The sequence below is a fragment of the Hippoglossus hippoglossus genome, chromosome 20, assembly GCF_009819705.1.
Source record: "Hippoglossus hippoglossus isolate fHipHip1 chromosome 20, fHipHip1.pri, whole genome shotgun sequence".
NCBI classification, from domain to species: Eukaryota; Metazoa; Chordata; class Actinopteri; order Pleuronectiformes; family Pleuronectidae; genus Hippoglossus; species Hippoglossus hippoglossus.
In genome coordinates, this window is record NC_047170.1 from 15,009,789 (window position 1) to 15,073,031 (window position 63,243).

At 42.4% G+C, this 63,243-nt stretch overlaps 5 protein-coding genes across 7 annotated transcripts; 4 read left to right on the forward strand and 1 right to left on the reverse strand.

Annotated features, from left to right (window-relative positions):
- Nucleotides 1-9,092: 9,092 nt before the first annotated feature.
- On the forward strand, nucleotides 9,093-14,385 carry LOC117754032 (regulator of G-protein signaling 20). 2 transcript variants are annotated; one of them, XM_034572664.1, is made up of 5 exons: nucleotides 9,093-9,212; nucleotides 10,449-10,609; nucleotides 12,899-12,982; nucleotides 13,068-13,302; nucleotides 13,471-14,385. In XM_034572664.1, exons 2-5 carry the CDS (start codon nucleotides 10,452-10,454, stop codon nucleotides 13,657-13,659), a joined length of 666 nt encoding a protein of 221 aa, XP_034428555.1. In that variant the 5' UTR covers nucleotides 9,093-9,212; nucleotides 10,449-10,451; the 3' UTR covers nucleotides 13,660-14,385. The 2 variants fall into 2 exon arrangements, with proteins under 2 accessions (XP_034428555.1, XP_034428554.1); XM_034572663.1 differs by lacking the exon at nucleotides 9,093-9,212 and adding an exon at nucleotides 9,792-9,802 and having other exon boundaries at nucleotides 10,052-10,609.
- On the reverse strand, nucleotides 13,785-18,863 carry lypla1 (lysophospholipase 1). Of its 2 annotated transcripts, XM_034572662.1 has the most exons (10): nucleotides 18,701-18,863; nucleotides 18,477-18,648; nucleotides 18,292-18,323; nucleotides 17,524-17,589; nucleotides 17,324-17,371; nucleotides 17,170-17,240; nucleotides 17,013-17,086; nucleotides 16,001-16,102; nucleotides 15,631-15,807; nucleotides 13,785-15,259 (listed from the first exon to the last, which is right to left on the reverse strand). In XM_034572662.1, the coding sequence occupies exons 2-10, from the start codon at nucleotides 18,543-18,545 to the stop codon at nucleotides 15,200-15,202; spliced, it is 699 nt and encodes a 232-aa protein (XP_034428553.1). In that variant the 5' UTR covers nucleotides 18,546-18,648; nucleotides 18,701-18,863; the 3' UTR covers nucleotides 13,785-15,199. The 2 variants fall into 2 exon arrangements, with proteins under 2 accessions (XP_034428553.1, XP_034428552.1); XM_034572661.1 differs by having other exon boundaries at nucleotides 18,477-18,863.
- Nucleotides 18,864-19,427: 564 nt separating this feature from the next.
- Nucleotides 19,428-21,891, forward strand: mrpl15 (mitochondrial ribosomal protein L15). Its single transcript, XM_034572848.1, has 5 exons — nucleotides 19,428-19,752; nucleotides 19,883-20,040; nucleotides 20,698-20,863; nucleotides 21,193-21,316; nucleotides 21,404-21,891. Exons 1-5 carry the CDS (start codon nucleotides 19,648-19,650, stop codon nucleotides 21,739-21,741), a joined length of 891 nt encoding a protein of 296 aa, XP_034428739.1. The 5' UTR covers nucleotides 19,428-19,647; the 3' UTR covers nucleotides 21,742-21,891.
- A 7,270-nt stretch (nucleotides 21,892-29,161) lies between these two features.
- On the forward strand, nucleotides 29,162-30,461 carry sox32 (SRY-box transcription factor 32). Its single transcript, XM_034572458.1, has 2 exons — nucleotides 29,162-29,468; nucleotides 29,695-30,461. Exons 1-2 carry the CDS (start codon nucleotides 29,162-29,164, stop codon nucleotides 30,369-30,371), a joined length of 984 nt encoding a protein of 327 aa, XP_034428349.1. The 3' UTR covers nucleotides 30,372-30,461.
- Nucleotides 30,462-50,327: 19,866 nt separating this feature from the next.
- On the forward strand, nucleotides 50,328-52,443 carry sox17 (SRY-box transcription factor 17). Its single transcript, XM_034572801.1, has 2 exons — nucleotides 50,328-50,855; nucleotides 51,207-52,443. Exons 1-2 carry the CDS (start codon nucleotides 50,558-50,560, stop codon nucleotides 52,079-52,081), a joined length of 1,173 nt encoding a protein of 390 aa, XP_034428692.1. The 5' UTR covers nucleotides 50,328-50,557; the 3' UTR covers nucleotides 52,082-52,443.
- Nucleotides 52,444-63,243: the final 10,800 nt, after the last annotated feature.

Consider the following 63,243-nt stretch of genomic DNA (forward strand, 5'->3'; position numbering starts at 1 on the left):
CTCGCTCACAGTAAAAAACACAAACTCAACGTCACTGTTTATTTTCCATTTTGTCTCCTTGCCTTGTTTTGATTGATGTTTTTTCATATTGAAATTCACCTCTTGCATAATATCCAGCAGAGGAGCATCTTAATAAATCAGAAATGATCAAATCTGATATTATTTCAGTTTTGCTCCCTCAGGATATTTTGTCTGAGACTCGTGAAAAAAGGTTGTTTTCATTGACTCTCTGTCAAAGTATATGATGGACGCTACTTTATTATTACTTTGACTTTTTAATGCGTCGCCTTTTTTCGCAATTTGCAATTTTCCCATGTATTTCCACGAAGGAATAACTGAAAAATGCAAATAAATGATTTTCATTCACAAACGCCCAACCTGTCAATCTTATAGTTTCAAGACGATCCTCACACACGAGCAGATTTAATGATGGTCATAAGATTCCTCCTCGGTGGTTGAATCAAACCAGCGTGTTGTCTTCTACCAGTGAGAAGCTCATTAAAGTCGGTTATTACCCTCTTCTTCTTTTTACTGCTCTCTTTAAACCAAGAGCAGTAAAATCAGTGAGTGGAGACAATCATTTGAAGAGTCCCCCCCCCCCCCCCCGGCTGTTGTAGTATTTTGGGATGGTGTGCACTCGGCCCCAACAGGTGGACACTAAAGCAGATTTGACAGTCGTCAGATCAGATCTGCTCCGACAGCTTCGCAGACGAGCCAACGGTTACTTCTGGGAGATTTGGCTCGTCCCTTGTTTCTGGGTCGAGGGGGAATCCTGACGGTTATGATGCTACATCAGAGGAGACGACTCATGTTTGCTGAGAAATGTAAATCATAAATAAATCAACTAAAAACACATGTGGTCATTGTGTTTCTGACCTCAAATTAAAATGTTGTCATTCAGTTTGTCTACAGCTATGGAGCAGTAGAGAATAAACTACTATAGGAGATCAAAGTTATAATGTAACAAGAAGAAAGTCGTAGTTTTAGGCGACGTGCCGTTGTCACGTGGGGGAACAGAAGATCAGCTTGTTTCACAAATAATGAAATCTTTTGGCTCGTCAGCTTCACATCATCATAAGTATCAGGACTTTGAAATGATTGTGCAAGAAACTGAGTCCATTCTGAAGAAAGAACCACTCAGACAGGGAGAAGTGGTCGACTCTGACTTTATCAGTGGTCACGTCTGCAAAGGAGTCGAAGTGGTTTCGTAGTTTCTAAAGAAACAATGAGATTAGTTCAAGATTTTAGATCCAGAAGGAGTGAAGCCCCTGTGAGCACGGATTCTTCCTGCTGCTTATTTCCTAAGAAAATATTTGTCTTGATTTCTGGAAATATTAAGACTTTATTCTTGTAATATCTCGTCTTTATTATTGTAATATTTTGACTTTATTCTTGTATTAGTCTTAGATTTTAATGTAAGAATAATAGTTCAAACCTAATAATCTTTCCACTACACAGAAATAACTGATGACAGGGTGGTCTATTGTATTGTACTGCAGTGGTATGTTGTATATTTTCTACAACTTCCTCATCTTTTTTCACTGTATTATGTGATTTTCCTTTTCATTTCCGGGATAAATGCACAGAAACTACAATTTCCAGGTGATAAAATATCCTATAAAATACAGTGAAGTGAAGTGAAATGCAGTGAAGAAGAAGACTATTTTTATTTCATACACACGTGTGCCTGCTCTTTTCAGTAGCTTCAGCGAGCTCATATTTTGGGACGTGACTGTGACGTCTCCTGAGGGGAGATGTCTCAGCGTTAGTCACACTCTGCCTGATGTAAACACGAGATATGGTTTAGAAAAATAGCCGCTCTGCTTTAATATTAAAAACACCCATCTTGTCTGGTCGCTTGTATTTTCATTTATAGATCCACTTAGGTTCATGCAAATAAAGATCACGTCAAAGCCGCATCAAACTTCACAGCTGAGCTCAGAGTTTGAACATGAAATAATCATCTTGTCTAATGGAAAACGTGTGTCATTGTCTTCTCTTCTTCATGCCTTTAATAATAGATGTACAGGGGGTCGTTACGCCCGGGTCGTAACTTACTAGTGGTTCAGTTGATTGATTTGAATGTTGCTAATTGGACGGACTCAGACCAGGACAGGATGCGTAACCTTCTCAACCCTTAAAACAGTTTGAAGGTTTGTTTGAGTGTCCTCAGCATGAATATGTCGAGCTCAGCTCCAGCTCTGACTCATCTCCACGTCATTGATTCCACTTGAGTGACTTCAGACAACAAAGGACTGAGCTCGCTCACTGCTCAATCTCAGGGTCGTTGGAGTGAGCAGAGAGTGAGCAGATGGAGAATTCACACCTCAGCGTATGAGATCAGTGCAACCTTTCATTAACCCCTGCAAATAATGTCCTCAGATCTCTAAGTCTTCGCTTTACAACGGCAACATTTGATTTTCCTGGAGCATCTTGTTTTCGGCTTGAACCAGAGGAGAAGCCCTTTGGCCACAGTCTTGTCTAAATCAGGTTTTCATGACATAACTGTGCTTGTGACCCAAACAATTCTCAGCATACACTATATCTGCGTTTTCCTTTCTTGTCTTTTTCTTACGACTGTTTTTAATTTGTGCATAAAAACATGAAATTAAGAAAATATACGACAAATTCAGTGAGTTACAAAAACTAGACACATGTTAAACACTCCTACCAGGAGCAGGAGTGAAGGCTGACACACCTGTGCTCCATCAGCCTCTTACCTGCCGAGGTGCTCCCCCCTTGATTGTGCCTCGGTCCTCGTGTCTTCAAGGTTCAGCGTCCAAAAGAATAAAGTCCTGCCTCAAGACGTAAACAGACCATTTTGGCAATTAGAATCAAAAAAAGACCTTTAACAGTGAATGTGAATCAGCATGAGTCACATTCAAAGGATAAAAAAACAACAACCAATGACTGAACAAACATGACACCAGACTTCTGAATGCAGAAAAAAATAACTACAGCTCATTTTTAATCCACAAATAGAAAAAATGTTTTAGCTGTGAAGTTTCCCTGACGGCCACATTGCGTCATGCAACACTGCAGCACAACATATTTTTCCACTTCACCAACTTGACCCAGCCACCTTCTTCTACTACGTCTCTTTAGAACAGTCGATTTACCTCTTCAACCGCTCAAGGTTCACTAATGGAAGAGAATCGATTCAGCAGAAAGCAGGCTGCTCTTTGGGGACCTGTAAAATTGACAAATACTTCGGTTATTTTATGCTTTTTTTTGGAGCAAACAGACAAATCTGCTAATCAAAAGGGAAAAAGAGGGAAGAAGAATAACATTTTAACCTAAATAACAAATGTGTTGCATGTGTGTGGACATGTAGCTGCCACACAGAGACCTGAATGAAAGGGAAAAGCCACCGGTGCTGCCTGTGAATTATCTCCTGTGCTGTCGGAGCTCGGTGTGACACAGTGAGGCAGCTCTGCAGGTGACAGAATAACGGATGACACTGCTCACGAGTGCATGAAGGATTGTCTGCGCTTCGAGCACAGCTGAAGGCAATGGATGAAAGGGAATCTGACAGGTGCACTCTACAGAGCCGAGCACAAACTTTGGTGAAATTTGAGTTAACTTCAGCTTTACCACATATTTATATTGGTATATCGGTTCTGCCAGAGGTTTCTTCCCGTTATTGAGGGAGTTTTGCAAAAGTGCTGCTCATTGCGGGAACTGTTGGGATTCTCTATCATTTTTAAGGTCTTGACCTTCTATGTAAAGTGCCTTGAGATAATGTATATTATGATTTGGCTTTAAACTAATAAAATTGAATTGAATTGAATTTAAAATCAATCAATTAAGACTTTATTTCGTTGATTTGGGTATAAATATTAGTATCAGACGGATATTAAGCAAAGGACAGAAAATGAACATGAAATTACACATTTTCTTAAAACATACTGCATTTCTCTTGTATTCTGTGCAGACGATCTACACAATATTATAAGACATTATTTAGGTTTTTATAGCAATTATTATCAGTAATATTAATAGTTAATAAAATCACCCTATCGGCGTGAAAGTAGCATCTGTTGCATAACTTGCTTGTGCAAATCTCTCCTCAACTATTGATGCTGTTTCTACTGATTGTTGTGTTTGCAGTGCAGGTTTATTAAAAGTATTCCCTCACACTTGCAGTTTGTGAAAATACAGCTTGATATTCTTTATGAATCTCCAGTAATGAATGAATAAAAACTGATCTTTGACAAATACTAAGTTTCTAGACCAACCGGAATGAAGGAGGTGGAAGGAGAGTCGCCTTTTCTTTCACTCTGTCTGTCTTTTCTCTTTCTACTGTCTCAGTGTGGCCGTACATCAGCCTGCCATCACCGACTCAGTCCAATTATTTTGGAGGAACATATTCCATTTCTCCCAACCTTGATTTTTATTCTCGGGAGATCTCTAATTAGTTGCAGTACTCTACACATTGCTGTCCACAGGAGACGAGTTGAAACGGAGTAATGGAGGAAGGGGGAACATTAAACCTTAGCAGGCGATGCAGACAAATGACAGAGCAGCCACTCGAGAGGCTGTGCAGAAAACATCATGATGTACGGTGTCGCCATAGACCTCTGCAGGATGTGTGAGACAGAGCGGAGGTGGATGTGTCGCCTCAGTTTATTGTGAAGACAATGTAAGTCAGACGCCGACGGAAACCAGGGGATCATCTGCGAAATGATTCCAGCAAAACACTTTACAGAGACAAAGAATATATGTTTTTCCTGAAGTCGTCTTTCGACTTGTATGCCTTTAGACTTTCTATGGGCACTGCTGCTGTTTGGCAGCGAATGAGGCGTGAATATGAAGTAGCTCCGTCCTCGTCACTCCATTACCTGCACTCTGTGCTGCTCATTACAGCCTCTTCCCCCTGGGAGTGCAGGCATCACATGCACTCTGACTGCAGGGCCATTGTGCTGGATTACATTATGATACTGTTCCTTGTTGCTCCCCCCTGAATGTGTATATAGGTAGAGCACTTTAGCTCGAATAGCAATGTGCAGAGCATTTAAAATCACACTATATACACTGTATTCCTTATATATAAGACGGTCAGTAAAATTGGAAAGAATTCAGATGCCTTAAGTTTTCACATTTTGTGTAGTAGCATTTTCTTATGGAGACCACTGTGCTCTCAGGGTCCTTCAATGCATCAGATTTTTTTATCCTGAGCTCTGCAGGCAGCTCTTTGGATTTCGTGGCTTGGTTTTTTGCTGTAATGTGCTTTGTAAGCGGTGATACGTTATGTCCACTGGAGGGTTTCCTTTCAAAATAATGTCCAAACAGTTGGGTTTACCACTGACGGACTCAAATCAAGGTGTAGAAACATCTTCAAGAGAAATAGGCGCCACCAGAGCAAAGCAAAGCTTCTGAAAGTGTGTGTCTGTGATATTTCTGTTTTTATTTTTTAATTCAGCTGTATATGTGTCATTGATTAATTATTATTTAACCTCTTGAAACAAGAGTCTTTCTTGAATCGTGTCATTTGAAAGAGTTATTGAGGTATAAAAGTATAAAAGTTGTAATTAACGCAGAAAAGCAATAATCAGAGGGAAATTCAGAAAACAATTTCATACAAAAAGATCTTGAATTTTCCTGTAATAACTCTCAGATGCACCTTCTCCTCTGTGGGAACTTCTGTTCAACAGGCTTGTCTCTGTTCCAACATAATAATTCATCTGTGCACAAACCGAGGCCCATAAATAAACGGTTCACACAGTTCGGTATGGAAGAACTTTTTTGGCCACAATCCCACTTAATTCCTGCAGGATGAAGAATGGAGGCTGTCACAGCAGAATATTAATGCCCCAAGTATTTGAATAAAATGTCACATCAGGGTGTAATGTTTGGTTATCCTGAGCTAGAACATGAAATATGCATGTGGAAATACACTGAGCTGCTCAGCGTTGGAGCATTATTCACCGAGCATGAAGACAGAGCAGGGGGAAGCCATTTTTAATTCAAGTCCTGTGCTCCAATGCTCAAACCTGCAAATCCTGCAAAGGTAATATTCATCTTCATGACTCCGCCTCCCTGCTGGAAACAATCACACAGATGATGTTCACTGTGAGGGCGTGTCGCTCTTCATAACCACAGACAAACACGTCTCCGGTAACGACAACCAACAAACTTTAGTCGTCTGTGAACGGCCCGAAGGGAAACAGATGAATCTCTATCAACACCCGCTCCTGCAAAGTCCTCATTTTATCCAAACGACAGAGTGATGGTGCTTCTCTCCGTCGAGCTGAGTGCAGTCGGATGTTCCCTGGTGCCCTCTCTCCTGCAGGCGCTGACAGCCCTTATAGCCGCCTGCAGCTGTTACAGTCGTGGCGAGCCAATTTCCTCCAGCCTGAAAGCTTCAGAGTTCATTTGGAAATTAGCTGCAATTCGCTAACTGAGGGGAAAGTGTTCCTTTATGTGCATTGAAGTTTAAATTGGAAAAATAACTGCCCTTGAATGAGACCGCGTACTCGACTTCAACCTATTTAGCATTTAAAATATTCGAGAACACTAAATGATTAAAACATACTCACAAGGAGATGTAGGTAAGTATTTTTAATGCATAATGAACTTCAACATTCACCCAATGACTGCAAAATGGTAAATTGTCTTTTTTACATTTGATGGTTTTTGTACAGATTAAATAAATGAGAAATCATCGTTAGAGGAGATGGTGGATTTTGTTACATTTCAACCAAGCAAGGCCTGTTTCCTTCTATTTCCAGTCTTTATAAAAACTCAATGTGCTTTACTGTACTTTATTTAAGTAAAAGATATGAGTGTCTTCCACCACTGGTTAATGATCTGATTCTTCTGAGCCAGACTGGTACAACTGGTTTCCCTACATCAAGTCAAATCCGTCAGTGTGGATGTGACGCGGGGACGCGACCAGGTGACCTCACACTTCAAAACTGTGCAGCCGAGCCCTGCAGCGGCCTGTGGCCCGTTTCTGCCTCTGACACGCAAGAGCCCAGAAAACAGGCAAAAAGAAAAACCATTAAATCTGAGTCAGATATAAAAAAAGAAGACGAGTCATTATAACAGAAACCCCTGAGATGAACCTCACAGTAAATAGATTACAGAGGGAAAAGACGTGTGTGAAAAACAATCACTTTTCAGCCTCAACTCAGAGAAAGATTTTATTCAAAAGCCATAGATGGAATAATGACTTGCAAAGAATGAAGCCCCAGACTGGGAGAGCAGGAAACATAATAACCAGAGTGAGTGTAACTGCACATTTAGAGTGTTCCTCTCTGCTGGGATCGGCCTCAGCACACAGCACGTCGGCTGATTTACCCAACGTGTGTGTGGAGGCCGGATCCTGGACACTGCATTGGATCTGGAACCAATGCATCTTCAGCGGAGGTGGATCTGCTGACGGCCCGCGTGTGAGAAGGGTGGAATGAATCACACATGTGCTTAAACGTGTGTCCCTGCTGTAGATCACACTAACAGTTTTCTCACCAGAGAGCAGGCTCCATTAAAAAGGCGATTCCTCTCAAAGATTACCACGGCTACAAGATGTGTGATTTATGGTGAGGCCCGGACACAGAGGCTTGTGTATATTAATTTGTTTTATAGCTGTTTCATCGTGGAAGTGGATGGGTATTCACCCTCTGTTGCCATCACCATTTAACATATTTCCTATGTCATATTTGCAGCTTCAGCTGAAGGAGATAATCTCATTCCGCTGCAGAGCAGGATGAAGGAAATGTAGATGAGCTTCCCACCACTGTGTGTGTTGAGGAGATAGAATATATATTTATATATATATATATATACATATGGGTGTGTGACTGTGCTGTAGTGAGAAAAATGTATTCAAGTTTAGATTTTCTGATTATGCAGCAGTTGGATATTTAAGAGCACATCAATGAAAAGGAAATGTGCAAATATATTTTAGTTGGTTTACTGTCATTTACTCATCAAGTGGGACTGAACTGTTTTATCTGGCCTGTAAAGCACTTTGTAAAAAGTGCCATATTAATACATTTCATTATTATTACTACAAGGTTTGTCAAGCCCTGATGTTTTGTCTTTTTTGTATGCAGTCTTTTTGTGGTTTTGTGGTCCAACAATATAACATTTGGTTTATGAATTTTTACAAAACTGTAAGTGTTTTTCAAAATGTTGTCTTTTTTTAAGTGTTTTTGTCTTTTCGCAAATTGGGGTGTTTTGTGAAATATTGTGATTTTGAAATGTTGGGTTTTGTGAAATGTTGCTGGGATTTGAACCTTGGGGCCAACGTTGAGTGTAGTATCAAAGTAGCATCAAATGAAAACACATTAATTAACTTAAGGATATATTTTCACTTTATTTACATATAGGAGTCAGACACTGCTGATGAGAAACGGAACGGATCAACAAATTATGTGAAATTATAATAATAATCAGTCATATTTTTGATGGCTATAGACAGACCTGCTTCATTGAAGGAGTATATTTGTATAACGGCAGCTCTGCTTGGAACCTGATGGCTCATCTGAACACACAGAGTCCTGAAGGTCAAACAGAAACCATGCAGGGTTGGATTTTATCATGCAGCCACTTTTTTTTAAATCACTCAATCAACCTTTTTGCATTGGTTTCCACTTTTTTGTGGTGGTGGGGGGGGATCCTATAGTCTGTTTAAATAGATCTCCACCGTCCCCTGGTGGACACAGGAGGTAATGGGCCTCCTGGGCGCACGAGAGGAAGGCGAAGCTGCAGATGTGGGAATTGGCATTTCCAGATGTTTGATTGAATTATTCAGAGAAATGCGTCCTCGCCAAACAGTAACAGACACGTCAGTGACATGAGCATGTGTTTTTTTAATATAAATACATTTTAAGGATTTATAATAAAACTGTTTTAAGAAAGGCTTTTGATGGGGATGAAAACAAATAAGAATTTAACACATATCTGCGTAATTTACTTGGGTGGAAATGATCCAAATGGCAGAAAGTTAATGCGTCATCAAACAAATAGATCAGTAATAAATAGTAGACATCTCAGCATCATCCGTCCTGCAGGAGCTGATGTGTGTGTCTCTGTGCACATTGTGTTCTGGTCGTTCGTGCACGGGCGCACAGAAGAAAAAAAAAATCTCTTCACATTTGCAGGGGACGCATGCGCGCAGGAGAAACCAACTGGTTTGTGTCAAGTCGAGGCAGACGGATGTGATCGAGCCAAAAAATCACCTGTATTCATGCATTCATGGTGACACAGTGAGTACACGGTTATCTGTGATTTGTGTAGACAACGTAGGTCTCTGGCAACCATTATTTAAAAGGAGAAAATCCTCACGTGTGTGCGTAATTTGTGGAGAATCAGGCGGATGATTTCAGGATCCAGTGAGGAGCATCTTTATCTGGATTTTTCCAGCGAGCAGAAATATGAGGATTCATGTTGGACAATTCCTCCACAATATGATCTGTATAAGAATATGAATTGATGTTCAAAATGGTGTAACGATCCGCAGATATTCTGCTTTTTGGCCTTAAAGAATACAAAATCTGCCTGCGCTGCAAATTATCAGCTTTACCGATCAAATAATTTCATTATGCGTCTATAAATGGCTGCACGCTGCTTGCTTTAGGGAGAATCGACTGTGCGTGTGTGTGCGTGTGCGTGTGTGCGTGTGTGTGTGTATCCTCCGGAGGATGCGACTGATGGATGCGATGGCTGCGGTGCAAGAGTAACGCCTTGTCGCTATCATTGCTGCTCATCCCTCACAGACAGAGAGAGGGATGGAGGAGGAGAGAGGAAGAGTGGGGAGGAGAAGATGAGGGAGGAGAGAGGATGGAGGATAGAGGATGTAGGAGGAGAGAGGAGGAGAAACTGGGAGAGAGGATGGAGGAGGAGAGAGGAGGAGAAGATGGGGAAGGAAGGAGGATAGAGGAGAAATTTGGAGAGAGGTGGAGAGAGGATGGATGAAGAGAGAGGAGGAGAAATTGGGAGAGAGGAGGAGAGAGGATGGAGAAGAGAGGTTGGAGGAGAGAAGATGAAGAGCAGAGGATGGAGCAGAGAGGATGGAGGAGAGAGGATGTAGAGGAGAGGAGGAGAGAGGATGGAGAGGAGAGGATGTAGAGGTGGTTTTGTTATGATCTCGAGCTGTTGCACTGAGTTATCAGAACCTCAACAGACCACACTTTCTATTATTATTACTATTGATTGCTGAAGTTGACCCCCATGCGTCACGACCCTTCATTCCTCAACACACGACTTCCAACGCCTCAAACCGCGTTCAAACATTTTCAGCAGATAAGAATTCACAGGATTTCAGAAAGACTCGGGCCTGGATCTCCACGCCTCCTGTCAGATCTTTAATCTGGTGTGATTTCTTGGACTGTGATGTCGAGATGCTCCGGCTTAATGCGGTAATAATCTTCCAGTGAATCCTCCGCCCCCCTCTCTCTCTCTGTCTCTCTCTCTCTCTCTCTCTCTTGTCTTCTCGGTTGCAGTCCATGGGCTCAGAGCGGCAGGAGATGCGAAAGAGACAGATGCAGGTTCATCAGGAAGCAGCTGCCAGTGTCCTCCAAGCGCGCCACAGAATGGGAAACACCCCCACCAACGCCTCAAACGCCTGCTGCTTCTGCTGGTGCTGCTGCTGTAGCTGCTCCTGGTAACCACACACACACACACACACACACACACACACACACACACACACACACACACACACATGCATGCAGCCAGGGCCGGATCTGGGAGGCAGGTGGTCCAAGGCACAGGGGTGGGAGAGGGGACCAATGACGTAATTTCTGTATTCCGTATAAGAAATATCCGTCGTCCTCCACTCGTCGATTGTTGACTGGACACATTCTGGGGCTGAAATTATGGTTTCCAGTCATCACCCAACCGCCCATTATCAGAATTCTTAATACATCCTGAAATTCGGGGGAGCTGTGCGAGTCAGTTGCTGAGGACATTTTCAGTAACTTTTCCTGTCAGCTCCCAGAGGAGAATGTCCGAGTGATTCCATGTGAGAATACAGGTGGAAAATGTCCGGAAACATTCTCAGTGAGCGAGTGGGCGTGTTGATGACGTTTCCAACACGCGAGGGACACAAAACTGGAAATATATAAATAAGATGTCAACATGGAAAGATGACGAGATTCAAGAGCTTTTGGCGATAAGGGCAGACATGTATACGTCATGTCCTGCCTCCTGCATGATCTACTGAGGCTCCACCCCTCACCTGAACGCTCCGGACATTTTCCTGTTGTTATGAAAGTGTCTGACCAGGACAATCTCCTGCTGCATTCTAAATATGTTAAAGGGAAACTCCAGATAATCTCCGAACCAATTTCCAGACATTTTCCGCAGCATATTGCTGTTTTTACTTATATTTCAATATCAATTATCAATGCATGTGCACAAGGTTTGACTTTCAAGCATATTGCAGCTCATCAGTGCAGCAAGTCCGTAGATGCAGTGATGCAGAATTTAGACTCTTGCGTGTATGCTTTGGAAAATGTTGGCATTAAATTGGAGCGTGGGAAGTCTTCCTGTCTGTGCGGTTGTTACGTGAGACCGATATCACTCCTTGCTCTCATTCAGCATCTCAATGGAGGATGCATCTTCCCTTTCGGCCTCCATCCCCACACCATGACCCCAGGAAAACCGTTTGCGGGGGTCCCGGGACCCAGCTCATTAGACGGAGGCCTCGGGGGTCTTAATCTGCTTTGGAGTTATCAACCGTTTACTCGAGCGTCCTCTGAGCTCAGCCAACCTGTTGTGTGCAGAACGCGGCCGAGGTAATTCACTCCACCGGGGATGAGTAATAGGTTTTGTCTGTACATCTACGTGGATTCCGTCTAATCGTTGCGCAGCTACAACGGCCACCTTCCCAGATGGGGCGGCTCACAGCGGACCCTCACCCGAACCAATTAGTCCACAGCCAGCTGCTACATGAGGTGTTGGGAACATTTTAATTACGCAAAGTGTTCCCCCACAGGACGAGGTGGACAGTTGACACACTTACCTAAATTTGCAAATGCTCCCGGTGGATCATCCAGGATCTACTGGAGCTGTTGTGTTCATTTGAATGTGGAGCAAACAACATATAGAACACGCAGGGTCTCCGCCAAGTTGGAAGAGAGAAAATCAATGTGAGCGATTGATTCTCATCACAGGGCGGCACGGTGGAACAGTGGTTGGCACTCTCACCTCACAAGAAGAAAGTTACCAGTTGTGGAGTTTGTATGTTTTCTCACACAGTCTTCCGGCACGTTGGGGTTAATTGGAAACTCAATTAAAAAATGTGAGAGTGAATGGTTGCTTGTGTCTGTGTGTTGACCCTGCGATACACTTTGAGGTTGTACAAAAAATGGTTTCGGTTGACAGAATTATGTCATTTTCCATTTTGACCTCCTTAACAGGGACGGCACGGTGGTGCAGTGGTCAGCCGTGTGTGGTCGGTTCAGCTTGGGTCTTTCTGTGTGGAGTTTGCATGTTGTCCCGATGTCTGTGTGGGTTTTCTACTCCAGGCTTCCTCCCACAGTCCAAGAAATGCAGATTGGGGTTAGGTTGATACTCTAAATTGATGATACTTGTTGGCCCTGCTGGCGACCTGTCCAGGGTCTCACCCATATCCGCTGGGATTGGCTCCAGCTCCCCCCACGGTCCTTAAGAGGATCAGGGGATAGATAATGGGTGGATGGATCCCTTCAATGATCATGAGACCCAAACGGACCCACGAGGGTTCAATGTTGTAATGTGTCCACTAATTATCGGCCATGCAGTGAAATACAGATACTGCAAACAACTTTAATTGTTATTTTTAGTTAGAAAATCTGACATTTAAAGCACTCTGGGGGGGCTATTTTTAATTGGTGGGAAAATCAAATCTCCTTTTTGACAAGTTACTTTAAATATCTTCAAGAAGCTCTCACTGTGTTTCTTCCTCCAGTTTGACTGTTCGAAGTGAAGATGAGACAGTTCAAAGATCCACGTTTGAACGTAGGACAGAGGGAATAACTAACTGTGAAGAAAGGTAAACGGATAAACACTTCAAATCCTCCCTCAAATCTCCATAAACATCAGGAGAAGTAAATAACAATGAACCTTTGTGTTTGAAGCCCTAAACCTACTCTGGACGATGCCCGCTCCTGGACCATCTCATTTGAGAGGGTGATGAAAAGTGCGGCGGGTCGCGGCAGCTTCAGGCAGTTCCTGCGGACGGAGTTCAGCGAGGAGAACATGATGTTCTGGCTCGCGTGTGAGGAACTGAAGAAGGAGACCAACAAGACTGTGGTGGAGGAGAAGGTCCGTCAAATATACGAGGACTTCATCTCCATCCTTTCCCCTAAAGAGGTGAGGGAGGAAGACTGTGAGGTCAACTGGTTGGGAGGGGGGAAATGGGACCTTTGAGCCATTCTTTCCAAACTTTAAAATGTTCTGTCGATCAACTAATTGATTTCCATACTTGGCTCTATATAATGTTTGCATATAATTGATCACTCATCTCCCCATCTTCTCCAGGTGAGTTTGGATTCTCGCGTCCGGGAAGTGATAAACCGCAACATGCTGGAGCCGACCTCGCACACGTTCGACGACGCCCAGCAGCAGATCTACACGCTGATGCAGAGAGACTCGTACCCGCGCTTCATAAACTCGTCAGAGTACACGGATCTGCTGAAGAGCCTGGAGGAGCCCCCCCCTGAGCCCTAGACCCTCCACTGCCAGCACACACTTAGCTTTTCAAAATGGCGCATGCGTCCCCCCCCCACCCACCCACCCGAAGGAGTTTTGTGTTCTGCTATTTAAAGAAAGACAGACAGGAAAATGAACACTTCTTTGTCCGGCTGTAACTGCCGTTTATTACACATGATTAGCTTTTCCAAAACCCTCGGAACAAACAAGGACTAATGCTCGGTCCGTTACTTGTTTGAAAACATATCTATATTTTTATATATTCCCTAGCGCTTGTATTGCACTTTTCTACCTTGTTTAATGAGGGAAAGCATGTATCTGTGAGCACTGCATTTGTATTTAGGTATATTGTGAGCCTTAATGCATATCCAGTTCTTGTAGAAGCTAGTAGTTAAACAGTAATTTAAGAAGAAGGAAAGTGCCTTGGAATAAGATCCTCTACACTCGCACCTTCGGTCTGACGTGAACGGTGCGACAACGACTTCACATGTTGGTGCTTTCAGCTCTTCACAAAGAAATACATTTTTACGTCTCAACGAGCTGATTAACCCGGAAAAATAGATCGTCTGTGTGTTTCAATACTGTGATATTAGTCAAACTATATTTAAATTAAACATAACAGGGAGATATCAACTGAATACGTGACCACAACCACTGATATATTTGTGTATTTAAAAAAAATGACTTTGTGTGAAATAGTTATTTGAAATTCTCACAACTTCAATAAAGCACAATCGTATGTTGTTTTCGCCGTCATGTGTTGTGAATATTCACAAAAATCTACTACTGTAGCTCTTATTATGGTAAAATACATTATTTGACATGTTTATTACATGGATTGCACATTAAGCTGATTTTATATTACACTTTTATCTGCATATGGGCTGTTTTCAAGTCATTAATTTTGAGATTTTTTTAACTGAATATTCTGAGTAATAGGTCGCCAATCGTAAAGTTTGTTTTGTTTTGTGTTTTAGAAAATACTGATCGTGTTACAAAAAGCCCAAGTTCATGTGTTCGAGTTGTTGTTCACTGACAAATTCAAAAACTATTCAAGTTACAATAATTAAAAACAGGATATATTAAAATCTGAGTAGATAGATTAATGCCATGATTCATTGTGCTTCTTAATCTCCTAATAAACTCACTTCAATAATACTAAAAATACACAAGATTGACTAAAACATTTTAACAACAGGCCATTTATTTTAAGATAGTAAGTAATAAACCATAAAGTGTAGCCCTAGTTATTCCAGTACATGTGTTCTGCAGTTAATGGCTTGTCTCGATGGCGAATAGCTTTAAAATCAAGCAACTAAAGTTACTCTACTGTAACACTGAGATATCGTGTGTGGCTCCAGGTCAGGACGCAGCATCGTTTCAGTCGTGCTTCTCCCGAGCGAACGGGAAGCAGCTCCCAGTCTCGTCTGGCTCGATGAGTAGCAGCGTGGTTTTTATTGTCAGATAAGTCGGTGGTTCCAAAAGTCCTTGAGTCACAATGGAGTCGCATCCATAGGACTCTGAAGGTGTTGTGCGTTTGTACAGATTCTCCCCGAGTTCATTCGTCGCTGATGGAAGGAAGCTGCTTCTCGATGAACCGTTTGACATCCACCATTTCCTGCAGAGATACAGAAGGAAATCAAAATATACATTTAAATTCACTGAATCTGTATTTTTATTTGAATCTGAACCATATTGCAAACACTCATAAATAAAAATAATAAATGTTATCAAGATCCATGAATTATTCTCTGAGAAATTAAGGAAAGAAATAAAATAATTAACATCCTATCTAACAATGTTACAGAAAGTGAAAAAGAAAAATCCTGCATGTGGAGTCATTTCATAGAGATTAGATGAGTAGTTTTAGCTCAATCCTGCTAATTTACAAACAAACGCAGACGAAAACGAAACTTTCTCGGCGGAAGTAACAAAACACAGAATGCAAATAAACGTCCAAGCTGAAGACGGGACTTTCCCCTCACCCACCTCTGGACAGGCGCTGTGAGGTAGTCCTCGGTACGACTTGAAGGTGACGTTGGCAGGATTGATGAGACTTTTCATCTTCTCCGATGTCTGGGTGCCGAACATAAAGGGGACCAGGGGGTCGGCATCTCCGTGGCATTGTAACACATGCATGTCCTTGTTAGCACTGTGGGCAGACGCCTGAGAGCAGAAGAGATTAGGATTATTCATATCATCTGATTATGACAGATTATGACTTGGCCAAGAGACATCACTAAAAGGAATACTTTAATATTCTGGTATAATATCTAAATAGCTTCTCAAGAATTTGCATTCAAGAAAATAAACCTCTTAAAACAGGTGCAGATGCATCATCATGCTTTTATTTGTTTACCTGAGGGAAGGAGTTGCGCAGAGGAAGCCAGCAGCTCAGAGCGACCACTCCTGCAAGTTTCTGCTGAGTTGTCAGAGCCGTGTAGAGAGACAACGCTCCACCCTTGAAAAATAAACCAACACAACATGACACAACTCTCCACATCTTATTATCAACAGACAACAAGTATAAAACATCAAACCCGAAAAGAATGGAGCCGATTTTAGTTTCATAGTGCATATTAAACTCAAGACCCCCCCGACTGCTATAATCTATTATTTCATCATTTAGAACTAATTTCAGTTTTGTCCACTTGCACATGTAATCGAATGTGTGTGTTGCTGCACAAAAGCACCGCTGCCAGCTCATGTGTTGACCTTGTGGTCGAATCTAAAAGGAATCGCTCAGGGGGTTGTGTGCCAAAATATTTCTTGGCCAGGCTCAACAACAACATCATCTCTACTGGTTGTCTAGCAACAGCAAAGAAGCAAGAAATAGTCCCACATATAATCCACTGCGGAGGTGAAATGCTGCAAGATTTCTGCACAGATAAAACAAACAAGATGTAGTTTGCTAATTAATGAGCTGTGAGGGGCCGGTAGGTTGATTTTGTGAAAGTTAGGACAGAGCCAGGCCAGATGTTTACCTCTGTTTCCAGATCAATCTACCCAGATGTCGGCTGTAGCATCATATTTAATGGACAGACATGAGAATGATTTTAATCTTGTCATCTAACTCACACTCAGAAAGGGGATTAAGCATATTACCCAAAATGTTGAACTGTTGTTTGGCTCTTACACGTAATTTCTATCAGGCCTTTAATTCCACACTTCTGTTTTAAATCACGTGCTTTGAATTACCTCTCACTAACTTTTTCAGATATGCATGTATATTTGAGTCCGCTTGTTGAGAAGTGTATTTATGTATCTGTTCGATTTGGTTATTTAAATACATTATGCACATAAGCGGTGAATCACAGTAAAACAGAAAACTGTGTTATGTAACGCATCATCTGCGCACATGCCACACTTACCTGTGAAAAACCACCCAGGATAATTCTGTGTGAAGGAATTCCATTCCTCACCTCTTGGTCTATCAAGGCTTTAACTGTGAAAAACACAACTTCTTAAAGCAAAATGCTGCACTTCCGTGACACGTACACAAAGTTTCAATGGATTTTATGCACGTACGGTTCTCTGATGCTCTTTTGATACCACTCGCGTCTTCATCTGCGTCGGGGCTCAACCCGTAGATATCAAACCTGTAAGTGAGAAATCAAACGTGAGGGTCAACGTGTATGTAACAACTTTACAGTCAAATATGTTTGAATCCCTCGACACTCACCAGGAAGGCATGGACATTCTCATGTTCAGAGAAACAGGCATGGTGGGACTGCAACCATCGGAGACAAGAAACATCACGATTTAGGTTAGCTGCACAAAACAGACTGTAAAGACAGCGTCAACAATAAACATTGAATAAAGCAATGAATTCACGATCTTTAAAGACTTTTTCCAAGACACCCCGCTGGTGGGAACACTCACGCGTGTGGACAGATGTATTTCACATGTGGTATCCTGATGCCTGCGAAAGCCTCTGCCCAGCCATGCCTGTCAAAACGGAGATCAAACCCATTTCAGTACAGTTGGTTGAGGAAGAATTTAAAATACCAAAAAATAAGTATTCTACGTGTACAATGGGCCATTTCATAATACATAGATATATTGTTTTATTTCTGTCATGCCAATACATTTAGCCCATCAATTTCTATTCTCACATTATATTACTGGATCAATATGACTAATTAATTTATGTGTACTTGACTTAAGTGTTGCCGCTGGTTAAGGTTAAGTGGGTGTATTTGAAATACTTGTTGGCTAGCTGTGAATTTCCCTCCTAGAATTATGTCTTAATCTGCCACTGCCTTTTTTAAAATCAAATAATTACTAATTTCTAACACAGCAACGTTACTTTCACTCATTTATTTATTTCCTATTTGATCCATTAAATTTGTATCCTCCATGTAATTCCTCTTAATTTATTTTTAAATCATCTTTTCTTTGTATTGTGTTAGTTGTGTTGTATTTAACACAGGAATGTCCTAGTTTGGGATCAATAATCTACGTCTATCCATCCATCCATCTTATGTAAAACCCTTTGACATCTAAATCTCTTATATTATTAATCTGATTCTGCAAAGGAACTAGAAAACAAAGTATGAATCTTGTATAACTATTGTACATTATTGTTGTTCCATCTGTAAGTCACAGGTACAAGTTATTTCTGCGGTAGAAAGAAGATGCAGCTCTCACCCAGTATCACCGAGGCCATGCAGAAATATCACCTGTAAATAGAAACACAGGTTCAGCAGTGTGTGTGTGTGTGTGTGTGTGTGCGTGTGTGTGTGTGTGTAGCATGTGTGTAGCATGTGAAGCTAACAGCTGTTGTGGCATGGTATAAAAACAAATGACAGCACGTGTGCACGCGGGGGTCTCACCGCCGCAGTGGCTTTGCGGGCAGCAGGCACGATGGCAGGTAAAGGCGCTGACATGTTGTTGCCGCACATGCAGCGCGCAGGCTGCGGGTGCGTGGAGAGAAGTTAGCCGCTGTTAGCCAACCACGTAAACCCCCCCCACCTCCACCACCACCAAACAACTGTCACCCGCGGGTCCGCCTCGCGCGCTCCCACTCTCCCCGGACACCGAACAGCTGGAGCGTGGCCCCGGAGATGGAGGTCTGCGTCCTGCCGGCCTCGCTGCAGCTCGGGCGGGTTGAGGGTTCGGGTTCGTCCGGAGGTTCCGAGCAGAACCACAAACAGTCCGTGGATCAGTGGAACCGAGACTCACGAGCGGAACAGACTCACCTCCTAGCCCCACCCCCTGCGCGGCCTGATTGGCTGCCTCCAGAGGTCGTTCGGGAATGGAGGGCTGCGATTGGTTGACTTGGACTGTCAATGAGGTGCGCTTTAGTTAAATCCCCAACAATAACAGCAGAGCGCAAAACCATGAGATTATACATCAATACGAGTATTAAACAACAAAAATAAATATTAAACATAAGCATTAGACTCTTTAACTTGAATACACGTTTTAGCATCTAAGTATATTGCATTGGGTCTGTGTACTACGGTGGCCGAGAGAGCTCAACGCACTGCAAATAGCGATAATGACACCGGAAATGTTTCCAGGGGACACAAAAGAGTGATGAACCTGGCTGTAGTTCAATGCACACCACTGACAGGTAGCAGACGGAACTACAGCCAAGTTCATCACTTTTTGGGGTCCCCTGGAAACATTTCCGGTGTCATTCTCGCAATTTGCATCGAGTTTCTGTATTCGCACGTGTTGTCACTTTTCTCTGCACATGTGTTTTGTCAAATTGATTTTTCACGTGTTTTTCCTATTCGCGTGTGTTTTCTTAATTCGCTGTGCGTTGAGTTTACCCATAAAGTAATTCTATTTGTTTTTCTACTTTTACGAGACTAATATTTAATGATACTCAACAAAAGTCAAATAAATCCGAACAACAAACACTCCACAGTAGAATTGGAGTGTCTGCTCTTATTCTGAAAACGTCTCCTTGCGGACAACAAGTACTTCCGCTCCCCCCCCTGTCACGTGACCCCGGTGTCCTTGCCTTAGCAGCACTGACATGTGAGCAGCACAGACATGTCTGTCCCTAAACTACCCGGAGCCAAAGCTTTAGGTGTTTTACAAACCTTACCGCGGATCACTCTGGCGAACTTGCGGCCTGAGCCCGGATCCAAAAAGGAGGTAAAGCTCTTATGTTCCCACCTCTGTTGTCTGATTGTCTTTAGCAGGCAGGCTAATGCTAGCATCGCCCGTTAGCCTGTTTCCCCCAGTGAATGGTTAAAAACAACACTGCTCGTGTTTTGTGCTGCAGGACAGACGCAGGGGCCGAGGACAACATGGGGGCAACAGGAGCGGCAGAGGACACAAGGGAGAGCGGCAGAGAGGGAACCGGCCCCGGCTGGGCTTCGAGGGAGGACAGACCCCCTTCTACCTGGTGATCCCCAAATATGGCTTCAATGAAGGACACAGGTAAACACCGGCTGTCACACCTCTACCAGTGACGTGTGATTGGGTTCAATGTTATTACAAGTGAGACAAATACATATTCAATGTGAATTTCACACGTGATTATGTGCATCCAACGTTTTGAATCACCAGGAACCAGGAGCAGTTCCTGTTATAACATTAAATCTCTTATCCTAGACGTGCATTGTCCACAATGACACATGTCATCGCTCTGAGCTGATGAGGATGCAGCTGTAAATCACACTTAAATAAACTTCAGACCTAACTCCTGGTAACTGTCATGATGCATCTGTCAGCGACAACAAGACAAGTACAAACCTGTGTTTGTGGAGCAGTAGCAAAAAGTTATATTCACCCAAATGAATCAAAGGGTTGGACAAAAAGAGGAAAGGTTAAGTTTATACCATGTAACTAATTCACATTAATAATAATAATAACTTTTTATTTCTAAGTCGATATTTTGTTATTTCTCTTATTATTGTGGTTACTGCCTTTTAAATAAACAAGCCCACGTCACGCAGCACAGTGTTGTAGTTCAGTACTGCATCAGTGGACGTGTATGAAAGAAGAGGTTGTTTTGTTTCTTTCAATGAACTTCTTTTGAATGACTTCATGAATTTAACCTGTCATGTATTCCTTTTTGTTTGTCTTCTTCTTCAGTCGCCGTCCTCAGTACCAGCCTCTGTCTCTGAGACGTCTGCAGTACCTGATTGATTTGGGACGAGTGGACACGACCCAGCCCATAGACCTGACACAGCTGGTCAATGGCAGAGGCGTGACGATACAGCCTCTGAAGAGGGACTATGGAGTCCAGCTTGTTGATGAGGTAAAGGCTGTATGATTGGAGCATGTTGTTGATCAAGGACATTTTCCACTAGTGGCAGGAGTTTAACAAAGTATCAAAACATCACATAACCTTTACTCTAATCTCTCAAAGCTGTTAAAGTGCTTTTTGGTTTAAACAGAAGAAACACAGATAGAACAGGTCTTCAACTGTAGGCTCTTTTGATCATCTTGTGCCAGAAGGTGGCGCCACACGACAGCCTTGTCCCTGTGACGGACACAGATCAAGATGTGGTTGTTGACCCCTGTTTTTTTTGTTTTTTTTCTCACCCTGCTCACTTTTTCACTTCACATGTGTTTGTTGTGTTCTAGGGTGCCAGTAAGTTTGCTGCAAAAATCCACATTGAGGTTCAGAGAGCTTCTGAAGGAGCCATCGCTGCTATCGAGAGGAACGGAGGCGTCATCACGACCAGTTTCTACGACCCTATTAGTCTCGGTAATTAATTAATCATCAGTCTTGTTCACTCACTCATCTTGTAGCATTTTTAAAACAGACGCTTGACATGTATTTTCACTTTTACAGGCATCCTCATCAAGCCGGTGCCGTTCTTCTTGCGTGGGCAGCCTATTCCAAAGCGAATGTTACCGGGACAGGAAATGGTCCAGTACTACATGGATGCTGAGAACCGCGGTTACATGGCGGACCCGGAGAAGATCCAGCAGGCCCGGTTAGCCCTGGCACAGAAGTATGGATATATTTTGCCAGACATTTCAAAGGATGAACTGTATCACATGCTCTCCATGAGGAAGGATGTACGACAGATCTTCTTTGGCCTCGCTCCCGGCTGGGTCGTGAACATGTCGGAGAAGAAGATACTGAAACCCACCGATGAGAAACTGCTTAAATATTACAGTTCATAAGTGTGAGGGGTAAAGTTGTACATTAAAATCTGAGTTTTGCATATTAAAACACATGTGAAGTATAAGATATGTGTCCATTTTGTATAAAAAAACGTGGAAAATCAGCATTTTGTGTTTTAAGTGTTGTCATTAAACTTTATCTTGAAAACTACATTTCCCAATATATTAGTGTTTGGATGGATTTCATTTTTGGTGTTTTAAGTTCTTGGACAATATATCTACAATATGTTTGATCCCACATTCACAAGCATTATTTTCGAGAGGCCGACATCTGACAACCCCATGTCGTAGCATGACCCGGGGCCCGTGCTGCATGATGGAAGGAACGTGAACTGTAACAGGTGAGGGGGAAATAAGGAAAATAAGATAACTCAAAGAATGAAAACAGGAAACAGATGCCTGCTGATGTGTGTTACTTGCGAAATGAGTTGCCTAGGCCCGAGAAGGGGAGTTTGAAATTAGTCATAGGCAGCTGTATCCTGGTGTGGACGTTCAAAAGATCCCTCTCCCCCTCCTCTCGGAACACAATCACAGGCAAACACATATATACAAACTTCACCCGGTTATGCGTTAGGAGACATAAATTGACATGAGGAAATGTTGCTGCTTTGATATTGAATGGTATCACACAGAAGAAACACTTATTCTTAATGTGGTGTTCATGATACTCGCAATATTCACACGATCACTGAGTATAAATATATTAAATCAGAGCCAGGCTGTTGAAATACTATATCTCATTGAGATTATTCTGCGATATCACACTCAACACTTGAATTTACACCTTCCCTGCATCAGAATATGTTGGTGTGTGTTGTTTGTGTGGATTATGACCCCCCCCCCCCCGTATTTGAACTCTCCATTATGGCCGTGTTTATTTTCTGAAGTCCAAATGGCACACTTGCTAAAAATAACTTGGTATTTTACGCTGATATTGTCTTAAGCAACGCTGCCATAGAATTTGTGCTGGTATAAAAACATTTTATCAAAGGAAGCATATGTTTGTGTGTGTGTGTGTGTGTGTGTGTGTGTGTGTGTGTGTGAGACCACAAGCATTGTGTTTCTATACAAAGTCCCCATGTTTAGCACAAATTAAAAGAGACGTGACAGGAATAAGCTTGTGAGCTAAATATAATGAGTTTAAAATAAATATGTTTTTCATCCAAAACTGAATTTAAAAGGTTAATCTCTTGGAGCATTTGCCAAAGTTCATAATGTTCTGCCGCCGTGTCAAAGGTCAGGCTTTGATGGCTTTGCTGGTGGTTCCCTGAACGTTTTCCTGATTCTCAAGTATCTAATAAACTACACAAGAGGTGGATACATACACAGGCGTCCCTGCCAGGAAAACCAGCCCAAATCCTTACAGCATAATACTTTAAATAAATCACGCCACAGGAAAGAAACAGCACAATCATTGTTTATGGCAGAACTACGGGGCTTATCTTCAAAGCAGCAGATCCTTTTGAATTTGTATCAGGTCTCAGACGAGCAGAAGAGAGAAAGAGAGCGTGTTTGCGGAGGGAGAGGCACATACGTCGGCTCTTTGTGGTCCGCAGAGAGAGTTTGCATAAAAAGAATCAAAAGAAATTGAATCAAGAATCAGTTCCGGTCTGGAACACAGCCCTTCACTTTAGCTTAAAAAGATTTGTCAGTCTGTTTTGGGTTGGAATTTTATCTCAGGTTTCTGCTGCAAATAATCTAATGTCTGAGTCTAACCAGTTCACACTATTTAATTAAACATTCAGGCTGCTGCTGCTGCTGGAGCTGAACAGGCCTGGTTGTTGTGGTTATCTGCTGCCTTGAATGAGCCGTTTAAGACAGACACGGATATCATGGAGTCTCACAGGTCTCAGTCTAGTTCCAGTTAATAATTAGGGCTAATTACAGCTAAACGCTGGCCCTCATTCTCCTCTGTCTGCCGAGGAGAGACGTGTGGCCCAGGTCTGGGATCAAGGTCAGACTCACGCATGACTTACAGGCCGAGCTCAAGACGATTCGCCCCCAGAAACACTGATGTAAGAAATTTCTGTTGCCAAAGCTCGGCTGCCTGGACAATAAAAGATGTGAAAGACTTATTCAGTTCCTCAGATAAGACTCTTATCAGCAGCCGGCGTAGAATACAATTCCTACTCTACAAAGAAGAGTGCTGCTTTTCAGCTGGAGTGGAGCTTTACCTCATCAGACAGCTGAGATAGAATTAGACCGTGACAGAGAGCGCGGTGGAAGAAGTGATTTGTTCTTGCGACTCATTTCATTTCCTTCGCTTCTGAGCACAAAGAACATTTAATCAACGTTTCTGCAGATGTGTCAGTTTCCAGGCAATGGGGTGGGTGATCTGAAGAGGTGTGATCTGTTTGTGATTTCATATTTTATCAGGAAAATAAAAACATTTCAGCAGTTGATCTCATTGATTGATAAAACTGTCCATCACACGTTGAAAGAGCAATTCATTTTCCATCTTTCTAAAAACCCTCGAATCATTAAATGTAAAAACAAACATTAAAATAATTGAAATATTTAATTTAGTAATCCCATTTCTCACCCTAATATAAAAACATGTCATGCCATATTTTGTTTTATTTATTATGTTATTTCTATAATGTATATACCATATACCTATTTAACATTATTTACATGACTTTATCTGTCATTCTCACATTCTCTGTTGTATTGTGATGAACTCATGTCATATTTGATGATGCATATTTTACCTCATGTAAAAGACAAACCAAAGGTCAAAGGTCATGTGTAATAACAGTTTGTTTTATCGCTGTAAAATTCCAAAACACGCAAGTTATTCTTTTTTACAATAAGGAAAGCTGTGAATTAGTGACAAAGATTAATGATGAAAATTGAGAGAATGGATTGACTGCAGGACGTGTAGCACCCAAAACAGCTGTTTGTTATTTCTATGTGACTGAAAATATAAATTAAAACTTAAGTATAAAAATAAGGAAAAGCCGTAAATCCTCTCATTTGTATGAAGCAGGAAATAAGACAAGTTAATCATTTTTGATTGATTGATTATCTGATCGATTGATTATCAAAATGTGCCGTTGACAGTAACTGACTGTTTTATAAGTGACGTAGCAAGAATAAAACCAATGCAGATGTGGGACCGTCCTCCTGCCTCGTGTCTTTTTGCTGCACCCTGCACGTTGCACCACCTGTGGGCCTGTGTAAGTCTTGAGTGTTGAGCTGTGTTTGAAGTCTGGCTGAGCCGGGGCCTGTTATCTGCATTCAGAGGTGGGGGGGCGTCATTGTGTTCCGCTAATGAGGCCACATTAAGCCTGTCTACTCCAGGGGGCATGTAATCCTCTCAGCTGGCCTGACGTAGGTGAGGGCCGGGCAGGGCGCTGTTTACACGGGGAGTGTGGAGGCTAGCACTCTGGACCCGGCAAGCCTCGGTTTATATCTGCTCAAACATGTGATTAAGAAGGAGGGTGGGGGGGGGGGGGGGGGTCTCAGACCACTGCATAGAATGGTGTCTGAGTGATGACAGAGTATATCTTGATGCTGGCCTGCTGTGCCCATACAATACAACACAATGCAATACAGTCCCTCGCTGCGAAGATCACGGTCACATGAGACAACACTGTTATATCCCCCTCACACCTTCCAGCCATGAAACAATGCAGCTCCTTATGAATGAGCCACTGTAAGGAAAGTCGGTGGGATGGCGCTGGAGGCAGGTTGGCATACAGTGCTTCATTATCAGAGGTCGAGAAGACGCCGACCTCCTGCCTGTACACTCCTGCAGCTCCCTTCCGGAAAGTCCATGCACCAAACATCCAAATACAAGATCCGTGAAGGACAGAGGTGAAGCGTTGGGCAACATCTCAGGGAGAATAAGCTCCATGCAACACCTTGAAATCCAAACTCAGGTGATCCAGCACAAGGGCAGAACATCCAGCATGTGAGGAGCTCGGAATCCAGCCAACGTTCAACCCAGACGTCTTCCAGAGCAGCCAGGGATCCACGAGGGCCCAAGTCGTCCCAACACGAGGATGAAGTGTCTGTCGTCCTGCAGGTCCACAGCTCTACCTGTGCCCGGCTCCACCGTCAATGATCCTCAGCGAAGGAGGAGAGGAGTGTCCATATATATGAGTTCTGTCCAATACAATGGCACATTGTGATCACAAAGCTGCAGAGAACAATCCCTATTCAGAAAAGCATAGTGGCCATTCAGCTGCAGCACTCGATGGGACAATGCAATGATACCCTACTGTCCTCTCACAGATTAGGATTCATTAAGAGGAACAGAATAAAGGACCAATCACACCCAAAATAAAACTTTATAAACATCCTGCTGGTGATTTAAGACACAAAATGAACGTAACATCCAAACTCTCTGTCCAGATATGAGAATTACAAACACTGTCTAATATTTACTCAACTCCCAGAGAGGCTCAGTCGAAACCAACGTTATTGTTTTCACGCTGCGTCCTTCAAGCTAATTGATTAAATCCATTAGCGCTTTTCACAGCGCATTGGAGCGTGCGTCAAGGTTTAACACCGGGATGTGGATTCAACCTCTAATTCTGACAACCTGCGAAAAAAGAGGGATTCAACCCCCCCACACCCACCACTCACACAAGCCCAGACACCGATGGTTCATTTAGGATCATTTCTAATATAGAAATAAAGATATTAACGAGGCTGGGTTTATTGATTTCCTTTGATTTTTTAATTATCTTCCCTTCAAAGCCACACGTCGGTTTATCAGTCCCCAGCGATGCCAGAGGGTTTAAGTCAAAGCTCAGTTTAAAGAACACGCGTTTAGTCGCTTCTCGTATTGAATCTGCCACAGTCTTGATTAAGATCAAGCTCCATTAATCCTGCGTGATGTACTCAACACTCCGCGGGGTCAAAGTCCAAAAATGCTGCAGAACAAGAACATTCCTGCAGAGTTTATTCAAACACACATGTTTCAAAAGGCTTCCTGCAACTTTCTGATGCTTAAAAAGTTGTGAGATTAAACTTCAATCTGCAGGAAACACTGATTTTCCCTCGTGCGTAAACGCAACTCTGCTCCAAACCACACCACACTACACACCGGGTGTTTACAATGTGAAGAGGCCGCATAAGTGATTCTCCTGCCGGGGACAAAGCTGTGCAGGTGCGGGTAAATCACCGAGGCACCGCTCCGGTCCGTGTATATTGCAGAATTTAACGTCGCCGCCGTCTGCGTAATGACATCCATTGTTCGCCCGGTGTTTAGTCATCAGGGCCGGAGGGCAAATATTCATTGAAACCATAGAGAGGAAGCGAGCACCTGTAACTGCGTCCTGTCACATTCAGGAGGGATCACACGCCTCAGGAGTTTCTGCAGAGTGGATACACAACATTTACAATTACCCTGATGTCATTACGGGTCAATATTCATGTGTTATGAGACTATACGTTAAATAAACTGTAGTGTTTCTGTGATAATGTCACTGCACTGTTTGATAATAAACACACAGTAAATATGACTGTTGAATAAATGTTTTTTTTTTCTGAATTAAAAATGTTTAAAATCCCTAAATGTGTCAATGTATGTATATTTTTTTTATTTCTAATCATATATATGGAATATTATGTTGTATTCCTTTTATTTTGTGTTTAATTCTTATTGCTGTGGAACTGTGGATTAGCAAAGTAAGAATGTCATGGTTTTTACTGTACGTCAATAAAACCTTTCAATCATGGATTTTAAAGTTTTTCTGTGAGTTTCATTTAGTTTTTATATTTATGTTTAAACTAATATTTTGTGTCAATTGAGGACTAGCAAATTGAGTACTGGCAAAGTAAGAGCATATATGACTAAAAACGCTTTTCAATCTTGAATTTAAAAGTTTCCAATAAGCTCCACTAATTTTAAATAACCCATGAACCGTTGAAAACTGAAACTTATCCATGTTAGGCTGTATATTGCTGTGTTTAATCTTATTGCTGTGTGTAATCATATTTTAGAGGACTAGCAAAGAGGGTTTTTCGAGGGTTTTTCACAGTAAACATGACAATAAAGACTTAATTCCACGTTTTTTTCTGTATAAACAGTAATAAAGACTCTTTGGTTTGATTTTTAAAGTTCTCCTTTGTGCTGCATTGATTATAAATAACACGCGAGCTGTCAGAAGCGAATGGTGCCTGTTAGCCTGAGCGAGGGGAACAAAGTGCCAACAGTCATCCTCTATTAGTTTCTGTGAGTCTGAATCTCATTTGAATACACTTTGATCCGGGACTCTGCTGCAGGGAGACACTTCTATTTCTTCTTCTTCTTCTTCAGAGTAATAACTCCAGCACAGCTAACGAGCCTCTTTCTCTCTCCTTCTCTGTGATGTGCTGAGGGTGAAGCGATCACGCCCCTCACCTATCAGGTTTTTTTGTGTGTTGGGCAAATATTTGTGCGCGGTAATCGTGTAGTAAACGCGCCTTGATCATGTTTGTTTCAGTCGTGTAAAGTGAACTCTGATAGAGACAGAGGATGGCCGATAAGAGCCGAGAGCCACGATGTAATTAGTAACCAGCGCTGCCTCAGAAAACTTTGATATTCACCTATCAATACCTGCCTATCAGGGGCTATTGATTAGATTCCTTCTCTCTGATCTGATTTATTCCTAATATGCTTTTTTATGCTTTAAGAGAATCAAACATATAACTCGTACTTTATTCTCCTCAATGCAAGTCCCACGTGTCAGGAACCTGGATAATTAATCGTCCAAATACAAACTTCATTTAGTATTTGGTAATTTAGATAAGATAAAACATGATCTAACAAGTAAATAATGATACAAAATAATAATAAATGTACATTTATATGGCACCTTTCACAACACAGTTAGTACAATGTGCTTTACGAGTTTAAAATAAAAAGGAATTGAAGGCAAACAATAGGAAAAAGTTAAAATGCAGAAATAATTTAATTTAATTTAAGATAATTAACATTCAATTTGAAGATCAAACAGCTAAAGAGTACAGATACAGAAATAAAACATGTATGATTCCAGATTTTACATCCATTAGACTACTTTGGATTTATATCATATAATAAAACATTGAATATAACTTTGTTTTTTATAAGTTTTATCAAACAGTTCCTCTGACTTGTTTATTCAGACCCTAAATGCGTAAATCTGGTGCCACGAGGTCTGAATCTCAATCAGGAGATTCAATTACTTGTTGATTGTTGAAAATGACATAAGAGTCTGTAGTTGTGGTTTATTACAGACTCTCAACTCCCATCTGAAGTTTCGTGGGATCGTGGGCTGGGGCGTCACTTGGGGCCTATCGCCGATCCGAGGAAACACCTGGAATTCACACCTAAAATCCTCCTGGCCTCCTATTGGTGGAGCTGCAGCATATATCCGGGCCCGTGCATCCCAGCAAGGTAGGATGACAGCGGCCTGCAGCCCAGACATCATCACCACAGTCCGGTATGCGTCTCAGCCACGACCCCTCTGCCTTCCAGCGCTGCGCAAACAGCTCCATGTTCGAGAGCGACGACTCCGGCTCCGCAGACGTGGAGCCGATGAGCCAGGTGCGGTCCCCGAGCTCGGGGCCCCCCAGCCCAGTGTCCGTGAACTCGGACTCCAGCTGCCACAGCCCCGAGGCCAAGTCTTCCTCCGCGCAGATGAGGGTGAGGAGGCCGCTGAACGCCTTCATCATCTGGACCAAAGAGGAGCGCAGGCGGCTGGCGCAGCTCAACCCAGACCTGGAGAACACGGACCTCAGCAAAATACTCGGTAAGACTTTGATTTATAACCTGGAAAATGTGATTGACGTGAGAAGCTGCTTTATTGAATTCTCCTGAGAGGTCGGCCAACGTTTCCTCCTAAAAAGTAAATGAAATGGTTAATGTTTGTAGATCTTCAGCCTAGAAATTATCTTAAACTCCACATTTAACTTTTTAGTATCTGTTATTGGTCAGTAGATAATAAACAGATCATTAACTCCACTGTGTTCCTGCAGGAAAGACCTGGAAGGCCATGTCCCTGGCTGAGAAGCGTCCCTACATGCAGGAGGCCGAGCGGCTGAGGGTCCAGCACACCATCGATTATCCCAACTACAAGTACAGGCCGCGCCGGAGGAAGCAGCTGAAGAAGAGCTCCAAACTGCAGACGGCTGAGGCCTCCATGCCCTCGCTGTGCAGCCAGGGCCTCGCGGTGCCCTACAACCTCACCTACCTGCTCCAGAACCAGCAGCCGAACTTCCCCAACTCGCCCGCTTACCCAGCTAACTTCACCACCCCTCTGTACAGCAGCTACCAGAACACGCTGGTTTACCCAGACTCAGCAGCAGCAGCAGCAGAAGCTTTCTCCAATAAGCCGGTGTCGTACTCCAACCCGGCCGCTTACCCTGCAGAGCACCAGCTGTACTTCGGAGGTCAGCAGGGTCACGTGCAGTACGGCTTCCCCACAGGGCCCCACGCTGAGCAGGGGGAGTCCAGGGTTTACGGGGGCCCGCTGAGTCCGGCCGGGCCCTCCCTGGAGTTCTACCTGGAGCAGGTTCAGATGGACATGCTGTACGACCTGGACCGCAGCGAGTTCGAACAGTACCTGGGTCCCGCTCCGCACAGGCCCGAGTCAGTGGATCCCAGCAGCTACCACCAGCAGAGCAGCCACAGAGAGGGACGCTCGGTGTCATGAAGAGACCGACGGTGTATTTATTTAAATTATTTCACTCGACAAAGACTGCTGACAGTGTATATTGTGCATTTGTGTTGTTGAAAAAGTGTGTTAAACGATAAGTGTACTGTCTTCAATTGTAAATATGATGCATCAATAAATAAGTCTAATTCAACTTCAAACCATCTGCTGCAGATTAATACACATCAGCCAAAAACCCTCATTATGGGTCAAGGCCACAAAAACAATGGATTCCCTTCCCAGAATGCAACTTTGTTAAAAGCATGGTGTCTCTCTGTTAGCTCATCCTGATGTAACCCATGATGACATCACTCGGGGGTTATCTCCCAAGTGATGTGACTCCATTAGTTTTCTATCTCTTGTTCCTACGGCTCTGACAATAATCAATACTTCATGTAAGTCTCAGTATACAAACATTTAATAAATGGTCTCTAAGATACAATTTTAACTCAGATCAGAAGAGATAATAAATATAAACATAATAAAACACAGTTGTAATAAAATAGTTAACGTCTGTATGAGAAGTTCTAAGTGTTGACAAAACATTAATAAAGTCCTTATAAGTGCGTAAGTAAAAGTAGATTACAGTGTCTTATAAACCATTATTTGAATGTATTTATACTGCTTATACATGTTAAATAGAAGACCAGAAGAAAAGTGTCACCCTCTGTGTTTAAGTGTTTCTCCTGTCGACCACATGATGTTATGATGATATTATTGCAGCTGTACACAAACGAACCCGGTGGCAGAAGCAAATCTGTTGACTCGCTGTTTTATCTCCATCCACACGTCTTTCTTGGCTCACAGAGGGAAACAGGGCGGGCGTCAGGGACATAAACTTCCCAACTTCCTGTTTCATTTTAAAACATGTCACAAAGGCTCTAAAAATACGTCCCGAAAAATCGACATATCTCCAAACTCTCGGCCAAGTGTTTATCCATTTCCAAAAAATGTTTACTTCCCCGGCCTCGTGTTTTCTGTGTCCGAGCCTTGAGCTTGAACTTTGTCCTGAGCAGACATGAGACAGGGGACGCTCCGACACGTCAGGTGATGCAGGGATGAAACTCTTCAAAGATCCCACTCAGGGAAAAGCAATGACAAAAACAAAAAAATCTAATTTATGGATTTATTTTTCATGCAATGACACCATTTGTACATGTTGTGTCTCAACAAAACTGTTGAGATTTTCATTCACATTAAAAGTACAAATGTAGAAACCGCACAGGTTTGTAGAGAAATAAAACACATTTACAAATTTAAGTTTAGGTTTAAGAGACTGTCTAACATCCAATAAGTAAATAATTCCCACATAAAATATTGTAATCACTTTATAAAGTTCATGATCTGACACATCTGTCCATCAGACTTTCTGACGTGTCTGGAGTTTATGGTGACTGTTACCGATGATAAAAATAAATACAATAAAATGTAATCATTATAAAAAGACAACAAACTTATCTTAATTAATATTATTATTATCTTAATAATGCAGTTACATCAAACTTGATAACAATGTCCACAACTGCAATACAAACATTTTAGCTTATTAAAAATGAAAATGTACTCATGTTATCATTACATTTTAAGTATAATCCTTGATTTATCACTTTAATCATTTTCATTGAAAAGGCCAAAATTTACATGCTAATAACATTAGTTTATACTGACACCAACTTATCAACATAAAAGTTTATGTTTAATGGTATTTTTGTAAAGAGAAATGTTCACAACACAACCTTTACCAACATTTAACATCTTTCCCATGTTTTTAAAAATCCTGCATTTACAAAATGATGTCCAGGAAACACTCACACAGAAATGACACTAGATCAAAAAATATATTTACATACAGTGTGAAAACTCCATTGTAAACACAACCCACGTCACTTGATTGCCCGAGATGGATCCGTCAGGTTCAGAAGAACTAAATCAACTAGTTTAACATGTGCTCCACTAAACAGTATGTGTTCTTTATATATCAGGGGGGGAAATGTTGTGATGGAAATCAGATCTTAACGCGCTGGAAGGAAGTGGACGGGCACAGCGTCGGAGGGAAGGATGACCTCGCTCTGGAGGAGCCAGCAGAAGAGCTGATTAGGAAAGTGAAGACCTGCTGCAGAGTCCGACGCCACCTGAATGAGCGGAAGAAATCTGACGTCTGTGCAACTCCCAGGACGATGTTACAAAACACGCCGTGAAACGCAGAATGTGCTGAAAAATGTTTGATGCGAAAGAGAGAAAATGTAACGACATCAGAAAGCTCGTGTCTGTCCTTATTTTTCCCCTTTGATTTATGAACTTGAACTTGAAGCCGTTGGTCCAACTTGTTTTTCTCAGACTTTGGCCCCCGAGCAACAATTAATGAGCAGTCGCAGGAACTTCCTGAAGGAAAAACAACTGGATGATATCAGTGTTTCAGGTGAAAATATCATCAACAGTAAACAGTGGTGGAAATGGCAGCTGGACAAATCAGATACCTTCTGTTTCGGTTATGAAACTTGAGGTTTTTTAAATATTTACAAGGCCGTGTTTTCAACAGGCTTCTGGTTTATGAAATTATACAAAACAACTGAAAGTGAATGTGGAAGAGGCGACGTTACACTGAAACGATTTCAAACAAATCCACATACTCTCAGTTTGCTCCTCGGTTTTCTTAAGGGCAAAACACATTGTTCATAGATTAAATTGAGGCTTTAAAACATCCTCACAAATATTTTTTATCTAAATTTAGTTATTTCTCTATTGAAGTATTCAAAGAATTGATGCTCAGGTCAGAAATGTGCCCACAGACAAATATTTGACCTTATCAGTGGTGAAAAATGTGAAGAATCTCAACACGTCAAACATGAAAGAGACATTCCTCAACCATTAAATACTTTCCTCTTTACACGTTGAATAAACAGGTCCAATGTTAACTCGACTTTATCCAAACTTAAAAATAGGTTTTGCATTCTTGACATTTCAGGAGCCGTGATGAGGTTTGTCTTGTGTTACCTCCTACACCAGGATCGGCGATAGTTTCCTGTGCCGAGTGCCGTTCGGGTAAATCCCAGGCTGCTCTCTGCAGATAGTGCTCATCCGAGTTTTATCCTGCAGGGAGGTCTGCTCTTTCTGCAGCTGAGGAGGAAACTCAAACAGGAAGAGGTCTGAAGTGACACTGGACAGGTTCCTATCCTGGATAAATTATAAAGTGAGCAGGAGGAAATGAAAAAGTTATTCCACGACTGTCGAGAGTTCCCATGAGCTCAGAGAAACTTCTGTTGGAATTGAATGTGCCTGTCTGCTCACTTAATTATGAGTCAGTCTAATCAAGCACTATCGGATTATTATAACCTGATCACACCAGAGGTACAAAGGGATTTCTTACAGGTTTGTGTCTGTGTCACTTCAGATTAAATCAGTTTATACACCCGCTGCATCTTGAATAAAACAGTCTCTTTCCTTTTATATATTTTTTATTTCCAGAGGTTAAAAAAGGAAAAGTTTAAATCTTTTTTTCCCCATTCATACTGGGATATTTGTCTTAGACTAATTTGAATTGAATTTGGTTTGTGTGTAAAAGGGACACACACACACACACACACACACACATATATATACCTTGTACACTGAATAACCCATATTAATTTGTATGAAGAGTTGGCTTTTGAAGTAATTTCTACACGAGTGTGTCGTCATGAAAACCTTTCTACTAAATCTGAAATCTTCAAATGGAAAATAAAGGTGACTGAAGATTTCCAGTCTAAAAATGCATAACATTCCAAGTTGTGTGATAAATATTTGATCATAGTTTGTGTCGTCACGCCTCCGCCGTGAACGAAAGTCCCAACGAGGTGGAGGAGGTTTCACTGGCGAGCGCACGAGGCCACAGAGAACAACCCTGCGTGGTTATTATGACCTCAGCCGCGTTTTCCAGCCAAGAGACAGACAGTCGGTGCAGCGGCAGACAGATGATTACTGTAACAGCAGAGAATAGAGGAGCTGGGTGTGTCCCTGTGACCTGCTGGGAAGATACAATACTCTATCAGGATCTCTTAGCAAAGAGACCGTCAACAAACACCCAGAGGATGATTAACACAAACACCTTCCTCAAGCTGGCCCCAAGTCTGTGTGTGTGTGTGTGTGTGTGTGTGTGTCTGGGCCGCTGTTCCACATGTACTTATACATATAGACAAAAAATGAACACAACTTAGACATGAGGTTGTTCGGCGTCGCTCCGACCAGATGCTTTGACAGGAAATGACATCACATCGTCTTCCTCACTGATGCTGTGTGACTCAGTCTGTGACTATGTCCATGACCTCGACCGCAGTGAGTCTGATCTGATTCACACACAGAGCAGGGATGCACCCACCAGAGCTATTTAAGGATATGATCATATTTTAATATTAGTTGTGACGTTTTTTCATTTCCCTTATTCGACCATCAGGCCCTTTTCATTGGAACAAAACTAAACTTTCTGTCATCACGCAGCTGTTGTGCCCTTCACAGCAATTTGTGAAACAGTGGCGTTCTTTGACAAAGTCACCAGCTGAAATTTAAACATGCACTTGAAGGTTGCACACATGATGTCCTGTGAAAAGACGCAGGCAGAAAATCTGCATCCTCACCAGTAGGTGATTCTCAAAGAAGACATGGAACTAGAGAATCTCTGTAAAGTCCAGTATTGTAGATTTAAAACAGAGAATAAAGATCAGACCGTTATTTCATTCAGGTTAAGTAACTTGATTTCTTTACATACTTGGACCAGTAAGACGTTAGAGTCATGCTTTCTTGTTTCCATCTTGTTTTTATGATGAGGTCGAATCTCAGATATCGTGGCCGAGGTGGCTAAAGTGCGAAAAGGATAAATTTATGTTAGAATAGAGAAACACAAAGTTTGATCCACTGCTCACATTGTTTCGCTATTGTGTGTTTGTTGTTGTGTAGATGATATAAACACTTAAAATTATTAGGTCATTAAGTTTGATGAGCTGTTATTGGACCATGTCTGTTTTCCAAGAAGTCCACTGTGAAATAATTATGATTTAAAAGCATTTGGAAGGAAATCATGTCCCATGTTAATATTTGGCATTTATCTGTGTGTGTGTGTGTGTGTGTGTGTGTGTGTGTGTGTGTGTGTGTGTGTGTGTGTGTGTGTGTGTGTGTGTGTGTGTGTGTGTGTGTCTGTCTGTCTGTCTGTCTGTGTGTGACAGATAAAGCTGCAAGAGGTCATTGAAGGTTTGAAATAAGAAGAATCTGCTTTATATTCATGAAAATAAAAGAACACTGCCAGTCTGCAACTGTTTCAAATTTACATGTAATGTGGGCACGTGCATGTCTGCATCTACGCAGCATTTCCATACAGTGACACTGTATTAAAGCCTCACTCCATCCATCCCCTCAGTCTCCGCCACCACCAGCGTGTCAGTGGGCACCTGTTAGTTTGTGTTGACGTGGCGTCTTTCACACCTCCGCTGATTGACTTAGCCGAGTCAAAGCCTGACAGCACACCGGCCTCTCAGCAGGTGGGGCACTGTGTGCATGCAGCAGGCCGCCAGCACCTGAGGGGTAATGTACTGTGTGCTAAGCTGCGGCTGTAAAATCACTTTGGTTATAATGCTCTGATATGGTGGTTACAGCGGGACGCGAGAATTACCACCCTGCGGCCGTGTGTCTCTCTGATCCACTTTCAGTTTTTTCAGGTGCTCCTGGAATATTGCCTTCACAATAATATGAGGTCACTGAGATCTTATCAGTTAATCCAAATGAACGTTTGTACCAAATTTGAAGAAATTCCCTCAAGGTGTTCCTGAGATGTTTTTTCATGACACCAAACACGTGTGTTGTGAGGTCACAGCAAACTTGACCTTTCACCTTTCGACCACCAAAGTCTGATCAGTTCATCCCTGAGTCCAAATGAATGTTTGTACCAAACTTGAGAGAATTCCCTGGAGGTGTTCCTTAAATGTCACATTCAAAAGGCGTTCTTGAGATACTGAGTTCACAAGAATGGGACGTAAAGACAATATAAATACATAATGCCTCCAAACACTGGTACCAGCACAGAGCCATAAAAATACAGACTCTAATATCTTGTCCTCGCGGTCAAGCCCCTCACTAATCATCTCCTACAAGTCAGAGAATCATTCAGTGTTTCCACAGCTTCTAGTGTCCAGAAACAGCAGCGATCAAGGTAAAACTCAGAGAAAATACATACATGTTAGAAAAGGGGCCTTCATTGAGCCGCTGCTGTGGCAGGTAACTCTGAATCAACAGCCTCTGGTTTGACTGGCGGCTTATTGTTGAGTCTGTGGGGGCGTTGAGGAAGGTGAGACCTTCTCTCAGGACGTAGCCTCACTTCCCTCGCTCGCAGGCATTCAGGAGCAGAGCACTGGGCCTTTTAACTTTTTTTATTTGTGCTGTGTTTGTAAAGGCCACATTCCCTGAGCCTGGCTGCGACTTGTGTTATTCTTCCTGTGCTGTTTGCCCCACTCACAGCTGGAGGGACAGGAAAACCGATCTGGAAAACTACTCCGTGTATGTCATCGGTGATTACAGGACGGCAGCGCGCGCCTTGTACCTGGTAATGGCCGCCTCATGCCCAGGCCTGAATAATGCTGTCCCAAGGGCACGACGCCGCGCACCCCTTCCTCACTCAAGGCCTCGCTCCTGCTTTCATGCAAGGAACAGTGTGAGTCCTTGCAGCCCTGTCAGCTCCCTTCCTGTGGAGAAACTGGAGAGGAAGCTCCACCAGGCAGCCCGAGGAGGCCACAGCGCTCCGCAACTTTCAATTTCTTTCTTTAATCGCTTCTCAAAGACGATTAAAGATGATGATTAAAGTAAACAGGTATTAAAACCGTACTGCACGATGGGCCCGCTCGTATTTTCATATTATCATCTCCTCCAAGGAGGTTATGTTTTCACCCCTGTCTGTTGGTTGGTTTGTAAGCAAGATTACACAATACCTGGTGGAGGGAAGCAGTGTGGGTCAGGGAAGAACCCATTTGATGCAGATCAGGATTGAGAGACGGGGCGTTTTCTGACATTATCTCTATTTTCACAGGGAATAATTCATGAATCTTGATTTAAAAAATCAGGCCTATTTAAGGGACTTATATTATATTTCATTATTAATTAAAATGTAGATTTTACTGTGAATAAAATGTTTCAATTAATACAGTTTATATCAATATTCACTGATTTTTTAAATAGAAATCCACTTGTTCTCTAGAAATAACAATAATGAGACATCTTGAAATAAGAGAGAACAATGCTTTCTACACTAGAAAACTTCAAGAAACCAGTCGACTTCAGTGAAAACAGGTGGAACCACAATGGGAACTGTTTCAATTCAGTGTCAAGAAAATAAAACTCAAAAACAGACAAGAAATATCTAGTTGGATTTATTTTTAGTGTATGTGCAGCTTTTTCAAAGATGTCAATAATTCCAGTTATCAGGTAAATGTGGTGTAAAAGAACAATATTTCCCAGTGAAATGTGACAGAGAAGAAGTATTAATTATCTGAGTACTACTGCCTCAAAACTGTGCTTGAGTAAACGTACTCAGTTTCTTTGCACCTCAGGAATATGCTGACGTTTTTTCTGATCGTGTTGACATCATCACATCAGGTCGTGTCTGAGCGATGCAGACAAAAAGTGAGAAGTTCTCTCAGATGGTCGTCACCTCTGGCATGAGACGCAGTAAAATATTCTAATGTCAGATCCTCTTTTCATTGCTTCCTCTTCCCTCGGCCGCGCACTTTCCCAGGCAGAGGAGCCGCAAGAGCAATCTGCAGGGATCAGGAATGACAAGGCAGTCCGGCCTCCCATTGTATGTGAGCGTTTACTCAGCATGGGAGAGCAAGGACAGTGAGGCTACAGGAATACAATAGGCTCATATTTATTTACTGCTTAGTGGCAGCCAGGGACACCCCCCCCCCCCCCCCCCCCCCCCCTTCTCTTCCAATAGCCGATAGCAGCTTTACAGTAATAGACCTCTAATAAAGACCTCAGAGGGCAAGTGGAGGCTAGACTCCCTGACTCTGTCCCGGGTAGAAGAATTTAGAAAATGCTATTTCGAACCCTCTGTGAAGATTTATTTTTCTATTGCATCATTATAATGAATTACAAACAAAGCAAAAGTTTCTGCAATATCTTTATACGAGTCATAACTTCATGCTACTATAGCTTTTTGTTTTATTTCGCATTTGAATGAAAGTGAATTGAAATGTGAGATTTTAAATGAATTCGTTAAGCAAAGTTTAGTGTGACTCTTAGTTTGTGAGGATGTACTTTGTGTGTGCATACATTGTATGAGAAGCAAAATGCAGCTTAAAATATCTCCTTTTTTCAAACCCTTTTAATTACATACCTCTCTAAGACAATAAAAACTTGGGATGTAAAATACTTTTGTTTTAAACTACTTTTACAATGATGTTTGCCTCATAAATGGAACCTCTTCTGCATAATTGTGCATCAGAAACAAACATACACATCTATAACTGAAACATGCAAACACATACATGACTGATATAAAGATTTTTATCTACTTTTTATTCTCTGTTATATTTGTCAGACATTATTTGTGCAACCAGCTCATGAGATATCGACACGTTGAGCAGAAAAGCCTGTCTGGTTTATGGATAGTACCTCTGAGCTCCAGCAGAGGTCTCTATCTGTTGTGCAGTCAGTCCAAATGGGACGGAGTTCATAAAGCATCTGTAAAACACATAAGTGAAGAAACCCTGCAGGTCTGCGACACAGGAAGACATTAATACACTTTGATTCAGGTGTAATGTCACATTGATTTGAGTGTGTATTTGCTTTAAAGCTGCACGAGCACATGTGGCCCCTGCTTTCAAAGGTCAAACCTCACAGTTTATTTGCAGCTGATCGTTTGTCTTTAAAGACGCGACACAGGCTTGACCGTCATTCACACTTGTTTCCGTCCCGTGTTTTCATCCGACTGAAAAAAGAGGAAATGACTGGAAATCGAGCGAACCGGCGGCGACTCCATCTGACCTACATGACCGAGCACCGGGCCTCGAAAAAATTAATTTTCCGAGAGGCATTATGAGCGCGTGATTTATTGGTCGCCTTGATGCCTCGTGGGTGTAATTGTGAGAGCAGGGCTGAGGTTGAGTGGCTTTGATGCCTCGTCCGTCCCCTCCTCCAATCCCTGGAGTTTCAGAGATTAACTCAGACACTGGATTAAAATCTCAAAATAGAGAAATCCTTTTTAGATGAACAGATTGATTAAAAAGGGGGAGTTCTCAAACGGTGGAAGTCAACCGCCGGAGCTGAGTCGTGAACGGTTGTTTGAAACCAGACTGTTTCATACTTACAGCTGAGCTCGTGTCGTAAACTGACGGCCAATGAGGTGCTTTTATTTTCCTTCTTGTTTACATTGAACGAAAGTCTGATTTCATGAATGGTTGTACTTTAACAAATATAGTTGAAAACAAAGAAATGCACGCAGAGGAGTACGTACGTCCGCCAAGGCCCAACAGTCCCCTTAAATTCAATCAAACTGCACAAGTTCTTTAAATATGCCTTAAAATATTCATTTTTCATGAATTATTCTCGGAAGGATTTTGTGAAAATTGTGAAAAATGCTGATTTCGCAACGTTAAAGAACTAAAAATAAAACATTCCTTGATCCGCCCCCTGATCCCGAGCCTTACCAAAATTCAATGGGCTCTTAACTGACTCATGTACCGTATCCTTGTATCCTTGTATACTTGTTTCTATGTAATTTTGCTCACAAATATACAAACCAACAACCATCCAACAGACAGGGACAAAAACAGTTTGGTAATAACTTAAAATCTGTGTTTGCATGTAAAAAGTTGCATTTAGGTGATTTTTTTTGCATGTGCAAGACAGGCAGACTTATTCATGACCCTCCCCCTAAGTTCAACAAATCACAATAGTAAATCAATCCTCAATGAAGACAAGACACACAAGATCAAAGATGCACAAAAAAAAATATTATCTGGTGCATGCACGAAAGACGTCGCCTCCTCGTGCACTATCCAGTTTCACAAACCCTGAGTGAAACCTCAGTGTCACTTTAGTTCAACACCTAAGTGTTCAACTGGTGCAGCAGAGTTTTGGTCCAAGCAGCAGTTGCACGTGTTTCTTCTTGGTCGTCTGCAAACAGACAAAAGCCCGGCGCTTGATATCGTCATGATTGTGTCGCCTGTTTGATTGCGGGAAGCAGGTGTATGCTAGTGTGGCCTTTCAGAGCATATTTAGCCATCTGCTCACTTCCCCTCTGGACCCCAGGTTCCCTCTGCATTTCCCAGCAGCACTATAACCCCCCTCCCCCTCCACCTGTCTGCATGCATGAAACACAGAGCTGCATGCACAGAGCAATAACCTCTATATATTCTAGATTTGGTGCATTTTCTTACTTTTAAATGTATTTTTGCTCTGCTCTACAACTCCTGTTGCCCTCATCCTCTGTCTCCACAGCTCAGCTCTCTCCTTCCAGACCCTGAGCTCTCTTCCTTCCTGCCCCTCTCACAGCTTCCTGCTCCGGCTCTTATCACTCCAGAAAACGTGACACGGTCTCGGCCCAGTCAGACCAACACTAGCCTATGTGGTCTCTCTTTTCCCTTGGCCTTAAATGGAAGTATTCTGGCCCCGCTGGGATCTAGGTGCCTGCTGGGGGGGCCGGGAGGATATCAAAGAGGGCCCCTGTCACCCACCTGGGCCAAATCTGTTAATGGACTTATTTATTATAAACAATATAACAACTACTTCACAGCCTGCAGAGGAACAATAAATCTGAAGTGGCCAGGCGTGTTTTTATTTATGTATTTATTTATCTGGGAGGAAGCGGTGGGCACACTGGGACAATATCATTCTCCTCTGAGGGGTTTTCCTCCGAGCTCAGGAAATCGTCCGCTTTGATTTACTCTGTAAATCTGAACTTTGTAACGCGACAGGAGATCGCGTGAGGTTAAAGCTGAGGCGTCAAACTGATGTAACCTTTGACTTATATTCATCTTTAGCTTCTCAACATCTTTAAGCAATAAGATGAATTTGACAGTGTCTTTTATATGGAGGATTATTACAGCCAAGAATTTTCCTTTTACATTTTCAGAATGAAATGGAAATGTCAGGAAAAAAAGTTGAACTAAATCAGAGGATTCTGTTTTTGTATTTCGCAAATTTAGTCCAAATGTCGAGAAAAAAGATAAAAAATTTAGAATAAAGTTGGAATGCCAAATAAAAAGTATATATAATGAGAATAAAGTATTTGGTATTATAAATCTAAATGTAGAGAAAAAAAAAGTTTAAATATCGAGAATAAAGTCGAATTAAATCAGGGGAGGATTTTTTTGTAATTCAGAATTGAAGATGAAAAGTCAGGAAAGATTTTTTTTTAGATTCCAACATTTCAACTTTATTCTCAAATTGTAAAATGGAAAAAATCTCCCTCTCCTCATTTTCTTATGCCTGGATCTACACTCTTCTGCTCTTTAACCTCATGAATCGTCCGTAGTCAGATTTTTTTGCAGATTCAAGACATTTCCATCGCAGCTTAAAGGTGCATCTTGAGTAACTTTATGTGCGGGCTGTATTTATTGTTGTTCTATGACACTGCTGCCAGATACAGGTCTGCTAAGGCATGATAGAGCCCATGTTATTGTAAGGCCATAAGGCCATCTGATAACGCCCCAGCTCAACAGCCTGCAGCGATAACACATGTTTTGGATGGTGTGGAGCCAAAAGAGCCCAACCTGCCGCTGCAGCAGGTTACTGCAGAGTTCAGCGTCTGCACCACGGGCACTGATCAGAATATGTGGATGCCATTTTTCAGCTGCACATAGCGTCCTCCCGGGTCTCCATTGTTTCCCACACTGCAGCATGTCAGCGTAGGTAGCAGGCTTTTGTGTGGATGCAGTTAGTGATGATATCAGGAGGGGGGACTTTCCCCTGAGTTTCCTGATATGAGCTTTTCCCATGTTATCATATAGGAATAATCACGGGAGGGACGCTGGTCATCTGACTCTGTTTGCTGAAATGGGATTGGAAGCTGGGAATCTAATCAGGAGGATCAAAATCACTATTGTTCTGATATAATCATATCTACTATGCAAAGTTTTTTAAAGCAAATGCAATTTAATACTTGGGAAATATATGCTTTCTCTGGCTATTTGCCTTCTTGCCATTATTAGATAATAAGTAAGTACCGCTCTCATGTCTGTGCTCTGCTAACTATGGTGCGAGAGGAGATGATTATCTTAGCTTAGCTGAAAGACTGGAAACAAAGGGAAACAGTGAGCCTGGCTTTGTTCAGGCTGAAACATACTTATCTGTAGTTCAGTAGTATGGATTTGTACACAAACTGAATATGTAGTAAAGAGAATGGCACATATCTCTAAAAAGGCTAAATATCCCCCCCCCCATGAAACCACATTTAAATCCACTAGGTCCCGATTTGTATTTGGATTGCACAAACTCAGAGATATCAGTGAAACCATTACCTCCATGACTCTTTTTTGATTTCTATTTAACAAAATGAGAAATCTGATATGTGATATGTGGTATTTGTGAACTTTGGAGCCACTGGTGGGTGTGTTTTTGAATTTTGGACGGAGCTAAACCAGTTGATTCCCCTTGTTTCCACTCACTTTAGTGTAAGCTTCACTAACTAGCTGCTGACAGTAGCTTAATATCGATCATGCAAGTATCAATATTCTTATCTAACTCTCTGAAAGAAAGCGAATAACCACGTTTCCCCGAACTATTCCTTTAAAGCGATGCTGCAGTGAATTACAACCTCAGGTAAAGCAAAGATATTGATGGTCCAGACCATTGTGTGTAAATGAACCGGGGAGATAATCTCCATCAGGAGGTTCAGTCAAACACAGGAACTCCTTGAAGTGGAAGATAGGCCAGACATGTGAGATAATGTATTGATAAAATAATCTCATGGAGCACGTTTCACTCCGAGTCACAGGAGCCAGAAGGTTTCGTCTTATTTTTGGAACATGTTAATATCGGTGCTCACTTTTAATTGTCACAGAGAAAATTAAAAAAAGGTGAAAGCAACGATTTCACACCTGAGATTGATGCTCCTTCCACCTGACACCGCTGTTCACATGACACTGTTCACATTTTTCGGTTTCATGATGGGGATGAGCCTCGAGCTTGTTTCTGCCTCTTTATCCCGAAGAAAAATAACCATTCTACAGAAAAATGTGAATACGAGTGAAGCTGGGCCGGTTTTTCCTATCAGTGCTACTTGTTTCTGAACTGCGTTGGTGAAAAAGGGAACAACGTACGGAGGAAGCACTCACACACTCAGTGCATTTCCTCCATAAAACCACAGCCGTGTGAAAACAACACAACGTGCATTCCTCAGTCCTCTCTCACTTGAGCACAACAGCGTCTGACGAGTGTTGTCGTCCGCACATTTCTGCTCGTTGGATATTTGGACCATGACCGAGATCACATAAAGGTGTTGCATCGGTATTACGCAGCGTAAAGATCAAAGTTGATGCGGGAAAACAGCATTAAGGAGTTTTTAACCGCAGGCCGTCAAAGCAGAAGTTGCAGCACCTAGAGGAAGTTCCAGAAATGAGTTTGGAGTATTTGTTCTGCAAGAATAAAAGAAAAATCCCCAAAGATCCCAAATGTTATTTGTCTGCACCACAGCTCAGGATGGGTTTCCATGATCTTCTCCTCTTATCTCTGCGGCCGCCTCGCTCACCTCTATTGATCCAGATTCTTGCTCGGTGCACTGATCACACACGCTGTTATTGATCAGCGCCGCTCGTCCCGGGCCGACATGGCGTCCCGTTAGCACCCTCGGGGGTATCTGCGTTTTGTTCTGCCGTGACACTTTAGCGCCTCGACAAGGCAAAGGCCACACATGAAAGGATTGGACGTGTTTGAGCAAGTGAAGGATCAATTCACACCCTGACTGTCATTCACAAAGGCCTCACTGTCTCGCCCCTTGCTTCTAAAAATTCTAGTCTGGACCGTTTGATTAGTAATTAACTCTCCGTTTTCGTCCCGAAGGCATCAGATACGGATTTTGAAGTCTGGATATTCTGATTTCCATTTACTCGGGAGGGAAAGTGTATTAATCTCTTCAGTCTGCATCATCATCGCGTTGCAAAACAGATTGGATGAACTCAGGGACTTCTTTGGGTGGAGGGGTCAAATGTAGGTCAAGTTGTGGAGAGTGGTATTTATGCTGCTGTCAGGAAAACAATAATGCAGCTTGGACATAATCGTTCAGTTGTGTTTTCACCACAGTTCCTTATTTTACCATACAAAGCCTTCAGTAAGTGAGTTAGTATGACTTTAGTGTTTAGTTTGCGGACTGGTTATTGTTCAGGGGAGTAAATTCATCCCTTTGTTGGCATAAAATAATCAAAAATATGCTTTATTATATACTACAGTTCATTTTATGATTTGTTCTCTTAAAAAAAGAGTAAAAAAGATATTTCGGGCTCACACTCATATGTCAAGGACAAGAACAAAAAAAAAGACAGACCAAAAATAGACAATTCTTATCAGTTTGGGAATGGTCATTGCACCACTGGAAACAATGCCACGGCGAGATGGGAGCTGAGTTTGACCCTAATAACGCGACTGGTCTGTCAGGGAACCTGGAGAACAGGAAGTGCCCCGTACCTCTGTCTTCATGGATAAAGTCATAAAAATGATAAACACGGGTCTCAATTAGCCTCCGTCAGGACAATGCGCTGCTCGGATTAGGGTCGGGCGAGGAGAAGTGAAGAGATGAAAGTCCGCTCCCCTGTGTGTCTGACCTCCCTGTTAGTTTCACTGAGGAAAACTGGGTTTCCCCTCCCCCCCGCTCACTAATGGTGATTCATCAGTTAATCAAGATGTTGTATTTATAGGGTTTTTACTTTCATGATTTGTGGAACTAAAATAAGAGGAGTATTCTGACTTACACATTTGTAAACAATATTAATGCCAATTTTTACCTAAAATGGAAATGGTTGACTTTGAATAATTATCTTTGTTGTTTAAACACTTTTTTATTGTTAAGAAATGTCTATTTTATAAATGTTCTATACTTTGAAACCTAACCCAATATCCTTGACATTTTAATTTTTTTATTGCAGTATCTAAGTCGCCCCATTGAAACTCCAGCACCATGGATGTTCTCAGGAAAGAGACTTTGATTATTTTACTTGTTGCTTCCGTTTTATTGTTGGCTGACCCGTGGCGGCGTGCAAACCCAGAGGTCACCACAGCTTGTGGTGAAATGTTTCCAAACATCCTCATGCTAGCATGACTAAAGGCATATTTAAGATTTGTCTTGGACTTCAGTTTAATAAAACAGACAGAGAATGAGGGCGAGGCGAGGAGATAAGGAGGATGTGCTCTTCTCCAAACTGAGCAGCAGATACAAACAAGAAGCAGTTTTATCACCGGGGGCATCTTCACGACGCAGGGGGCAGGATGATGAGGGCGAAGATATCAACTCAAACAGCCAATAAATACCACGGGGTCGAGCAGATTCCCACCTGATTCCCAGCAGATCTCCAACAGATTAATTCCTCCAGAACAATGAGACGAGACAGTTTCCTCTGCTGCTTCACTTGTCTGAGGCAGACGACATCTCAGTGCCGTACCCTCTCCACAGAGCTGGATTACACATACATTTAATTTCAGTTTAATTTCAGTTTCTATTTTGTGTCACCGGCCAGAATTCCAAGTCCCCAATTTTCGTGACCAAAGAGTCAAGCACGTTGACTTGGGGAAAAAACATGACCGAGCGTAGACTCTCACATCCTTTTTGTGAATGATTTAACCGACTTAACCTATGGATGATCTCTCATATCTGCAATCCCCCGCATGGGGTGATTTTCAGGATACGGAAGCTCAACGACCAAAACCACATCTTTAAATGTGACACATTTTCATTGACGTATCCCAGAGAATGGTCCTCGGGCTTCGGCTGTCAGCGTTTGACTGACAGCCGACAGCGGATCAGAGACGTATTTGACTTCCCTGAGTGACAGTATTAGCGCCGAACCTTTTCATCTTAAGGAAAAGGTGTGATTTCTATTTACAGAAGATGTTTCTTTCTCCTCTCTCCTCTTCTACACACCTGTTATGTTCTCCCCTCCTTAACCTCCACGTTCTCGTCTCCTCACGGGCCCCCTGCTCCCCCCCATCCTGAAACACCTCTCCAGAGCAGGTGTTGGAGGAAGTCATAGTCTAATCAGACAGTCTAAACAATCACTATCTCACCGCTGATAATGACAGATGTCTATACACAAACTGAGAGGCATCCCATTTATTCTCCAGCTCTAACAAAGCTACAATAGCCCACAGTACAGACAACAAAAGAAATATTGTGTGGATTTGATGTAGGGTGGCAACGGTCGATTTTTAATATAGATCATTTATTAGTTTGACAAACCTAACTAAATTAGTTTTGATTGTTATTCCTGTAGCGTTGGAGACCCCATTTTTTTCAAAGCTAATCAATATTTTTTTATATTTTTTTATAATATATCACTTGATGCTGTTTTCCCTTGGACAAGATAGTTTTAGCATCCGGTTTACCCGCCCACAACTTTACTTTTTGGATGAAAAGTTATTGCTCTCATGATGAATGATTTCATTTTGGCTGCAGCAGACAAAGTTAGCAGATATCGTTGAAGATTCAGCATTTTGTACATTAATCAGGTGACCAAAAATATGGCTTCATACGAATGCTAATATTGCTCCTTGTCTGTATAAACAGGTGAATTTGTTCTAGCATGGTCACCATGGCAACTTTTTAATCACCATTGTTGTTGTTCTGCTGCACCAAAGTTGCCAAAACGTCAATTAATGCAGTTTTAAAGTTTGAGTTATTCACTGAAAACACCTCATCTGTGAGAACATATGAACATGTAACGTTTCATTGTACCGTCAAAGCTTAACACTCAAGCAGAGTCGAGCAGGAACAGGCGGTCGAGGTTTGATTAGATCACAACTTTGCCCATAAAGTGTCAGAGAGCCAATCACGATCTCCCCAAGCCCAAAGTGACGTCATTAAGTTTCTTGTTTTAGGTGATCAAAAGTCCAAAACCAATAGAGATTCCATTTTCAGAGAGACTTCAAAGAGCAGATTTTAAGAAGCTGCTCCCAGTGAGTATCTGGTATTTTTCCTTTCCTCCCAGTTGCTTAATCTACTAGAGAGAGAGTGAGATCTGGAGAAAAGGGCAGAATACCCAAAAACATGTACTGCTAATTAGCTGGGTATTGTTCAAACTCACAACTCTGCCTTTCTGTGGCTTTGTCCACTTTGGGCCATGTGCAGCTTGAGCGGCTCGGGGGATCAGCGCAGAGTGCTAACATATATATACCTTCCGTCCCTGTGATTTAAACTAACACCGCTGCCTGGCTGCTCGGCACAAAGGAGCCAGCAAACACATTGTGCAATTCCCAAGAAAGCCACCCACAGACAAGACTGGCGACCAGCAGCTCCACTGCGTTTCAGAACTGGCTTGGAAGGCGGACAGTTTGTGCTGCTGCGCCAAGGACAGGAAGTGCTTGCAGAGGGACAGGAAGTGCTCACCGCGGCAGTAGCCGAAGCTGGAACTGAGATAATGCCATTGTGTAAGCAAGCCAAGTGACCTCTCCCTGAGCGTAGAGTCCAGAGGCTGGCGTCGAGAGCCCTGGCCCCCACCCAGCTCCAGACTCCCCAGGCACGGGGTGGGGGACTTGGTGGAGGGACAGGGGGGGAGGAATGGAAGGCGGCGGTGGAGGGGAGGGGGGTGTACGAGGCGTGTCACCTCCCTTCTCCCCTCCTTTTGGCTGACTCTGAACCTCACCTTGTAGAGGAAATGTGGCTACGACTCCAGACTTTATGACTTCTCCCATCAAAAGCCAGGGTTTTTCACTCCCACGCAGCGAGAGAGAGCGGGAGAGAGAGGCGTCCAGGGCACACTCATACCCACGCCCATGTCAACACACGCAGTCACACAGACACACAACACGCACAGCCTCCCTCCCTCTCTCTCTCTCTCGATGCAGGGTCGAAGGGGGGAAAACCCTATCAGGTCATCGGCGGTAAAATAGACGATGACAGTGTTATGGCCCAGATCCTGTCCCATGCCGAGCTTGGCTGGACCTCCATCCAAAACACCCTCCCTCCAACCCCCAGAGGGTCACCTAGTGTGCTCTGGAGTCCCTGCCGGTGTCTGCACGGGGGCACGAAAAGGTTGCATAAGCATCTCTCATATTTCTGTCAGCCCCTTTTGACGAGTCAGAGGGCCCACCGAGCACATCGAGATGGGAACGGTCCGAGAAAAAGATGGAGCTGACAGGTCGAGGCCTGCTGGCTCTGATAAGGACGCCTGCAGGCCTGTAGGCCCATGTTTGGATTTCTGGCCACAAACAGGGGCTTCACTTCTCTGCTACATAAACACACTGAGTGTGTGTTCGAGGTGCTACAGGTTGCTTTAACCTTTTACCTCGTGTCACCGTGCCGGTCTGAAGCAGCTGCTCCGATAACAAGGAAACACATTCTCACACATTTCTGTTGGTCACACGTGTGCGACACAAGAGCTGATGCGGTTAACAGTTGACGACTGGCTTATGTCATCTGCACATATTCAACAAAGTATGAATCTGAATCCAAAAGTTTCACCTAAAGCTCTGTGTGAAACTGCAAATCCTCAAGTCTTGGGGAGGAATATCTTTGTGGAACATTTATTCTTTGCACAGAGAATTAGATTTATTCAGTTTTATCTTTTTGAACTCACACAAAATATTATTCATCGTGTTTTAGCTCTTATTCATTGTGTTGAGCTCTGTTGTGTTTGCATGTGAACTTGTTTACACTGCGGGTCTGAGAGAAACTGCATTTCTATGTCCTTATAAAGATAAGATAAAACTGACTTTGATTTTGACTTTAATCTTGAAAAAGTAGACAATGAACTGAATAGCACCGAATAGTAAAATGATTTGTCTCAGACATAATAGACTTAAAGCTTTGATTTGTTGAAAGAAGTATAATAACTGGGAATCAAATCCTAAAATAGTTGGTTTAAATATGTAGTTTTTGATTATTCCCATTGAATGAAAACGAGAATAGACAATGATATTTTGGGTTTCTTTGTATCACTTAATGTGATAAGAAAAATGGCATTAAGAGTATTTAACGCCCTTCATTTAATCAATCAGCCGTTTATTTGGTTCATTAACATCCCAGACCGACGTCTACGAGGGTGAAAACTGTGTATCAGCATCAGGAGAAACCATGATGACATTTGGACGTCACGGCCTGAGACAACAGTATCACGACATCTGTTGACATCCATTAAAAAACTATGGGATGGTTTATTTAAGCTTTCTCCCCTCTTGATGATTTCCCCCTTTTGAAGATTAAAATCGCCCAATTGACGCCTTTTGTGCAGCTCGTTAAGCTCCAGTCAAAGAACGTCTCAATCCGCCGTGCGTAAAAGTTGCGATCCTGCACGCGTGAACCTGATATTCAAGATCCTAACACAGTCATCCGCCCCAATACACACGCGCATGATGGAGTGTATTGATGTCTGAGCATCGTTAACAGTCTAATACAGGAGTGAGAATTAAAACTGGACGGGAAGCGGCGGTCTAAATAAACGTTATTGTGGATTACAGAGGGAATCGGTTTCACCTCTTTACGCACGAGAAGCATCTCACAGCACAGACACACGGTGCCATTTAAAAAAAACCTTCAACGTGCATTAAAGCCTCCTCATATCAAGTCTTCATTTACTTGCTGTAAAACTAATTCGTGCACATGTTTTAAAGACTCATCGTGGAGAGTTTTGCCTTATTTCTCCGCGTCCTGTCCTCCAGAGGCTCTTCTCTCTCCAAACAAGGGTCGCAGCTCGGAGGCGGGGAACTCTCAACTTTTTTACACCTTTGTAGTAGCGGGCACACCCCCCACACGCTGATTGGCTGCCTGTGAGTTTATAGCACACCAACCTCCACACTCAGCGCTATGTAGTCGGTACCCTTCGGTTCCTAGGCAGCTCTTGGAAGTGGCCCGTGGATGCGACGCGTTGTTTTTCACCCGCAGCTTGAAAGCCAGAAACACTTGTCTCCATAAGTTTTTTTTCTCCTCTTCCTCCTCTTCATCCGCGTGTCCTCGGTGTAGACTGCTGTCGCCTCTGTGCTGCGCGCTGTCCGGTGGCTCCTCAAACCCTCCCAGCTGGACAGAGATGAGCAGTCCCGATGCGGGTTACGCCAGCGACGATCAGACCCAGGCAAGGTGTGCGATGTCAGTCATGATGCCTGGAATGGGACACTGTCAGTGGGCCGACCCCCTCAGTCCTCTCGGCGACGCCAAGGTGAAGAGCGAGCCGTGCGCGTCCGGCTCCGGCAGCCAGAACCGCGGCAAGAGCGAGCCGCGGATCCGACGGCCCATGAACGCGTTCATGGTCTGGGCGAAGGATGAGCGCAAGAGGCTGGCGCAGCAAAACCCGGACCTGCACAACGCAGAGCTGAGCAAAATGTTGGGTGAGTCATTTTATATTATATTCAATCCTCATTGTGCTGCTTCCCTGCATCATAGATCTACACAGGGTTATTGTAGCGTCACGTGTTTTCTGTCCAAGCTGCTTCTGAATTTTAGAGGCTTGTTTTTTAAGTTTTAAATTGCATGGGGTTTTATTCTCGCTCTACTTAAACAACAGTGCGTTTCCAATCACTGGAAGCAGGTGAAAAGTTACAGTGCCTGAGTTGAGCTTAACCTCAAAAAACCTGTCACTGTCCCCTCAAATGGCAACGAGCTATTTTAGTGTGCATCACCAGGCTGTGCACACTATCTGCTGACATATCACTGATGTGCACTCTCCTCTTGACCTGCAGGGAAATCATGGAAAGCCCTTCCTGTCACAGAAAAGCAGCCCTTTGTGGAGGAGGCCGAGCGGCTGCGGGTTCAGCACATGCAGGATCACCCCAACTACAAGTACAGGCCCCGGCGGCGGAAGCAGGTGAAGAGGATTAAGAGGCTGGACCCTGGCTTTCTGGTCCACGGCGTGGGCGACCACCAGGCCGCGGGGATGCCCGGAGACGGCAGGGTGTGTGTGGACAGCCTGGGCCTGGGCTACCACGAGCACGGCTTCCAGCTTCCTCCACAGCAGCTCAGTCACTACCGGGAGGCCCTCGGGGGCCCCTCTTATGAAAACTACAGCCTCCCCACACCTGACACCTCTCCTCTGGACGCCGTGGAGTCAGACTCCATGTTCTTCCCTCAACACTCACAAGAGGATTGCCACATGATACCTGCCTACGCTTACCACTCCCAGGCGGCAGAGTACCAGCCCCAGGAGCCCCACTCCAACCACCACGGCAACTCCGTCCTGCACCGACACGCCGCCTCGGCTCCAGAGCAGCCTTCCTACATGGGATGCCCCAATCCTCTGGCCATGTACTACACCCAGCACTGCAGTCCCAGCCACTCTAAACGGCATCCTGGGGGGGCAGGACAGCTCTCCCCTCCGCCTGACTCTCACCCCCACTCTGCAGACAGCGTGGAGCAGATGCACCACTCGGAGCTGCTGGCCGAGGTGGACCGCAGCGAGTTCGAGCAGTATTTGAGTTCCTCCTCAGCGCGTGCGGACATGACAGGCCTGGCCTATGGGCCGCACGAGGCTGGCATGCAAGGACCTGAGAGCCTCATATCATCGGTGCTGTCAGACGCCAGCACAGCTGTGTATTACTGTAGCTACAACAACTCCTAACCTCCCGGCCGGCCTGTTCCCCCCCGCTGCACGGACACATGATCTGACCTCAAATCTCTGCAGCTAAATTTGAACAAAAATGTTTTTTTATTTTTTTTAATTCTTTTTTCCACTACCGACAGAGATGCCCATGAGATTATGAAATGCAGTTTTGTAGAACACTTTGTACTGTATCTGTGTAAAGACAGTTAATAAAGCCATAAACTATTTTAACACTGGTTTCAATTTCCTCTCCTGAAGGGATATGAATTCATTTTTGCGATAACAACTATTGTACAGTCACTATTTTAAACTTTGTGTATATACTGAAGGTGTTTTTATACTTTTTTGCACTTTTGAGAAATAAATGTTTTGAAAAGAAACCCTCTCTTGTATTTATTGTTTGGAGTGAACTCTGATGAAACTTTCTACTTCCTCATGCAGAGACATGTAGGGCAACACAATCACTTTATTTTAAGATCAAATTACGTACGTTTTATTCTCTAAATCAAAGGTTCTGTCATCCAGAAGACACACCGGTGACTTTTCAGTGATTTAACAATGAAAACAATGAAAATGCTTCAACACAATTTCACTTTCCAAAGGTTTTTCCACACGGCACAACCCTGCCGTTCCTCCAGCGTCGGTTCTGTGTTACACGGCTCTGCCTCTGTTTGTTTTTCCCACTTCCACATGGAGTCGGATGGGCCCCCGGCAGCACCGGTTGCTCACCTGGAAGCCGGGCAGCGCAGGGCCGTGACCCGAACTTCCTGGCCCAGACAGAATGGAGGTAATCTCCCTCGTCGGCGTTACACACTCCGCGCCTTGTTTTCGCAGCATGGGAGCGCAGTTTATGCTCTGGACATCCTGTCTGTTAATGGTTTAGTCTCTCCTGATTAATGACAGGGAGACCATTAGAATTCATTAGGGTTACTACACCTCCATTAAACAATGGTGACACTTGATTTTGTGTATTTTCACAGCTGAGTGTGCAGCTCATATGCACAATAACACATGAATGACCTCAGGTTTATTCACTTCTGCGGGTGAGTGCTGAACGGCTCTGGTATATTTAACCAGTGATACCGGACGGCCTCTTGCTCGGACATTAATCAAAGTTATCAGGTGAAAATCTTTAAGAGACCAAACCTTGACGATAACTCCTGGTATTTATAGCTGGAAAAGAGTCCCATCTTATAAATAGAGATTTCCCCTGTTTTAGGAGGAAGAGGTTCTTCTCCGAGGGGTCAATCACCATGACCCGCCGATCCATTTTTAGCTCTTCAGAGGAAACATGTTCCAGAGGTGTATATATTTATGTGCTTTGTTCAGGCTGAATGTTTTGAAATATTCTCTTATGCTCGAGAAGCAAAGGTTGGACCTCAAGGCAAATATTTCTGGTTCTTCCCACGGTTTTAAAAGCGACTTCAGCTCGTTCTGAAATAAAAAGAAAATCACTGCATTGTCTTATTAAAGCCCCACAGCTGTTGTTTTTTTCACTTCACCTCACATTTCTGTGCCTTTTTTACTCCAAACAAACACGTCTGATTTGTGTTTGACTTATTTCCTTCTCACTCCGGCTCATTCCCCTTCGGGCCGTGCAGCAGAATCCACTGTAATTGGTGTGAATGTGTTTAAATTCAGTCTGCACCTGAGTGGCAGGTTTATCCTCCCTGTTGTTAAGGCTAATGGATGCATAACAACAGGCTCAGGCCCCCGATCCCCCGAGGCATCAGCCGAGTGGGCGGGGGTCAACCTGTGCAGACTAGGCAGAGGCAGACCCCCCATGTCAGCCGTGATATTATCTCCATGCACTAATTGATCAGGGATAATTGACGAGGAAGAGCTCACTCGAGTGTGTTTGGCATTTTAAAGTTTGTGTCAGAGACAAAGGAAGGTGTCAAAAAAGAGAAAGAAATGATGCTGTAAATATTAATATGCGAATATTACTGATGAGGGAGGGAAATGATTATGGTCGTGTTCCGTTGCTGCTGAATTAAATTAATTAAAATTATACCTCAAATAGAAGCAGAATATCTATAATAACCCCCGGTTTTTAGTATGAATGCAGCTCGGCTTCATGTCTGGCAAATTAAGGATTACAAATAATAAACATAAGGAAAAAAGAACAGTTTAAAAGAACCATGTATAAAATCTTTATGCATGATGTATAAGAATTTATATAATTTACAATTTCTGAACTCACACATTATATGTAAATATAAACATAAAGTGTTCTTCTTTCAGCGTTATTGCTAATCTCATATTTCATATACATATATACACAGTACAGTACTATATGTTCTGTATATGGTAGATGGTCATATGTCGTTTGTGATGTGTTCAACAAATGTTTAATTTGTATATATATTCATGCCAGATTCTAATCCTAGTGTTAACATCCACAACATTTTATGAGTATATTGTACTATTCAACAAAGTAGGTTATAATCATTTCATACGCAAACAAATAAATAAAATATAAAGTACAATGAGCACATAAAAAAAAATATGACTTCCATATTTTCCCTATATACTGTTTCAGCTCTAATGGGGAAACGAACATCTCTGTAATTAATTAAACGTGATTTACATATTTCAATGTATTCATAACACATCCAGGAGGTTTTAGGCATCAAGCAGCAGCACGAAGATGTTTCCAGGTAAAAGCAAGAAATTAAGTCAGAGCAGAGAGTTCACAGCTCAGAGCTCAGGAAATCAGGGCTTTCAGGGTGTGTGTGTGTGTGTGTGTGTGTGTGTGTGTGTGTGTGTGTGTGTGTGTGTGTGCGTGTGTGTGCGTGTGTGTGTGTGTGTGTGTGTGTGTGTGTGTGTGTGTGTGTGTGTGTGTGTGTGTGTGTGTGTGTCCCGGGGCCTCGCTGCCAGCAGTCTGCAGAGAGCCACTCAGAGATTACAGCAGGGCCGCCGGCTACATTAACACAGCAGCACTTAATCGTGGCACTGCCCTAATCTCATCTCAGGTAGCTGCTGCCTTTCACAAACACACGGGCGGAGTCAGTTCATCCATCGATAAATACACCAGATGAGCTGAATTTGACCAAGATGCAAACGCAGCTCAGTTCAAGGTTTATCTGTCATCATGACGTCAAGTTGTCTTTGGGTTAAATGTCCTTTACGGCCTGAACACACGCTGAACATGGAGATAACACACTCTGTCTTTATGAGCTGCATCTAGTTGCAATTATCCCTGAATGATTTTTTTTATTTTTTATTTTTAAAGCAACAAGGTGAGCAAATAAAAAGACGTTTATTGCGCAGGTAAGCCATTAATCAGATTTGAAAGTTTAAAAAAAGTTATGGAAATTGCTGTGAATACATTTTCTCAAAAGGAAAAATAACCAAACATTCACCAGCTTCAGCTTCAGTTGCTTGTGTTTGTTTTGAAAAACTTCAAATTGACATTCTTCTGTCGGTCGGACAAACAAGATTAATCGATCAACTGCAAAAAGACAAATCAATAATGATAATAGTGGTTAATTGCAGGTAAAAGCCTGTTATCAGAAGCCTTTCAGCTGTTAGAACAGAAAGCACACGCATCGATTATTCATGCATCCTTTGCATTAATGTCAACAACAAACAAAACTGACGGGCAAATGAGCGGACCTCGTGTCAAGTCAATCAAAACAACACACACACGCACGTAAAACAACCTCGGAATCTGCATCACACACACACACACACACACACACACACACACGAGTAACACAAGTTAGTCAAGGTAAAGATTCCCTCGTCCAGTTTCAGAGGGACAGAGACAGACAGGCTGCGAGGGCCCAAACTGATTAAGTCATTGATAGTAGATTGCAAATACAGCATGTGAGACAGCTGCAGGAGAGGGTGTGTTCCCTGACTAAAGCAGGGCTGGTTGCTCATAATCCCAGGCATATGCTGTCCCTCTCTGGCCTGATCGCTTTTATGGTCTCTGCCTGTCACACCAAGCGTCCAGTTGTGCTCCCACTATATATAGTTCCACGGATCCAGTCCATCTCCAGTCGGTGCTGTGACTCAAAAGTCTATTTTTCTTCCGATTCCGGTGTCGCTGCAGTCACACTTCACGGTTAAAAATAGTGATGGTTGGTAAATCGAACAGGTAGACCCCCACGCTTTGTGCCTGGGTTTCAGGTGCTGTGTCAAAAATCACAGGATTAATTCACATATGGCTTTTTTCTCCTACGTGCAACATCACCAGAAGGTGCAACACGACTTCACAGCTTTGCCTTGGTACACCTATATTTCCACTTATATTCTTTCTTTAAAGGACTCTATCATGTGGTGCAGGAGAACATTTAGTTTTATTTTACATTCTGGTCAAGATGTTCAGTTTTAAAATATACATCCGCATGTTGCTTTGCTTTATAACGTCACCAGGCAAGAAAATAACTTCTCTCCCAGGGTTTCCGAATAAAATCGGCCTCGAGAAGGTTTCTTTACATTACACAAATTAAAGAATGAATCAGGAACGAGGGACACAGACACATGAGCTTCATAAAAAGAGCAATGACACATAAAATCCTCATTAGTCTCATTTAAAACACTCAACAGAGACAATTAAACTGACCTGTATCGAAAGCTAATGGTATAAGAAAGAAGATAATTAATATATACAAAATTATTGAAGTACAGGAAAGGGTGTAGAAAAATATGTATCTGACACCACAATAATAATGTGTTCATTTCAATACTTCACACAAAAGATCAGTGTGATAAAACTTCAGAGAAGGGTGAAAGAAAGTAGATAAAGAATAAGTTCTCTGTCACATTATGAAGAATAAATCATATAATTTAAATTTGAAGCTATTTAAGAGGAAATGTAAAGGTGATACATGTGGAATAGTTGATGAAAGTGTAAAATTAGACGCTCATGTGATAAAGCAGCTGCAGCAAAAGTGAGCACAATACACCAGGAGTAAAATGGTAATTTGGTGCCAGATGACATTTTTCAAGCTGGCCGGCACATTTGTTTCGCAGTCAGGAATTGACTCAGGGAGCTGAATCAACTCCCGGCCTCTCCTGATCAGCACAGCTCTCTCCCCGTTCTTTTGTTTGAATCCCCTCGTGGCATTCAGGACAATTTTTAGCTCGTGTCCAGGCGGGCAGTGAGTATAAGATGACTACATCAGCAGTCAGTTTCCTCCCCGCTCTGTTTTTCTTTGTGAGGCGAAAAGGTGTTGGCAGAGTACAGCCACACTTTGCTCTCTTTAGGTCCCGTGTCCTCTTGTTACATGATTCCCCCGTTGGCTCAACTGGACCCTCTTAGGAAACATGTAGAGGAAGGTGAGCAATGCTGTGCAGTCAGGACAACGTGTGACTAACCTCACTCCATTAATGAGGAAAGTGGATTTATGGGCATTAGCAGAGAAAAAAGGAAAGTAGGAGCGATTTCTCCAATTTGAATGAAAAAGCAACGTATGTCCCATAATTACAACTTTATTTTCAGTTTATTTATTTCTGCGTGTGTGGAAAGACGGTGGAATAGCTCAACACATAAGAAACAATATAAATAATAATGTAAGGACTAAAACAAAGTTGTAACACCTGGAGGCCACTGAGAAATACATGAAAACTATTAGTGAGAGCGCAGATAAGCTATAAGTGATGTGGTTGAATTAAATTCGAAAGGAAAAGTACCCAACGCTGAAAAGAACGGGAAAATATATCGTTAACTAATCTAATGGATCGTAAGCTATCAACAGAAATCACTTGAGATTGCGAGCTAGCATGACGGAAGGCGAAAGAGGTAAAAAGTATAACAGCTGAAATAGTTCCGATATAGCAGCTAAAGTGGATAAACTATTGGAAGTGTTGAATAAATACTTGAAATAGATAAACTGCTTAACTCAGCTCAACATTGTAAAATAGGTGTCGATAGAAATATCTCCAAAGAGTGAACAAATAGCTGAAAGCCGTAACAATGCCAGTGAAGTGTTACACGACTTGACATTTTGACGAAAAGGATAAAACTCTGCGATGTTTAACTGAGTCGCAGCTCACGAGATAAATGCGGACCATTGTCTGTGCGTGTTTTTTTCCTTGTGTGGATCTGTGAATCTTCCACAGAGCACCTGTCCTCACTTCCTGGTTCCGATGACTCCTGTTTGCTCCATCCATGAAAGATTGGCTGGGAACATCCTCTGTCCGAGAGGAAGCCCATGCTCTGTGAAATTCACACCACGGCCATCGCTTTGGGAATCACCGGTTAGGACTTCCTAAAAAATAGGAATACATAAAAATATGGTCTAAATAAAGGGGAGAGGGGTCAGGGTGTCGCGACCCGGGTCCACCGCCTGTGTTGTCTCATTGTATCTGTGTGAATGTGAGTCTGTGTTTGTGTGCGAGCAGCCGACACATTTTGATGTAATTTACACTCACGACGTATTTCATGTTTATGGGTTTGTCCGAATGAGTAGTTTCACCACATTTGTGTAAACGTAAGTGAGTTTAAGTCAAAATAAGTCATAATTTAGTGGATGCACGTGTATGTGGGAGATTTGTAAGACCTATTGGTGTTTATTCAATAAAGCCAACTGTATGTTTTTCAACAAAATAATAAGTAGAATATAAGTAACTAATATAGCCTATAGTAAATAATTATAATCTGTGGCATCTTCATCCCTTTGAATATATTTAAAAACTAAAAGAGACATCCTCCAAAAACGATGCCGTAAAAAGTTGAATTTCCGCACTGTGTCTAGACATTGTTTGGTATTTTTCATTTTCATTATCACAATCCGTCTGAGGGCTGTCTCTCACACAGGAAGTGTATTTGTGTTCATGTTATTGGATTATGAACTTCAGACGAATATCAAACACGTTTCCACTGAAACAGCAAACAGTTGACTTCCAGTTCCCCAAAAGCTGCCGGCGTGTTCCTCCCTCTGCGGGTTGTGTCTCCTCCGGGCTGGACCTCGTCTGACCTGTCAGCTCAGTCAGCGACACGTCACACAGAGAAATATAAAGTTGATAAAAAGGGTGAGATCATCATTTGATGATTTGAATCGTGTTCAGGAAGTCAGTTGTACTGCCAGTTGTTGCCACCAGGGGTCAGCTGTGCACAGGACTACATGGAGCTCCCTGTCAAATTAAGAGATAATCCCACATAATTTAAAAACACAGAGAAAGTTTTAATAGCAGAAGTCAATCCATGATTTATTAAATATTATTTTATTAGTCCCAATAATCAATAATAATAATACTTCACATGTATGTACTTTAAAAATGTGTAAAATCTTATTTATTCACTAACACATTTATTTAGATTTGCAGACTATTTAAGGATGTGTCTCCTTCGTTTTATGACTATGACAGAATCAGTAATTATATAATATTATGTAAGTTTCCTGGAATTCTATATTGAACCTTAGCAATAATTCCTCAGCAACAACCTGCTTACTCTTGGTTAGATTTAGCTTTAATTACAGCACCAACCGTTAAGACAACAGGTTCTGGTGTACTTTCAAAACAAATGTCTCTTAATCGAGGACAATTAATACTTAATTCTGCTCTAAATCCACAATTGCAGCCACAAACATTTGAAAAACAACAACCACCGTGACTCCATGTCGTGGAAGAGGCAGAAGTCTAATCAGTAACTGTGGATTAGCAGCGTGAGGTCACTGCAGAGTCCTAAGATAGTGAGAGGAGGTGGGAGCACGTGATCCTCGTCCAGGTGAGGAGCTGTGGCCCATTTATCCCTGAGAGTCCTGCTGTGGTCACGCACTGCCCAGTATTTTAAGCTCCAGCTCTGCCTGTCGTTATGTGTGACATCACTTCAGGTGGCTCAGTGGGTACAGTGGGATGTCCACCACTCGATCCAACTGGTGGTTCAACGCTCGGCTCAAGCGGTTCACATGTCAGAGTTCCAAGGTGGTGCGTAGTGTGAGGGGCTTTGAGTCGTCGAGGCTTTAAAAGTGCAGCGTGTTCACCGTTCTGTGGTTTCTCTCGGAACAGCAGCAGCACATTGTTGTCACGGCTGCATCATAAAATGTCAAACAGTCCATTTAAGTATCGTTGAACAGAAAAGAAGAGATTAGAGATTAGAAATGTTATGACAAACAGCAAAAATAATTAATTAATTGCCTGATGGACCATACATTTTATAATATACTTGCTCACCCTCAAATAGTTAAGTCAAGTAATTAACTTCCTTAATAAATCTTCTATTTATCAGTTTTATTATCTTGTTTTGTTACGTACAATGTTTTTTGTGTTCTGGAAGGTATTTTCATTTTGAAATAATTTTATTATTATAACAATATAATATTATTATAGGCCTACAGTTACAGACTACATAAGTGCAATAAACAATAATGATTATCTGCAATTAATTGTTATCCTGTCGAAAAGCCTTGATGCTTCTCGTTTCTTCCTCCAGTGCCTCTGCTTGATTAATGTAATATTGGACATATGCAGAGTTATTATTGTCTGATGACACGTCTCAATCTGACATCGAGTATAACTCCAGGTTTTGTCCTGTTTCCTTAACTGCTGCAGAGGCCGTGGTCATAAAAAGTGATGGACTGTTGAATAGTGTATTGTTTGAATTTTCTATCCACACTGATAAACATCTATGATTTCTCCTAATGGCTGAGATACGACTATTTCTGTGATATGACCATGAGTTGATGACCCAGAACCTGTGATTTTAAATGTGTTCCTGCAATAAGACTTAGATTTGATTGGAGATTTGCTGCAGTTACTGTAAAACCCAGAGCATCACAGTAATATTACTTCAGTACGGAACTCCACAGTCAAAATTCCTGCTCAAGTATAATAAATTACTTAAATATAAATTAAGTCAAATAAAAATATACTCATACTGAGCTTACTGTTAAGAGTCAGTGGTTTAGAAGAGACAAAAGAAAAAAACAAACATAACCACAACAAAGGAAACTAAAGACACAAGATGAGACAAGATGAGACAAAATGAAATGAATGTATCAATAAGAAATTCAAGATATATAAGTCAAATAAGGGTTCCGACAAACAGTGTTATACAAGGGTTATAAATATATATATATATAAATGTATATATATATATATAAATGTATATATATATATATATGAATGTATATGGCTAGGGTTAGGGTTAGTTAATGTGGGTTGTACGGCAGATACAGTAGAATAAAGAGTGACTCAAAAACATCTTGTTTACAAACTGCTTTTGAGTCTTTTCGTCTTTTTCATAGATTGTCTTACGAAGGAAGAAAATAGAAAACCTTCGAGAGGTGAATCTGTAGTAGCTTGTTTACTCAAAATATTGAGAGTATGTATAGAGGCAGAATCCCTGTGCAGCACATGCACAATGTACAGGGTCTCAGTCTGAATTGATGGAGGTGGTAACCTGTTGGTGAACCCTGAACATCAGGAACACTGATCTTTAACAGTCCTCAGAGAGAAGTCAAACAGTGGGCGACGCAGATTCACCACATCCTTTTGTTGTCGGGTTCAGAGAAAGTCAAGGCCAACTCAATAAGTCTTTATCTTGGCTCTGGTGTGTGTGTGTGTGTGTGCGTGTGTGCGTGTGTGTGTGTGTGTGTGTGTGTGTGTGTGTGTGTGTGTGTGTGTGTATGAATAAAAGAGAGAGAGAGGGTAGAAATAACGGCTACGTGCACATTCCCCAGTATATGCCTACTGGTAAACGTGTGTGTGTGTGTGTGTGTGTGTCCACAGTACATGTGCTGCGTGCAGCGTCTGGAAAGTCCATTTGTATGGTGGTCAGGATGCCAGTGTCTCACACAGGGAGGCCGCCTGTCTCGCCCCCTCTCCCCTGCACTCAGCTCTGTCGCTCACTGGCTGATCTTTAATCAGAGGAAGGTTGTCTGATGCGAGCACAGACGGATAAATCACTCCTCACCCGGCCTGCTATCTGGGTCGTGCGTAGCCAGGTTGTCCCGTCAGCAGACTGGCCCTCCGCCCGGACCCCTCCGAAAGCTAACAGCCATGTGGGATTCCGCCCTTTGGTGAGGAGGACCCAGGCTGCCACGGCCCCCTGGAGGAAAATAGTCCACATTCTGCACATATCAGTATTTATATTGCTGCTGAGAGGCTCGCTCGCTGATGTACTGTATCCTCACAGTCTGCAGATTCATAAGTGAACCGGCTTGCCACATTATTTTTAATCTGCAGAGAGCTGTTTATGTTCGGCTTTAAATACTTTGCTTAAGTAAAACTAATCTAAAAATACTCAAGTAACAGAGTCAAATCAGGACTGAAGTACAAGTACTGGCAGAAAATGTAACTTCGAGAATTAAAGTCGTCAATATGTGGAAAATGGAGTGATGTAATACGTATGAGCTACATTACAGCTGTTGGATTTAAACTTAAGTCAATATTACATAATAGTTATTTATAAACAACCTTTTCACAGATTATTGTCACTTTGTTATTTACTCTAAATTTGTTTCGAGACCTACTTTAGCTTTGTTGTATCTTGTATCTCTAGTACCAGTATACAGTATGTAGTGTGTTTTTTTTATTGTTGTTGTTGTTGTTGTTGTTGTTGTATTTGAAGCTGTTCCAAAGGAATCGCCCCCAGTGGGAATAATAAAGTTGTGTGAATTTAAACTACAATACGACGTGTATTTAATATTTTATGGCTTGTTTTTTATATTTTTACTTACTTGCTTTTCAGTTTTGTAAGAAATGTATTATTATTATTATTATTATGAATACTACTACTACTATAATACTATATTCTAATACTTTAATAATAATAATAATAATAATAATAATGATAACTTGAGTCGTCAAACAAATGGAGCAAAGAGGAGCAAAAAGTATGATATTTCTTCATGGAGACAATTAAAATTAAAAAAACTCAAATAAAGTCATAAAATCCACACGATCACAATCTAAAGGACACTTAGCCACAGACATGTTCACAGTTAGGTTTGTGTGTTGTTGTTCCACGTCGCTGTTTGACGTCTGTGACGTAGGAGGTAGCCACCGCTCTTTAATCCAATTTTGTCCTCCCCAGGTTCCGGTAAGACTGTAAAGCTGTAAACAAAATACACGTGAAACGCTTCTCAAAGTTATATAAACCAGGTGCTTTCAAACATAAACACCTCGGACCTGGAGACACAGTCAGACGTCGACCAACTAGTTTAATGCATTTTGCTCAGTTTATGGAACGCGAGTGAATTCAGATTATGAAGCCAAAGAGCTCA

Coding starts and splice junctions, on each gene's coding strand:
- LOC117754032 (XM_034572664.1), top strand. CDS start 10,452: ATGGGCTCAGAGCGGCAGGAGATGCGAAAGAGACAGATGCAGGTTCAT. Junction 12,983..13,067: donor ATAACTAACTGTGAAGAAAG/GTAAACGGATAA, acceptor TTGTGTTTGAAG/CCCTAAACCTACTCTGGACG. Junction 13,303..13,470: donor CCATCCTTTCCCCTAAAGAG/GTGAGGGAGGAA, acceptor CATCTTCTCCAG/GTGAGTTTGGATTCTCGCGT.
- lypla1 (XM_034572662.1), bottom strand. CDS start 18,545: ATGTGCGGCAACAACATGTCAGCGCCTTTACCTGCCATCGTGCCTGCT. Junction 17,372..17,523: donor AAATACATCTGTCCACACGC/GTGAGTGTTCCC, acceptor CGATGGTTGCAG/TCCCACCATGCCTGTTTCTC. Junction 17,241..17,323: donor AGAATGTCCATGCCTTCCTG/GTGAGTGTCGAG, acceptor TCTCACTTACAG/GTTTGATATCTACGGGTTGA.
- mrpl15 (XM_034572848.1), top strand. CDS start 19,648: ATGTCTGTCCCTAAACTACCCGGAGCCAAAGCTTTAGGTGTTTTACAA. Junction 20,864..21,192: donor GAGTCCAGCTTGTTGATGAG/GTAAAGGCTGTA, acceptor GTTGTGTTCTAG/GGTGCCAGTAAGTTTGCTGC. Junction 21,317..21,403: donor CTACGACCCTATTAGTCTCG/GTAATTAATTAA, acceptor TCACTTTTACAG/GCATCCTCATCAAGCCGGTG.
- sox32 (XM_034572458.1), top strand. CDS start 29,162: ATGCGTCTCAGCCACGACCCCTCTGCCTTCCAGCGCTGCGCAAACAGC. Junction 29,469..29,694: donor GGACCTCAGCAAAATACTCG/GTAAGACTTTGA, acceptor GTGTTCCTGCAG/GAAAGACCTGGAAGGCCATG.
- sox17 (XM_034572801.1), top strand. CDS start 50,558: ATGAGCAGTCCCGATGCGGGTTACGCCAGCGACGATCAGACCCAGGCA. Junction 50,856..51,206: donor AGAGCTGAGCAAAATGTTGG/GTGAGTCATTTT, acceptor CTTGACCTGCAG/GGAAATCATGGAAAGCCCTT.